Source organism: Capricornis sumatraensis, chromosome 16, assembly GCF_032405125.1.
Source record: "Capricornis sumatraensis isolate serow.1 chromosome 16, serow.2, whole genome shotgun sequence".
NCBI lineage: Eukaryota > Metazoa > Chordata > Mammalia > Artiodactyla > Bovidae > Capricornis > Capricornis sumatraensis.
Window position 1 is genome coordinate 23,388,205 of NC_091084.1, and position 72,089 is coordinate 23,460,293.

Consider the following 72,089-nt stretch of genomic DNA (forward strand, 5'->3'; position numbering starts at 1 on the left):
AAAAATTATATTTACCAATTAAGAACTAAACTGACTAAAGCACAAACTGAAAAACAAAACTAGAGCAAGGTGCCAAGTGGAGAATAAACCAATGAAAACAAAACTAACAAATATGTTGAGAGGAAAGGAAAGAAAGAAAGAATAGACAGAATAGGCATGCAAAGTCAAATAGAAGTAGATGAAGAAGATTTATATACATTAAAGATTAACTGCAAGAGGAAAAAACAGTAGGGAAGGCAAACAAAGGAATAAATGTAGAAAAAAATAATAGGTTTTTAAAAATTAAAAAAGAGAAAAAAAAAAAAAAAACAGGAGAAGAAAGAAAAAAGAGGGGAAAAGGAAAATTCCACATAACTGCAAAAGCCCAATACAGAGGCAGAGGTTTATAACAACAATGAAAAGTGTGACTGAATATACACATATCAGTTCAGTTCAGTTCAGTCACTCAGTCGTGTCTGACTCTTTGTGACCCCATGAATCACAGCATGCCAGGCCTCCCTGTCCATCACCAACTCCCGAGTTCACTCAAACTCATGTCCATCGAGTCAGTGATGCCATCCAGCCATCTCATCCTCTGTCGTCCCCTTCTCCTCTTGCCCCCAATCCCTCCCAGCATCAAAGTCTTTTCCAATGAGTCAACTCTTTGCATGAGGTGGCCGAAGTACTGGAGTTTCAGCTTTAGAATCATTCCTTCCAAAGAAATCCCAGGGTTGATCTCCTTCAGACTGGACTGGTTGGATCTCCTTGCAGTCCAAGGGACTCTCAAGAGTCTTCTTCAACACCACAGTTCAAAAGCATCAATTCTTTGGTGCTCAGCCTTCTTCACAGTCCAACACTCACATCCATACATGACCACTGGAAAAACCATACCCTTGACTAGACGGAGCTTAGTCTGCAAAGTAATATCTCTGCTTTTGAATATGCTATCTAGGTTGATCATAACTTTTCTTCCAAGGAGTAACTGTCTTTTAATTTCATAGCCATAAGCAAAACCAAAACAGTCCAACAAAAATAAATACAATAGATTGACCCAGCTAACAAAGGAAACCAAAAATGATATCTACCAGAACAAAACTAACTAAAGCAAAAACTGGAAAATAAAACTAAAGCAAGGTGCCTATTGGGGAATAAAGCAATGAAACTAAAACTAACAAATATATTGAGAGGAAAGGAAAGAAAGAAAAGAAAGAATAGATAGGCAAAGTTAAATAGAGGTAGATAAAGAAGATTTATATACAGTAAAGATTAACTGCAAGGAGAAAAGAACAGTAGGAAAAGCAAACAAAGGAATAAATGTAGAAAAATAATAATAGGTTTAAAAAATTAAAAAATAGAAAAGAAAAAAGGGGAGGAGAACTCCACAGAACTGCAAAAGTGGCAGAGGTTTATAACAACAATAAAAAATATGACTGAGGGAAAAAAAAAGCTCAAAAGCTTAATTAGATTTCATGGTGCCAATAAAATGAACAACTACAACAGAGTGGGAGGAAAGGAAGAAAAAGAAAAAATCCAAAAGAATCTATAGAACAGTCAAAACGTAAGAATAATAAATGTTTTTCTTGGGTCACTGCTATCAGAGTCCTTTCCCTTGCTGGGAGTCACAGTCCACCTCACCTCCCTAGGATGCCCTCCAACACTGTGCTGATCTCTGGACCTGCTATGGGGGCAGCTCAGATTTCAATCTGGTCCTACTCCTATGTGTTCTTGCCTCCAGTGTCCACAGCTATCAAAAGTAGTGTGTTTTCGTTTGTGGGAGCTCTAAATAACCTTTTATATATTCCATAGACACAGAGTCTGGTTAGTTGGTTGTGTGGATTTAATCTGCAGCTTCCACAGCTGGTGGGAAGGCCTTGGATCTTCTTCCTTAGCCACACTGCCCCTGGTTTCAATTGTGGTTTTATATCCACCTCTGCATGTGGGTCGTGCACTGGGTTTGCTCCTGAGGCTGCTCTGGAGGACTGGGTTTGCCCCTGTGAGGGCCAGGTGTGGAGGTGGTGCAACTGCTTGGGTTGCAGGGGTTCTGGCAGCACCAGGTACTCAGGGTAGTTGGCGGCTAGGGTAGCAGGAAATATAGTGCTCTAGAAGGGTATGGCAACCAGTATTGACTAATATGCTTCAGTATGCTTGCCTGGAGAACCCACCTCCCTGACAGTAAAGCCTGGTGGGTCACAGTCTATAGGGTCCCAAAGAATTGGACACTACTGAAGCAACCCTGAGTGCATAAATGTAAGACTTTTTTTTTGCCAGTGGCAGCTCTGCCCCAGTGATAACTGAGTGTGAAGATGGTGCAGCTGCTTGGGTTGTGGGGACCCTGGCAGCACCAATTGTGCTGGGACACAGACTGCTTCTGCCACAGGAGTTATGGTCCTCTCAGAGTCTTTTTTGAGCCTCTTGTAGATGGCAATCAGAAAGCCTCTTTGGCCAGTCTTTCTCTGTAGCTCCACCCATTCAAGCACTTAGAGGGCTCCCTTGCCTGGGGTCCTACTCTGTAGTTTGCACATCAGGCACTTAAAGGAGCATCCTGGCTGGGGTCCTGCTCTGTAGTTCAGTGCATCAGGCATTTGATGGGCCAGCCTCTCTATTGTTCAGCTGCTGATGCTGGTGTGTGGGGAGAGAGAGGCTATGGTGATGGCTCCACCCCTCATGTGTGACTCAACAGTATCACCTTGCTTCCATGGCTGCCTAGCTTTCCTCCACAGGCATTCTCACCACAACCTCCTCCCTCACATCCTCTCAATTCATCTCTCTGCAGTCGACAGCAGCCTTCACCCTGGGATTGCTCCACAATCCCTAAACTTTAGCTCCCAGCCACTGTGCCTTCCAGGGGACCTGCATCCCTGTCCAGGGTATGTATGGCTGTGGTGAGGACTGTCTTGTTCTCATTCCATTTAGGCTGCCACAGATCAGCTGTTACCCTCTCAACCTTAAATGTTTCTCCTCTGACTCAGACAATTGCCCTGATGCGGGGATCGGATCCCTGCTTCAGTTCCCGGAGGGCAGGTCCAGTCCTACTAACACTCCTGTTTTTCCCCCTAGTTCCTTCATCCTACTGAGTTTTTCGTGGTTCTGTATATTCTTTTCCTCTGGTCAGGTACTCCTGTCCCCTCCCAGCTGTTGTTCTGCATGCACTTCTGTGTCTGAAGGTGTATTCTTGATGTACCAGTGGAGAGAGAAGTACTCCACTTCCACCTACTCCTCCGCCATCTTGTTCCCTCCAGATTTCTTTTTAAATGTATCTAATTCTATGTAAACAATTCTGGAGTTCTATGCAAATACAGCAAGTGTACTACACCAAACTTTTAAAGCTCAAGCCTCTATCGATTGCAAATCAATTTCTCAACTTCAGTGCATCTCAGCTCTCCCAATGATGTCTAATCTCTGAAATACTTCTGCAGTGTAGTAGACATTTCTACATTAAAATTCTTCTAGAAAATCATCATGACTTTGAGCTATTGATGCAGGAGCAGCCTACAGGAAGATGGTTACAAACTCTTTGGTGTTGTGTTCCGTTGTGTTCAGTTTGTGGAAAGAGAAAGGTTATATCAGGTTGGCCAGAAACTTCATCCAGGTTTTTCTGCAACATCTTATGAACTTTCTGGCTAACTCAGTACTTGTGATGACATTTCTCTACCATGAAAAATAATGGCGTTCCCTCTGCTATGCTTTATTTCTTATTGCTACTTCTACCCAGTAACTGTCATCTCTGATGCATTCTGTAGCAGGGTTCAGCATGGCAGGCACTCACTGGGGACTTCTAGGTGCACAGCACCATAAACACAGTTAAGAGAGAATATAGAGCAGAAGGGAGAGGCATTCTGGCTGGGGATGGGGGGTGGCTATGCAAAAACCATTGTCCAGAATAGAAAGCAGCATGAAATCAGTGCCATTAGAGACTCAAGCAAGCACCATGAAATGGGCCACTGAATCCATCGTGGTGAGTAGACAAGCAAATTACCTGGAGAAGGTAGCATTTCTGCTGAATCTTGAAAACCACTGAGTGGTCAGTTCTAGCTAGAGCAAGCCTTAACCTTCAGGATTTATTAAGAACCACAGTTATAATGTACAATGCAGATCATCTGACAGGATGGCGAGATTTATCCTAGATTCAGTAAATCTAAGATAGATTGCATTGATTGAGTGTTGCAGGTAATTCTGAGGCAGGTGGTCAAGGCCCACACTGTGCACTGGGGTGGAGGCTGTGCTGGGGGAAGAAACAGTAGATAGGAAGAAAGGTAGGATGGGCCAGACCATAGAAGTGCCATGCTGAGGAGGTTGAGCTCTTTTCTCTCAGCAGTGGGTGCTGTATCTATGTTTGTAAAAAGTTCCATTCTACTTGAGAGTTTTCTAATGTTCCAGCTCTTTTAAAACTACAGTCTTGCAAAGAATATACATGTTAGAGAATTTGCTGTGGCTTAAATTTTTATATTTTATTTTAATATAGAGCTATTGGTTCAAAGAGTAAGCAAGAATGAGTTTGGATGCCCACCAGGGCACTCCTGCTTAAAACAGGATCCAAATCACAGGCTCTAGGACCAATGTGGTTATCCTCTCTCTGTGTCTTCTCATTTGCTTAAAAGAGTAAAGAAAACAGGTGCAGGAAACTGGAAAATTGAAATAAATTTTGTCATTTTGGTTTTCTTATAGAAATCTGGATACCACAAATGGGTATTCTATCAGTAAGAGAAATGCAGGCACAAGTTTCTCAAATCTACTGTGAGTTAGAACATTCTAGAAATTCATTTGAACTACAGATATTCTTCCAGAGGAAAGTTTTCAAGCTATTCAGTCTCAGAACCCCTTACTTTTTATACACTGTTGAGGACATCAACCAGCTTTTTATAGGACTTATATTCACGATATTTATTATACTGTAAGCTATAACTAATAGTATTTAAAATATTTATTATTCATTTAAAATAGTTGTGATAAACCATAACATGTCAACATAAATAACTTTTAATAAAAAAGGCTATGATTTCAAACCCCAAACAAATTTATTGAAAAGGGTAGCACTGTTTTACAATTTTACAAATGGCCTCACTGCCTGGCTTCAGAAAAACAGCTGGACTCTATCTGCTTCCCCATTCAATATGCTATAGTATCACAGTTCATGTAGCTTCTAGAAAACCCCTCTGGGCATTCATGAGAGAATGAGAGAATAAAGGGCAGATAACTTTTTGTTTTTATTATGAAATCAGTTTCAACTATACTGATCTTCTGAACCAGTCCCCAGGACTTCGGAAGATGTCCAGAACACACTTTGACTAAAATACAACCACTGTTGTCTGGATTCCATCTGTCTGAAATGAGCATGTGATGCAGAGCTGGAGGACCACTTGTTGTCACCTATATTTGAAGGCCTGAAGTGTTGATCGCTTAGTCGTGTCTGACTTTTTGCAACCCTGTGGATAGTAGCCCTCCAGGCTCCTCTGTCCACGGGGATTATCCAGGCAAGAATACTGGAGTGGGTTGCCAAGGCCTCTTCCAGGGGATCTTCCTGACCCATGGATCAAACGCTGGTCTCCTGCATTGCTGGCAGACTCTTTACTGTCTGAGCTGCCACGGAGGCCTGGAAGTCTTGAAACACCAAGTGTTATACAAATCCAGAACAACCAGGTACTAACTTTGTTCAGGACTGGGAGACCAAAATTAGGTTAAGCTGCAATAGTGGATAAAAATAAATAATGAAAATATCAGAAAAGACCTCAAATTTGGTTTCTTTAAATTTTGATCTAGAAGATTTCATGCTGAGTGTGCATTAAAACAAACAAACAAAAAACATTTTTTAAACTCAGAAAAACTTGTTTCAAAATATAGCTCTCTGAGCCCTAGTTCAAATGATTCTGAATTAGAATTGGCTGTGGGGTTGGGCAAAAGTATTTTTAACAAGTTCCACTAGTGATTCTGTAGTACTTTCAGGTTTTAGAAACCTCTAATATAGATAATATATTTATGCTTTATATATAATAAAAAGGCTATCCCATTGTATTAAAGTGACATTCATTTTTCTTTTTATTCCTAAACAAAAACAACTTCCTTTCTGAATTCTATCTATATCTAAAAGATACCTAGCTTATAAAAATCATGTATTCATAATTACAGAATTGACAGTATAATACCTATATTTCCCACTGGGAAATATGTTTTTTTTCCATACACAGTATTTTTCAAAACCGAACTCTATGTAAAAGGGCTAGAAAATTCTACTACTATTCATAAAACAAATAATAGATTCCTTGTTTCCATAATAAATGTTTAAGAGAGTTTGTTCCTAATGGAAACTCATTGTTACTGAATAAAAATCTACTTGGGGAGGGAAAAAGTACCTTCATATATAATCTACACTGGGGATGCAAATTGTAGAGAAACAGACACCAAAGGATTTGCATTTAATCAAATCTAAAGCAAGTCATTTCAGAAGCATCATTACTATGTACAGAAGCCTTTCCCATCAGAATCAGGCTGATCTTTCCAGGAGACTGGCTCCCTCGTCAAGGAAAATCCACCATTCACCTGAAATCCTACATTGCCCTTAAGAAGGAAATTTACCAGAATCATCCAGAATGGAAAGTGGTGAGTCAATATCCACTATCTAAAACTTTTTTTTAAAACTTGAGAATCCTAGTGTTTATTTTTGACATCACAAAGCTGTAACAGAAAGCAAAGGACAAGAAGAAATATCCCTAATTCTAGCTAGAGCATGAAAAGCTATCAAAACACAGAACAGAGACCAACAACTTAGAACTCTTGATAATATTTTCACAATTCTGTTCACATTTAATTACTAACTGTTGGATTTATTTTGCTGTATCAAGTACATGAGGTATGTTTTCTGAAAGATCAATTATACTGAACATTATTTTTATAAAATAAGAACCTGGACATTAAAGCATTCTTTTCCAGTATAGCCATTTAGTATATCAGATGTAACAACTTCTAGCAAGTTTTCAACTGTAAGAAAAGTGCAGGAGAAGAATCCACATTTCTAGACAGCTTGAAATATCTTTTATTCATACATCTTGCTTTTAAGATTAAGGATGAAGGACTTTCCATGTACACATGGTAAGGAATAACTATTATTACATGAATTCAAGCTGTATATAGATCTTTCCCAGTTTATTCACTCTGAGGATACAGATATTAGTGTCAACATAATAATATTAGTCTAATATTAGTGTCAAGTTTGTGTTTCAGACACAAAGTTGAGATTTAAAAGTTAGCATTGTAAATGTTAATAAATTATAATAGAAGAAATATTCTTTAAATACTTTGTAAAGTAGCTTGAAAGAAAAATTAATATTTTTTTTAATTCTACAGCTCCTCAAAGACTGATCCCAAAAGATTTTTTAAAAGCCTTAAGAGCATCTGTCTCCTGCAGTACAGAACTGGTTATAAATGGAAGTTTTAAGTTTGGGGATCTAGTTCTGAGGCTTAAAAAGTGCCAGGGGGTGACTACTGGGAGGGGCTCGTGGGTGCCTACCGTAAAAGGTAAACCAAACTTCTACAAAATCCTCACATGTTAACTAATTTAGCTCCACTTCCTTAAAAATTTTAATCTTCACTTCAGAGTAAAATTTCATAAGCAGTATATATAAATTAATATACTGAACATTTCCCGATTAGTTGCTAAACTTGTTTTTCCTTGCGTTCTCCTGGAGGTTTCCCATAATAAACTAGGGTGGTATCACTTCCCCAGACCAGAAGCAGAACCATAGACACTGAGACCTGAGTGGGCAGGGAGGTAGCCCTGTATTCCTACACGGGGATCTGCCTCCTCTTGGGGAGAGGGCTCTTGTCCTGAGCAAGACAGGCTGAGGTTGGTGGGGACCGAGAAGGGTACCCACAGCCCCAGAACTGGCACCTGAGCCAGACTGTGGGCCCACACACTGCGTTGCCACTGGCCTGTCCAAGACCTCACTCTTGGCACTTCCCTGATAAACAGAGAAATGGAACCACTGTGGATGCTGTTCACCAGTAATCCATCATTCAGGATGTTTATTCGGTTCTACTTAAGTGAGAGTGTACCTGTGTTTCATACCATCAGGAACTACGATTGAGAGAGACATCATCTATTATCTTAACTTTACCATTGTCTAATGTTGTAACTCAAAATATGAATTGTCTTCTAAAGTTATGGAATGGTTTTTTGTTTTATCCTCTTTTTGTTTCAAACTCTCTTTTTATTCCCTTACCTTATATAACACACACCTGCTTAGAGACTCTAAAGAATTTAAAAGCAAGAAAATGTATTCCAGAGACTGTCGCCAAAAGGAGTAAAATAAGGTGCTTCAAATGTCATAAATGTATTTTGAAACTAAAAACAATTGAGGAATATCCTACATTTTTAATAACAAGTTGCAGAATGTATGAGTTTGATTTGACAGAAAAAACTTAAATTTTCAGAAACAATATTAAAGCAATAACATCATTAAATTTACTACGGCCCAAGTTCTTCTTCAGAGTGAACAGGAATTAGGAGAAGGCGTGACTGAGACCATTTGCTAAGTATACATAGTCACAATACTAATGCAGAAATTTTTCCCCAAAATTCAAAAGGATACATGGATTCTTATTAACAAATTTGCTTGTGCTTTCTCTCCGGAAACACGTCTTTGTTTTCTCAACAACTCATCTAAATGTATCTAGAGTATTTGAATAAAAACTCTTCAGCATCTCCTGGTTTATACAGGTGTGCATTCTTTAAATAGAACAGTGTACATGGGGGAAAACGTTTGGAAGTAGAAATATTGGCAATATTTTTAAACTCTAAATATCATTCCTCTTTTAAAAAGGAGGATAAGGTAGGTTAAGGAACTTTCAGAATTCCCCAAAACAGGAAGAATAATCTAGGTAATAGGTTTAAAGAATTGCTACAAAGTTCCATGTCTTAATAAGATGTATTTTAATTAACCTTTTTTGTATCACCTCAGAGCCTGGTTTATCCCCATTGTCATTTTTTTACCAGCCATGCTCCAGATGAAACTGATCCCCCCCACATTCTAAAGATCTCCAGCCTTCTTTCTGCGTCCCCATTTTCCTCAGATTCTCTAAGGCATTTTATTTACTCCACAAATAGTTACTCAGCACCTACCAAGTACTCTTGCCTGGAAAATCCCATGGACAGGGGAGCCTGGTAGGCTGCAGTTGATGGGGTCACCAGGAGTCAGACACGACTGAGTGACTTCACTTTCACTTTTCACTTTCATGCCTTGGAGAAGGAAATGGCAACCCAGTCCAGTGTTCTTGCCTGGAGAATCCCAGGGACGGGGGAGCCTGGTGGGCTTCTGTCTATGGCGTAGCACAGAGTCAGACACAATTGAAGTGACTTAGCAGCAGCAGCAGCAGGTGCCAGATACTTGACACCACTGATAATTCCCCTTTCTCTACACTTCCTCTTTCCATCATGCCCCTGTTGCTACCACGCCACAGCCTCACATATCTACATCTCTGCCCTGTCCCCCACCCGCGTCTGCTTTGACCCTCCCCATTCCCTGCCTTCCCCTGGGCATCAGAACTATTACCTTTTCCCAGGGCTTGGATTTCTACTCCTTTTGCTAAAAAGTCTTCTTGAAGAACTTTATTTCCGTAGTTCTAGTTAGCATAGTTTTAGAGCGGTTTCTTAGATATACAATTCTAACCCTGGTCGAGGTTCTCATCTATCCAAAGGGTAATTTCACTTGATTAAGCCACCACAGCCTCAGAGTCAGCATATTCAAAACTGAACTCTTTTTTCCATGTCAGAACCAATCTTCCCTGGCTTCTTGGGTTCTCTTCTTAATCATACTAGTATGTGTCTGTAAATGTGTGTGTGTTGGTGTGTTCTTTTGAAAAAGACCTTTAAGATTCCTTAAACCTGCCCTTTTCTGTTCATTTCCAAAGTTTCTGGCTAGCCTGTCACTGTTTTATCATTTCCCATCCTCTCTGCGTCTTCATCATAACCCATCCTGAGGTGTGCCCTTAGATTAATCTTGCCCCCAGAATTCCAATTCTTTCTAAATATGGTAAAGTCATAGTACTCCCCTATTCAAAAGGATTAGTGGTGTTCACCACCTACAACCTAAAGAATAGACTTTTACAGCCTGATTTTCAAGATATTCAACGTTTCCATTATTCTCAATGAAAAAAAAAAAAAGATACTTTCAACAAATACTTACTGGAGGGCTGCTAATTGCTTTTCCATTACTCTGCCCTGGAGAATTCTGTGAACTGTATAGTCCATGGGGTCACAAAGAGCCTGACACAAATGAGTGACTTTCACTTTACTAAGTGCCAAGTACTGTTCTAGGAATTGGCACTTAAAAAGTTCCAATGACTTAAAACAAGCAAAGATTCCCATCCTTGTGGAACTTACACTTTAGCAAGGAAAAGGAAGACAATTAACAATAAACTTAATAAATAAGGAAAGTACATAGGATATTTAAAAAGTGACAAGTGCCGCATAGAAAAAGTAGAAGAGGGTAATTGCAACTTTAAATATGTTCTCATTGAGAAAATGACATTTGAGCCAAATCTTGAGGGAGACAAGGGCATTTAGTCATATGGGTGATGGAAAGAAGAATATTCCAGATAGAGGGGGCAGCCTCTAATGCAAAGGTCCTAAGGCAGAAGTGGTGTGGTTGATGTGTTTCAGAGACTGTCTGAAGTACATATAGTATCACAAGATGAGATCAGAGGTGTGGGGGTGCAAGTTTATGTTGGGCTATCGTGAGGACCTTGGCTTTTACCCTGAGTAAGATGGAGAGCCATTGTGTGGTTTTGAGAAGAGAACTGAGGCAACTGGAATTTGTTTTAGAAAGAATCACTTTGGCTGCTGTGTTGACTGGGGATGGAGGAAGAATACAAGCAAAGAGATGGGTTGGAAGGCTACTGCAATATCTTTATGACAGATGACAGTCACTTGTACTTGGATATTAGCAGCAGGTGGGGGGGGGGGGCGGGGAGGCACTTCCCTGTGGCTCAGATGGTAAAGAATCTGCCTGCAATGCAGGAGATCTGGGTCCAATCTCTGGATTAGAAAGATCTCCTGGAGAAAGGAATGGCTAACCACACAAGTATTCTTGCCTGGAAAATTCCATGGACAGAGGAGCCTCGTGGGCTTCAGTCCATGGGGTTGCAAAGAGTCAGACACAACTGCGTGACTAACAAACAGATTACCAGTGGAGCTGGAGAAAAATCCACAGATTCTGGTCTATGTCATAGGTGGCACCATCAGAAACTCCTAAAGGATGGATTGTGGAGTATGAGAGAAAAGAGAGGAACCAAGAGTGACTCTATAGCTTCTGGGCAATAAGAATGGAGTTGCCATCAACAGAGATAGGAAGGGGTCTTCCCAGGTGGCACAGTGATGAAGAATCCACCTGCCAATGCAGAATATGCAAGAGATGCAGGCTCGATCCCCGGGTTGCAAAGATCCCCTGGAGTAGGAAATGGCAACCCACTCCAATATTCTGACTTAGAAAATTCCACGGACAGAGGAGCCTAACAGGCTACAGTCCATGGGACTGCAAAGAGTTGGACACGACTGAGCCCAGCACCACCACCATCACTGAGACAGGAAGGTTTCAGATAAGCAAATAGAGAGGGAAGAACAAAGTTCAGAGTTGGGCATGTGGAGTTTGAAATGTCTGCTATACATTTGAAGAAAGATGGACATCGAAGTCTAAAGTCCAAGACAGGTCTGGGCTAGGGGTACCCATCTGAACTTCATCTATATATTGATGGCATTTAAATCTATTAATTCCAATGACCTTAGTTTGTTCCCTTTATTTCCACATGCCTTGCTCTTTCCTGCCTGCCTCTGCCTTTGCTCATGCCAAGTCTAATATACAAGACCTTTCTCCCTCCTCCTAACCTATCCACATCAGTCTGAATCAAGCTGAAGTCCCATCCCTTCCCACAAAGTTTTCATCAACAAACCAAAATACACTCTTCCCCCTCCCTTAATCCCTCACAAGTGAATGTTTATTTCTCTCACTAAAATAAGATGTCTTTGAGGACATCTGTTATAAGTTCTAAATTTATTTTGCATCCCCTGTGGCATATAGCCCAAAATTTTGCACTAAAGTCAGTGCCAACCAGTACATAAGACTGATTTTTTTATGGCAAAACTTCAGAAGTTTTGATCTGTTTGTTTGTCATCTCATGAATTTTATCCCTCTATTAGTCTCCATGTGGTTATTTGTTAAACTTATTTAGAATAGGTATATTTCCTCTAGGCTTTTTGGCATACACATAAAACATAAATAAATAATTTAGATTGAACCCATCAATTAAAAAGCCCTCCCCAAAAAAGTGAAAACAAGACAGTCGGCAAACACACAAAGGATCAGCCTGGACCTCTTCAGCATCCACCCCAAACTTCTCAGACCCAAGTCCCCACCTCCATCAATCAGCCAGACATTCCCCCTTTTTGCTCAGCTAGGAATGCCTAGGTTAGAGCTGGCACCTGCATCCACAGGAAACTTATAATATCCCTACTCATTTGTATATCTTTGGTTCTCAGACTTCAGAGAACATCAAAATCACCCAAAGGGCTTGTTAAAACACAATTGCTGGGCCCACCCCAACAGTTTCTGATTCAGTGTATCTGAAGCAGGACCTGAGAACTTGCATTTTTAACACATTCTTAGCCAGTGCTATTGCTCTTGACCCAAGGTCCACACTTTGAGGATCACTGGTATGTACTCTCGCTTGGACTTTTCTGTCTTGCTTTGACTCCTGTTTTGTTCTCAGTTTTAGTGCTTGAATCACTCTCATATACCAGGCTGCTAGACGGGCACCAGAGGCGTCTTAGTTACGGACCACATGCTCCAGCCACCACCCCGCCCCTGCCCTTCTTTATTCCAGGCTCAAAGGTTGAAAGCCAGCTTGTGCCCTTGACCCCAATTTCTTGCTTCCTCTTGAAGATCTCCTTCCATCATTTTTTCCCTCTTTCCTAAATCTGCAGTCCCTCCCTCTTCCTGTTCAAATTCTCAAATATCTCCTATCCAGGAATTCATTAAATGGATATAAAAACATACACAAACCTCTCTTTGACCCTGTAGTTCTCTCCAATGATCATCCAACCTCTTGTTTCCCTTTCTACTTCAAACTTCAAGAAGTAGTCTCCCTGTCTCCACCTCTGCCTTTGACGTTAGTACCTGGCTTCTGGCGACCTCACCCTCCCAAAACTGATCTTGCTAAGTCAACACCAACCACTGGATGAAAGCAATCGATGTTTTGCGGTGGCTTATCTCCCTGGAAAATTCTTCTGTATCTCATTCTTTTTCTTCTTTCTCAAAATTCCTTCCCTCAAATTCTGTGATGTCTTATTCTCTTGTTGTTGTTTTTGTTGTTGTTCTGGTTCTTCTCTGACCATTTCTTTTGCACTAGGATTCGCTCCATCTCCTCTGACAACTCTTCAAATATGGATATTCCCCAGGCTTCTATCTTTGATCATTTGGTCTACAGCTTCCCAGTGTGTCAGGAATCATCATTGTAGGAGTTCCCAAAATATTGATCCTCCTGAACCCCCCTTCCACCTCCCGCCCCATCCCAACACTCTGGTTGGCTGATTCATGTCAATGTATGGCAAAGAAAAACAAAACAAAACAAAGCAAAACACTACAATATTGTAAAGTAATTAGCCTCCAATTAAAATAAATAATTTTTTTGAAAAAGAAAAATAAAATAAAATTAATGCAGAGGAAAAAAAAAAAATATTGATCCTCTCAGCTGTTGGGAGAAGCCTGGCCTATTTATCCCAATATGCCTGATGCATATGGTCTCTGTGTGCACCACCGTACATGTCTGCTAAATTGCTTTAGTCGTGTCTGACTGTGACCTGTAGCCCTCCAGGCTCCTCGGGATTCTCCAAGCAGGAATCTTGGCATGGATTGTCATGCCCTTCTCCAGGGGATCTTCCCCACCTAGGGATTGTCTCCTGCATTGGCAGCTGAGTTTTTACCACTAGGGCCACCTGGGAAGCCCGTGCACAATGTGATGGTTCTAATTTGCAAACACTCCAAGAAAGTTAATTGTCTTTCTTGGTTTCATTGCTATGGGCATTATGATGGCTCTGAAGCTTGTATACCCAGGCCAATCCCATGGAGGAAGCCTGGGAATCACCCTTGAATGTTCCCTCCCCTTTCCCTCCTACATCTAAATAATAATTTCCAAAGCTGTCCTCTCCTTGCCCTCCTATCAACCCTCACTCAGACTTCTCTTGGCTGAATTATCCTGGAATCCTGCTGACTGTTCTCCCTGTGGCTCTGTGATTCTTAAATCGGAATCTGCCCTTCATACAGCTGTTAGAAAAGTCATCTCAAATGCAAATCTAACCGCACTACCCCCATACTCAGAAGCCTCCAATGGCTCACTGCTGACAGGATAAAGTCCAAACTCCTTTACCCACAAGAAACTTCATGACTGAGGCCCATTCATTTCCTTTCCCCAGCCTCATTTTCTCCCTCCTTCTGGTCTTGCCTCCAGGCCTTTGTCCTGCTGCCCTCCACACCTGGATCGTTCTTGCCCATTTATCATCATACCCACCTCTTACCTCTGCTATCACCTTGCCTTCCCTAAATCCGTCCCCACACTCATGAAGAATTGACACGCTCTGTTTTTCTGAGTGTTCTGTTCATGCATACTTCTGTACTTGTACCTAGCACATTTGCCTTATAATTGAGTATTTCTTGCCTCCCACAAGGTAGCATGTTCTTTTGTATTCCCACCTCTAACACAATGCCTGACACATAAAAAATACTCAATAAATTATTGATGAATAAATGTACCCTTAGAGTTTTCCCTCAAAATAAGGCCTCAGACACAATGCTAAGAGCAATACTTAGATTTCTTTGGAACAAACATAAAATCCTTAAGCTTTCAATTTGAGGCTGATTTGAAAGAGATACTCCAAGCCTCTTTAATTAAAAGATATATAGACCAAATCCTGTCAAAATAAGACCCAAAGGATCAGTTAAATAACTTTGTTTTGCCGAAATCAGATTGCATGTGAACTTTATTTGAATTGAATGATAAACTGTCTTAGAACCTAGTTTTTGTTGTTGTTGTTGTTTTTGTCTCCCTCATTGTGTACAGACATTTCATATTTACTTTGGTACTTTTTGTAACATTTTCATATGCATATCTTATAAAAGTTTGCAGTCAGTTTTAGAGAGATTATTATACCCATTATACAGATTGAAAAAAACAGGACTGAGAAATTGTAATTTTCCCAAGTCAGTGGCTCATATGAAGTCAGCAAGCACTGATCGCCACGCCAGCAGCCTCTTTCACCCAACAGTCCACTCTACCTCTCATGTTGGTTTGGATTTCTTCGTAATAAGATTTGACTCATAAGTCAATCCTAGACTAGAGAAGACTGTTGGTCCTATGCCGTACAGACTAATGCTGAGTTCTGTGCCAGCTGAAAGTGCTGGTAAGCCAGCAACACCTCAACTAAAATTAATTGAAACCAACCAACCTACTATAGAACAAGGAGTTCAGAGAGGGAAAACATCTTATAATTCCTGTAGTTCAACTGCTAAATCAGTGCTTAAATGCTTTCTGTAACACTCCGGACAAAAGGTGTTTCTGTCCCTGCCTGACCATCCTCAGTGACAATGAAGTCACTGCTTATAGCAGCAGCGGTGCCAATTTCAGAACATCGGGGGAATATTTTTGTCTATTGTCTGCTATCTCTCTGTCATTTTGTCGCAGTGAAAAGCGAAGATTTTTTTCAGTAATTAGAGCTACAATATGACCTAAATCTGGATGCTAGCTCAGTTGTTTACTAGCAGCTATGAAGCCTTTCAAATAACTTAGCCCCAGACCTCAGTTTCTTCATCTGTGAAGTGAATCAAATGAAATAACACACGTAGCCTTGTATTTAATTTCAGAAGTTAAAAATACATTAAGTAGGGGACTTCCCTGGTTGTCCAGTGGCTAAAGCTCCACACTTCCTATGCAGGTGAGCCTAGGTTCGATCACTGATCAAGGAAGTAGATCCCACAGGCTACAACTAAGTCTAGTTGCAACTAAATAAATAAATAAATTTTTAAAAATACATTAAGGATTAGTGCAGTGAAGAGATTAAAAATAACTTCCTTCTTTAGAACATTATCTTCTTAAAACAATTCAGTTGACCTGTTCACCCACATCAGGTAGGAAGATGATGCCGCAAGAATGTCACTCTATAATCTGAATCATGCAAATCCAACTTCTGCATCGTATCCTAAGCACTATTTCAAGTTGCATGCAGTCCTTGATCTTGTAATTAAAGCATAAATTATAATCTTTCAGGAGTAAATCTCGGCAAATCAAAAATACAGAAAAGAGGACACTTTGAGGAGCTGTTGTGTAAAGGAAGGAGAAGTCTTTCTTTCACTTAAGCAAATCTTGGACCAGTTTCTGTCAAAGAGCAGGCAATAGGACTAAATGACCTCTGTTGAAACCACTTCAAATTCAAGTCTACCATTCTAATAAGAAAATAACATCACAAAAATTAGCCCTTGAATACATCCCTAGAGAAGTTAACCTAATTATACCATCTACATTTGATTCTTACTATTGAATTTGCTTAAGTCCCAGGAGACTACAGCAAACGAGTTTATCAAGGAGTGAGAGTGAAGCACACAGTCAAAGACCTACTGGCAGAAAAACGATCCAGGCAGACAAGTAACTCAAGATTTAATGTAAGTCTCAGTTAAATACATTCTAAAGTCTTTGGGAACTAAGTCCTCTATTAAGGTTAGTTATCTCCCCTCCTTTTTATCTTCACACCAGTCTCTCACCTCTCGAGTCTGATATTCTCCATAGCAAGTGTTAGCCAGGGTTTCCCTGGTGGCGCAGAAGGTAAAGAATCTGCCTATAAAGCAGGTGACCTGGGTTTGATCCCTGGATCAGGAAGATCCGCTGGAAAAGGGAATGACTGCCCACTCCAGTATTCTTGTCTGGAAAATTCCATGGACAGAGGAGCCTGGTGGGCTACAGTCCATGGGGTCTCCATTGAACTGGCACACACACTATATAATTACTATTATTAGCATTATGGCACATCTGTCCATCTATGAGCAAGGAATCCAAGAGCTCTATGAGTTTATAGGTTGCCCACTTCAGCTCATGGACATGAAAGGATGAGGTATCCTGACATTTCCATTTACCCGAGTCAGAAACTAGCAAAGGTTCATTTGGTAGAAATAATGCTGACCTTCACCCACATCAGGGGAAATTACGCATTCGTGTCCAACTCTGTGACTTCATGGACTGTAGCCTGCCAGGTTCCTCCATCCACGGGATTTTACAGGCAAAAAGACTGGAGTGAGCTGCCATTTCCTTCTCCAGGGGATCTTCCTGACCCAGGGATTGAACCCAGGTCTCCCACACTGCAGGCAGACCTTCACCCCCATGTTATTCTAAATCTGATACTGGCAACTGATGAACAAACAACTTCTCTGTAACATGCAAAATCAGATTTTAAAATCCTGGTAGGAGTTGTCTTAAGTCTAAAATCTCTGCCTGTCACCCTTGTCTTCATAAATAGCTCCGCTCTGTACCTAAAATGTTTAAGTAGTTACACCCAAATCTCCAACAATGATTCTTGAATGGAGATAGCAGTTGGCTATCAGGCTGGGTATATAATCACTCACCTTATTGGGTGAAACATAACAACATGAATATCAGACATCCCCCAGGGCATTGCTGGGGTCAGGACATGGGAACAGATGACCAAGAATAAAGGAGGGGCCACATACAGCACCAAGCACAGGAGCTGGGACGCAGTGCAAACTGGTTCTTCCAGTGTGTTTTGCTCCGAACATCAGCACTAGCTTCAACACTGCTGCAGAGTCAAACTTCTGGGACATGTTTCAAGTGAACTGACTCCAGATTCAATTTCCTGCCATCTAAGAACCCCTTTTATTTTGGGGTCTTCATTTCTTTGGAACCTCCTCTTATCTTCTAGTTCAACAAATGGAGCTAAACAGATAAACAGAAATCTGAATAATTGGCTTCTTGTCTGCTCCTAGTACAATGTTTCTTCTAGAACTTCCTCAGGATCGTCTGGGACGTGAGTTAAAAGCGTCCCTATGGATCAAGTCTCTTGAGAGAGAGAGAGAATTCAGAGTCTACTCTGAGTGAACCACAGCTGCATGGATGCAATATGGAGTGATTGGCCACCACTACCGCTAGGACTGTGAAACTTGCTTAAGTTTCAGGTGTGCGGTCAGTTGGGAAGATAAGAGTAAAATGAGCACGATGCCATAGACAAGGAGCTGATAGTGTGTCTACCCCGTGTGAGTCAGGGCATAACTCCCTCCTCGACATCGTCGTGGATACACACACACACAATGATAAGGCGCTGTACCAGACCGAATTATATAATAAGACAAAGAGGTTCCTATTCAAATGGTGGAAGTAAATATATTTTTATTTTAAAATTCCCTAACATGATTTTTTAAGCTCTGTGACTGTGTTTTCTTCATTTTTTTTGATGTGTTAGCTTTTTTAAAAGACATAACAATATAAACAATAATAAGTCATATTATATTGTAATTTTAAAATGCAGACTCCTTGTCTTTATACCATGTCTACGAACATAGAGTTATTAAAGGGCTGGGGCCAGGAAATGGTCATTTTTAACAAACTCCTTGAGTGATTTCTTTGCACATCACAGTATAAGAACTTCACAGCAGAGCAAAGAGCAACTATCAAACCCCCTCCCCCCAGCCAAGTTTCTTATCTCTACCCAGATAAGAATTTGCTGAGCTATTGCAACTGGCCCAGTGACACTGTGAATGTTATACAGAAGTGGGTATGGGAACCATGTGATACATGGTCTCTGCCATTAAACATCAAATCACCTGGTGGAAAGGAAAAATGCTTATATATTTAAACAATGTAAGACCATATAGCCAAGCACTACACTGAATGCTCAAGACAAAAGATCAGGCAGCATTGCCACGTGATATGTATACTGGGACACTATTTACATAAGCACAGTTTAAAGTGCACTTCCTGTGTATTATCTCATTTGACAGACACACTAGCCCTGAGAGACTGATATTGACGTGGTTTTCCATTTTATAGCTGAAGAAGTTAAGGACAAAAGAAGGGAAGGGATTATTTGCAGGTTACAGTTAATAAGTAGCAAGTCTTCTGATACTCAATTCCACACCATTTTTAAAGGGAAAAACCAATGTGGACTGGAGTAGAATCATCTCTGATTCATGCAGGTTTCACCCGTTTGGACTGTCATCCCAAAATACCAAAGATGAGCTGGAGTAGCTTGTGTGCATATGTACTCAGTTCTGTCCAACTCTTTAGAACCCCATGGACTGTAGCCCACCAGGCTCTTCTGCCCAGGAGATTTTTCAGACAAGACTACTGGAGTGGGTTGCCATTTCCTCCTCCAGGAGATCTTCCTGACCCAAGGATTGAACCCGAATCTCCTGTGTCTCCTCATTGCAGGTAAAGTCTTTACCAGTGAACCACCTGGGAAGCCAAGCTTATGAACAGAAAACACTTCTCATAGTTCTGGAGAAGGGAGGTCCAAGTTTTGGCTGCAGCAGGGTCAGGCTCTGGTGAAGGCCCTTTCCCTTTTCCAGGTTGCAGACTTCTCGTTGTGTCCTCACTTGGTGGAAGAGCACAGGGAGTACTTTAGAGCCCTTTTATAAGGGCACTAATCCCATTCATAAGAGCTCCACCCTCATGACCCAGTCGCTTCCCAAAGGCCCCACCTGTAATATAATACAATCACATGGGACCTTAGGAGTTCAAAGCGAGTTTGGGGAGGACACGAACATTCAGACCACAGCACATGCAAAGGAAATCAAAGCATAAGAGAATATATCATACAGAAAGGACTGGAAAGGGGCAAAAACAGCTCTGACTCTGGTCATTCTTCTCAAGCATCAGGTACACAGGCAGTATGAACTCAGCCCTAATTTCCTGTTGTCATATATTACTCGGTGTCTCACTGCTAGTAACTTACTCTCGTCTTCATTTCAAAGATATTTTAAATGTGGATAATTAAATGCACACAGTTCTAATATTTGACTATTTGGACTTTAGGTATCTCCATGAATTGATTTTGCCATCTACTTGCTCACGTTTCATCTCAACCACTCTTCCAAAATATCTGTATATTCCAAGAAAGATAGCATAATAATTAATCACCGACTGTTAACTTTTTCTGTCCCTGTGGTAAACACAACTCAATGAGCAGGAAACATGGAGAATCACATTACTGAGAGCACCTCCGGGGCTCTGATGGCTTGAGTAATACTGACACTTCATCCTTTTTCATCCCAATTCACTAGGTGACAATGAGGCTGATATCTTAGATAAGTTCAGATAGGAAAGTCATCCTAACACGTGTTCAAAATTTGCTACTGATAATGTGGGTAATAACCAGTCAAAGGTTAACTTGAGGAGATTGGAGGCCCTACCATACTGTTTTACCGTAAACATCATCCAAGATCAAAAAAAGGGCTTTGCAGGTGGCACTAGTGGTAAAGAACCCACTTGCCAATGCAGGAGACATAAGAAATGTGGGTTTGATCCCTGACTTGAGAAGATCCCCTGGAGGAGCAACCCACTCCAGTATTCTTGCCTGCAGAACCCCACGGACAGAGGAGCCTGGTGAGCTACAGTCCGTGGGGTCACAAAGAGTCAGATGTAACTGAAGTGACTTAGCACACATGCAGGCCAGAAGACAAAAAGATTCTACAGCAAATCCTGTGGAACCTGTGAATGCTCACTTAAGTGGCAAAATATGTGATTAAGTAGAGGATCTTGAGTGAAGGCACTTACCTTCTTAGGAAAGAGGTGATCCATAAATGCACCCCCATGTGCCCTACAGAAGGGAGATTTGTGAGGAACATACAGAAGAGAAGACACACAGGAGAAGAAGTGGCCCATGACCAAGTAGGCAGAGTTGGGACCACGTGATTACGCAGCAAGGAAGGCAGGCAGACATCAAAGCTGGAGGACCCAGAATGGGCGCTCCCCTCGAGGCCCCGTAGGAAGCAAGCTCCACCAACACCTCGATTTGGACTTCCCAGAGTATGAAAGAATAAATTTTGGTGTTTTTAAGCCACCCAGGCAGTGATAATCTGTTCCAGTAACCCTAGGAAACTGGTACACAGATACGAAAACTGTGTCCCTTAGATAAGTACTCTCTAGGAAGCATCTATTTGATGCCCAAATTGCTGTTCTGCTGTCTATGACAGCCCTAGGATAAGTTAACATGGGTTATGTTGACTCATCTTTACCACAGTTTCTTTCACGAACATCTGTTTTTGATACCATGAAATGTTTTCACATTTTTGCAGTAGGAATCAAAGAGGAAAAAAATCTCTTGCCTCAAAACAGACTTTCACCAAAGATTGAACTTAAAACCACTTCTGTTCATTTTAGCCATAATCCTGTGGTTTCATAACTACTATCATGTATATCTGTTTTTAAGTAATTGCTTCCTTTTTTTTTTCAAATTTTTTCTCGATTACTCCTTACTACACTACTAGATTTTCAACTAGAACACTCAAAATAGGAGCCACTCACTACCTCCTAGCACCAAAAGATGTATATTTAGAATTTTGATGTAAGTTTATATTGCACTGTTTTCAATTACACTATTTCAATGACATTTCATAAAAACTGTTCTTTGAAAAATTTTAACAATATCAACAAATTTCAGTGAACTCTTAGTTATCGTTAGTAAAATTTAAAAGAAGAATCGATAGATGAATGGATAAAGAAACTGTGGTACATATATACAATGGAATAATTCTCAGCCATAAAAATGAGGTGGATGAACCTAGAGACTATTATACAGAATGAAATGCCAGAAAGAGAAAAACAAATATAGTGTATTAATGATGACACCACCCTTATGGCAGAAAGTGAAGAGGAGCTAAAAAGCCTCTTGATGAAAGTGAAAGAGGAGAGTGAAAAAGTTGGCTTAAAGCTCAACGTTCAGAAAACGAAGATCATGGCATCTGGTCCCATCACTTGATGGGAAATAGATGGGGAAACAGTGGAAACAGTGTCAGACTTTATTTTTGGGGGCTCCAAAATCACTGCAGATGGTGACTGCAGCCATGAAATTAAAAGACACTTACTCCTTGGAAGAAAAGTTATGGCCAACCTAGACAGCATGTTAAAAAGCAGAGACATTACTTTGCCGACTAAGGTCCGTCTAGTCAAGGCTATGATTTTTCCTGTGGTCATGTATGGATGTGAGAGTTGGACTGTGAAGAAAGCTGAGCACCGAAGAATTGATGCTTTTGAACTGTGGTGTTGGAGAAGACTCTTGAGAGTCCCTTGGACTGCAAGGAGATCCAACCAGTCCATTCTGAAGGAGATCAACCCTGGGATTTCTTTGGAAGGAATGATGCTAAAGCTGAAACTCCAGTACTTTGGCCACCTCATGCAAAGAGTTGACTCATTGGAAAAGACTCTGATGCTGGGAGGGATTTGGGGCAGGAGGAGAAGGGGACGACAGAGGATGAGATGGCTGGATGGCATCACGGACTCGATGAACGTGAATCTGAGTGAACTCCAGGAGTTAGTGATGGACAGGGAGGCCTGGTGTGCTGCGATTCATGGGGTCACAAAGAGTCAGACATGACTGAGCGACTGAACTGAACTGAACTGAATGCATAAATATGGAATCTGGAAAGATGGCACTGATGAACCTATGTGCAGGGTCAGAATAGAGACGCAGACATAGAGAACAGACTGTGGACACAGTGGGGGAAGGAGAGGGTAGGACGAACTGAGAGAGCAACATGGAAACATATACATTACCATATTTAAATTAGATAGCCAGTGGGGATTTGTTGTATGACGCAGGAAGCTCAAACCTGTGCTCTGTGACAACCCAAAGGGGTAGGATGGGGTGGGAGATGGGAGGGAGATTCATGAGCGTGCGGCTATATGTATACCTATGGCTGATTCATGTTGATATATGCAGAAACCAACACAACATTAAAAATAATTATCCACCAATTGAAAGTTAATCAAATTTTAAAAATACACCTGCCTAAAATAAATAAATAAAACTAAAATAATCAAATATATTTTAAAAAGAAGAGGCAGTAAATCTAATAGCCACAATTTTTCATTTTGTTTTGAAATTCCGTGAACAGTTTGCAGGCTATTGAACTGTCGAATCAATTTTTCCTCAAACTATGATTAGGAGTCATTTAAAATTATTGACTATACAACAGTTCCAAGAGGGGAAAAATTCAAAGCTTGCTAAGTAGGAAATGGAGCTCAGCTTGGAGTTAAAACTGAGTAGTGGAATGGGGGAATATGGTGCAGTATGGGGGGTTAAGAATGGGCTTGGTAATCAGGGTCTGATGTTTACTCTATTTTATTGGTTTATGGACATCCTAGTAGTTATCCTGTTCTGCTCATTCATCAAAACACTATAATGAAGAACAATAAGGAAATAGATAGGAAGGTGATTTTAAGTTAATATTCTACATAAACCAGAGGAGAAACAAATGATGATTCCTGGTGGTTTTTAGAAGACCCAAAATGAGAAAAATGTTAAGGAGCTATATCCCAAGCGAGAAATATATTTGGATTATATATCATATACATACACAAACCAAAATCTATTTCCACTCAACATGATCCTTTTTATATTAAACTCAAGTATCTGCTTTCCAAATAGTAAGCATCAATAGTTACAGTTACTTTCTTTTTCTATATGTTCCTGAATCCTTACACTTAAACTAGCTGCTAAAATCTCTACATCAAGAACATACAGGATAAGGCTACACTGTCAGCTGGATATCTTGGTTAATCACCCTTTCCTGATTATTTTTGGAAGTAAAACACTGTAAACACAAAAAGAAGCATGACAATAGTAGATACTGATGGGAAAAACTGGAAGAACAGAAGGTGAATGGAAGTCATATAATACGTTTATGGCATAGATTCTATGAAAGTGTTTGATCTTCCTTAAGAGGTCGGTGACCTCTAACTGTAGAACAGATGCACATTGTCCAGCTCCATCTGTAACAACTGTCTTTCCATCAGGACTGCTGGTTAGAGATTTGTTTTGTTCTATGCCCAGCTGCTGTTTTGTGGCACCAGTCACACGCACATTTCGGTTACCACCAAATGTAAACATGATGTTCGTATCTGTGATTTGCATTTGAGTTTCTCATGAAGTATTAAAAAATGAAAATAGGCAATTAAAAATTGCATGTTATAGCATCTCAAAGTTTCTTTGATTTCCCTGAAACTTTGGAAAACACATCTGAGACTTCTCTTTGGCACTAAAAAAGAAATTGCTCCCTCCTTGGTCCGTTTGAATCCCCTCCTTCTGGATATCAGTGGTCTCCAGGAATTCCTCTCTCCTCTCTGGGCCTCTGTCCTTGTCAATAAAAGCAGAGTTTCGTTGGTCCTACTTCATATTCAATTTTAATACTCAAACTTTTAACAGTTTATCCCATCCCCTTACTTCTTTACTATTTGTACTTCAAATGTTCCCATCTCACTATGGTTTGAAATATATCTCAATCTGAGAACCAGCTCATATTCCAATTCCAGCATCCTTGAGCTGAAGTTTCAGATCACTGTGTCATCTGAGAAGCCGCAGTGCTTAGATTTGCAGGAGTTTCTCATCAAAGACACAGGCAGCATAGCATGAAGAAGAGTTTGGACTCTGGATCCAGATGACCTGAATGCAAATTCCAGCACTGCCATTTGCCAACTGTATGATGACTGTAAAGGTACTTTAATCTTAGTGTCAAAGGAAGAGAATAATATCTGCCTCCCAAAGTTATTGTAAGTGTTAGATTTAACATGTGTCAAGGGCTTTGCACATAGTATGTGTTCAATCAATGCTAGAGCATTAAATACTTCATCTAATGAACATTAGTATTCAAGTGATATAAGAAATTCACTGAACTGAAGAAATGTACAGTCCAGCTGAGAGAAGGAGTTATGCATGAAATAAGTAATTAAAAATTAAAAGACAGCTTTGGTATCCAAGTGCCAAACACGTGACAGCAACCATCAAGAGAGCAGGACAGAGGTTGCAAAGAGGGCGAGCAAGCCATGGTCAGGGGAGGTGAAAGACTTCTTGGAGGAGCGTGAGCCTTGAGCTAAGCTGGGAGAGAAGAAAACTCAGATGGGCAGTGAGGAGGGGCAGAGTTCAACGGAACACAAGGAGGGGTGACCGTCCACAGGGAGAGGAGAGACTCTGTGATATGCAGTGGGTGCACCCTCTTGGTCCAAATGGTGGAGAAGTGAAGTGGCCTAGTGTGTGACCTTTCAAAATTTAGTTCTAGTCTTGCCTGCAGAGCTCTCCCAGACACTCCCCTCTATGCCCATAGCCTCTGGTTGGCTGGTACATGGGGCATGGCACGTTCTAAGTGCTCAGAAAATGGCAGTTTTTATGGTTTTCCTAGTATCTGGAGCATGGGAGCATTTGATAAATGTTATCTGTCATGTTAGTGTGCTGTGAAAAGGAAGATAGCCATAGGTGGTGGTGAGCTCTGAAGAGCAACCTTGGGAAATAGATACTTCTGTCATCATTACTACAAATTCTAATACTGTATAAATAAATTGGCTGCTAGAAAGGCCAGGGGATGCCTTTTGTAGATTTGAAAAATTGATTCACTGTGAGCAAATGAAACAACAAAACAATGGAAGCAATAGTTAGCAACATCACTTTTATTGTGACTCAGCAACACCAGCAACACCACTCAGTCCTCCCTTATACATGTGCTAGGTCACTTAGCCATGTCCAGCTCTTTGCAACCCCATGAACTGTAGCTTACCAGGCTCCTCTGTCCATGGCAATTCTCCAGGCAAGAATACTGGAGTGAGTTGACATGCCCTCCTGCAGGGAATCTTCCCAACCCAGGGATCAAACCCAAGTCTCCCGCATTGCAGGTGGATTCTTTACCCTCTGAGCCACCAGAGAAGCCCAAGAATACTGGAGTGGGTAGCCTATCCCTTTTCCATGGGATCTTCCCCACCCAGGAATAGAACTCGGTTCTCTTGCATTGCAGACAGATTCATCAGTTGAGCTACCAGGGAAGCCCCCATTATACATGAGGAGACAGCTAAGCTGAAGCTTCAGCTTGATGCATTTCATTAAGATAGTCAACAGCTCCCAACCTGCAGTCCTAAATATCCAAAAACATAACTCGCCTTGAATAACAAATCAAGTGTTATACTTATCCACCACCACCATGGATGACTGTTTTATGAAAACACTGACTTCAAATGGCAGGAAGAAAGAAATAAAAGTCTCAGCATTTTGATTAGGATGTGCTATCTATTTACTGACCTAGCAAGTTACTTTTTTAAGTCTACATTTCCTCAATTACAAAGGATCATATAATCATATGAATGGTACGGGTGGGAGGGGACCAGTACTCATAGTGTTTCTGATGTGTCCCCCTTCTCCCCACTGGGTACAGCTGTTTATCTTTCTGCTTTGCTAGATTTTCCCAACCCCTAAACCTGTTCCACCCTACCTCCAGCCTGATGGGTCTACCCAAAGCCAAGCTGTAATCCCTTCTTTATTCTGAGAAAGATAAATCTCCTTTCTTCTAGTTCAGCTAGAGTGGCAGATTGAGTTTGCAAGGGAAATAGGCAGTAGAAAAATCACATAAGGCACCAGAACAATTACACAGAGTATAAATGTTCTACACTAGCTTAAATATCTAGTCAAAGACTGGCACAGATAGAACAGCTGAGGTGACTTCTGGACCTGAGTCCTCTTCTGTCCTCTCAATTTTCTTTGGGGTAAATAAGAATTCTTAATAATAATAGCTAACATTTCTTCTAGGCTCCAAAGTAAAGACATCACAAGTATTTTCATTTATTCATTTTAGGGTAAATTTCACTTATCAACAAGGAGCACCAATAGCTTTAAGAAGGTGACGCTCATATCTATTTTTCAGATGAGGAAACTAAGAATGGGGTAGGAATCAGTGGAGCATAGATTTGAAACCAGGTTTGTTGGACTTCACAGTCTTTGTTTTACCCACCATGTTGCCTTCTTAAGTTTACATTTCTGGCCCAAGGAAGGACGAGCTTTGGGAATAAATAACCACTTTGCTTCGAGTCCTCACTCAGTCCTGAGCTCACCTTCCACACTCCACACAGGCCGTTGGCCCATCATGTCCTTCACTCCTTCTCAGCCACAAGTCTCTCTCCCTGCCTGTCCCTGCAGTGATTCTGTATACCACTCATATGGTGCCACACACGGTCCAAACCAGAGCCAGGACCTCCCTCTCCTTTGACACCCAGACATCTTGGAAGAAACTGGACTTAATTTCCTTCCAGAACCTATCTCTAGCTCCATCCCAGAACCTGCTACCCGAGTGTCATTCCTCTCAGGCTCTGCATGGCACCTGGCCCTCCCTGTAAAAGAGGAAAGCATTTCCAGAGCCAGAGTCCAAGCACACCACACGGACCTCACAGAAGCTTTCTCTTCTTGAGCTCTCTAGGTCTGCCTCAGCCAATCCGTTTCACCCTGACCTCCTCTTCTTGCCTGAAGCTTGCTGCTCTGCTCTGCCTTCAGCTGAAGTCTGATTTTTTTTTCTGAAAGTTGCTGACCTGACCTGAGAGGCTGATAGCACATAACTCGCTCCTGGGACAAGATGTAATATACCACTCTCCCACCCAAGGAGCAGGAGACCCGTCTCAGCTCCTTTCTGAAGGCTGGAAGAGACCCCAGGCTCAGGGAAATGCCGAGCTTACCAGTTCACTCTGGGCATCCACCTCTTAGATGCTCTCCCAACCTACATGGTGTTCCAGCACTCTCTCACAGTTGTGCACACTAAAGAATCATATGCATATGCTGAATAAATAAAATAGCTAGTAATGAAAGGGGAGGCAATTTCCTTCTGCTCTTATCATCTTATGAATATATGGTAAAAGAAGGAAAGAGACAGACTACCAAGAATCTCATTTCCTGGGTGGGTCTTAGAATTCCATGCTAAAGACAGATAGATATAATCAAGATATAATTTCCAAACTTTTCTAAAACTTGGGCAATTTATATATATTGTGCTATTTCTCTTTGATATTCTAATGGTGGTATTAAATAACAATGAAAATTCTAAGTGAAAGGAAGAGGCAGAGTGTAAATGAGCCAACAAACTGATTTGTGCATGTATGCTAAGTCGCTTCAGTCCTGTTTGAGTCTGCATGACCCTAGGGACTGCAGCTCTTAAGGCTCCTCTACTCATGGGGTCTCTAGGCAGGAATATTGGGTTGCCATGCCCACCTATCCTCCTCCATGCTTTAAATATAAATTTAAATTTATAAATTCAAGGAAGACATCACAGCCATTGCAGCCCTCTCTGGACTTGTCAAGTCAAGAACAGAGAACAGGCATATTCTGTTGATTCCATGTTCTGGTCAGAGGCATCTCAAGCTTTGAAGACATATAAGTGCAAATTGGGCTTCCCCGGTGGCTCAGACAGTAAAGAATCCACCTGCAATGCAGGAGACCTGGGTTCAAGCTCAGGATTGGATAGATCCCCTGGAGGAGGGCATGGTAACCCAGTGCAGTATTTTTGCCTGCAGAATCCCCACAGACAGAGGTGCCTGGTGGGCTACAGTCCATGAGGTTGCAAAGAGTCAGACATGACTGAATGACTAAACACAAGTGCCAATTATCTGGACCACTGCTATTACAAGAAATCTTCATGCTCTTCTATGACTTCTAAAAATTTACCATAAAAATTAGTTTTCATCTCTTCAACTCTTATAAACCCATCCTGTAATGTAGTCTGGCTTTTGTAAAAATTTCCTGCTCCCCTGGGCGCAGCAAATGGTCATCAGATGGCCCAGTGTGTATCTTCTTGCTTTGCTAATGTTTTGTTTTTCTTACTTAAAAAAATATATTTTAGAAGTACCTGTTCTTTTCATGTTTGAATATTAAATTCTTAGGGAAAAATATGATCTTTCCTTAAGGAGTACATCTCACTTGCCCTTGTTACTTTTTTCTGAATTGCCAGCAGAAGGATCCATTCATTTGTAATGTTTGCATGGTTATCGATAAAGGGAATCAGTGTCTACCCTGGGAATGCTCCTCCACACCTTTCACTCACTCTCCTAGCACAGTGCGTTGCATATTGCTTGTTAACATTGCCAACCAACCCCTTTCTGAGCCCAGAAAGAATTTAAAAAGAAAGAAAGAAACATTTTCAGAGCAGGCAATGCCCTGTAAATTCAAAACACCAATGTTTGAATATAGAAGTACATATTATATCCCTGGCATTCATTTAAATGAACGTTTTATCTAAAGATTACAAAATGGCCCATTGTCTGACTTTAATTAGCCCACAGTCCTGCCTGTTCGGAGAACTGAACCACATTTCCAGGGCTGTCCATGTTCCCCACCCAACCAGCTGCTCCTTCACAATTGCAGAATTTTTTTTAATAATATTAATAAAGACAAACTTTTTGCAAGCACCTTATTTTTTTTGGCTGTCTTATTGGTTCTGTAGTGGTTGTTTTCAATGTCATGAAATTTAAAATATTTCCGGGTGGTGAATTCTTTTACTCAGCTTGCAAAAGTAATCAAGTTTTTCAGTGAAACAGCCATGGCAAGTCCATCTGGCAGAGCTGAAGTTCTGCACATTTCGTTCTGGCCAAAATGTACAATACCATTTATTAATGTGCATCCCAGTAGCTCCTGTCATTCTAACTTAGCTATCGATCTACATAAATACAAATAGCATTCCAAAGGCACGCCAAGACCCAAGGGTGAAAAAAAATGTGTTTCATTTTGTAACTCAGGCAACAGAAATAACTTTCTCACAGAGGCAGCCTGGACATAATTTTGTGCCAAGCAGGAAAGTTTTAACAGTAAAATTTTAAGAAACTGTCAGAAGTTTGGAATTCTATAACAGTATTACTTTCCAAAGGGCATAACTGTAGACCAGAAGATGTAAGACAGTTGGAACCACAATTTTTTTTTTATTTTGAAATCCACAGTAAAGATATAAGACCTAAACTCTGGTTTTTAATTTTTATTACTAGTTTCAATTACAAAAATAACACATGATAAAATTTCAAACTTAATAAAACAGCATAATTTTTTTTAAGTCTACTGACCTTCCCTGCCTACTTGTTCTACTTCCCAGGGTCATGTGCAATCTTTCAGAATTTCTCTATGACATTTTATTATAAAGAAATTAAGTCGTTGCACCAAGGTAATCAATATCAAAATCTATGTTATGTACATGCACTATTACAAAAATGCATAGTGTTCTCGTGGTGAATTCCCTTCTCCCAAGAGAAAATATAAATAGGTCTCTTTTAGTCTTCATTTTACCTCTCTATGTTTGAAGCATCAGGCAAAGCACTTCATACTATCATGTCTCCATCTTATATCAATTACATAGTCCCTACTGTCACCTGAGATGGTGATATTGGAGATAAGGTGCCCAAAATCAACTCTTTCTTTGTGAGATAAATACTCTATAATCTAGGCTTATAGAAGCAAGGCAAATGTTTTTAAAGATACATATTTCAATATTGCTTCCTCACAAATTCTTACAGGCTTTAGGATTGAACCTATACAAATGACCTCTTAAATCATTTAAGCACATAGGTATTTTTTCCTTTGTAAATAGGGACTTATGAGGGAGACATGCCAGGGCCCTCTTTACACATGGGTATCAACAAGGAGGCTGGCGATAAAGAAAATAAGAGAGAAAGAGCCCTGGGAATTGGTACAACTGGGGCAGGTGGCCAGCAGCCCTTAGCATCCACGGGGCGAGTATCAGCCTTCACCAGGCTCCAAAACAAAGCCAAATAGAGGTGGATATAAATGTCACCTGCTAGCCTCCCCAACTCCGCCCCACCAAGAGCCCATCAGACCTGTATCACGGATCTGGGGAGCTCCAGCAGCCCATACACTCACCACACCAATCATTTCTGACCATCATTTTCAGCCCGATTAAATTTCCTAGAATGCCAGTTTTAATACATCTACACTGCTAATAATCATCTAAAGAACCACTTCCTGTTAGCGGACAAAGTTCAAGTTCCTTCAGCCTGGCTCAAAAAATGCTCTTTATAACCTGGCACTTGCTCCTTCCTCCAGCTTTCCTGTCTGCATATTTTTCCACATCTGTGACTTGCTGTCCACACATTTGAGCCTTTGCTTTGCCTCTCAACGACGAGACCCCTTATCCTATCTGCTTACTGATTTCCAGTCATCCTTCAAAACAGGACTCCTATATCACCTCTGTGATGTGTTCAGTCACCTCCCTCAGGACAGCAGCTCACCGCCACTGCTACCTCATCCTCACCCCAAGCTCCCCTCTCTACGTGCACAACCCAAGCAGGTCTAGTAGAGTCCAGCCTGCGTCACTCACTAGTTCTGTGACCTTGACAGTCTTTACACTGCCTATAAGTTTTCTGATCTGTAATCTAGAGATAATTACTTACAGCAGTCTGTTTCATTGGTTGATGGCAAGGCTTTAATGGAACAATGTGAATCACTTAGCATTATGCAGAGTATATGAAGTACACAAATGTTAATTACTAAAAGTGATGAAACACATACTAAGATATATAAAGTGCATGGCACAGAGTCTGGCATGAAGTAGGTATTCACAAAATGCTAGTCCACATTCTACTAGGCAAAACAAGTCACAAAACCATCCCAGATTCAAGACAGTAGAGGTATAGATGCCACTTATTGATGGGAAGAGCTGCAAAGTAATTGTGGCCATATTTAATCTATAGCAAATGGCTTATGTCCCTAAGTAGATCCTATTCTAAGCCCTTTGGTTGCACTTTTTCTAGCACCTGAGACATTCAACATTGTGCCTAGCATATCAGAGGTGCCAGTAGATATCTTTGGTTTGACAGAAGGGCTAGTGCACAGAACCTACTGGTTACATCACTGAGAGCTTGAGGGGGAATAAGTCTTAGAGTCAGAGAGTTTGGGTTTAAATCCTAATCCTGCAATCTATAAGGTAGATAATTTGGGACACATTACTTAACTTCTCTGATGCTTGGTTTCCTCTTTTGTAAACTTGAGGTGATAATATCGACTTTATAATAAGAGAATATTACATAGAGCATCTGGCACATGGTAGATGCTTAGAACTCTAGCTCCTATTCATTATGGAGCATTTCTCTTATCAATATTCATGACTAAATTATTAGGTAACTCAGATAACTGGTCCATAAATCAAAACCTTTTTCAAACTTTGCAAAATTAATAAGACTTATTAGAAAAGGTTTGTTATAGTTGAGTCACTGCAGAAGAGTTCACACCAGTCAGAATGCCCTGGTGCTACTACATACTTGGCACATTAGCTAAGGCATCTAATTCTCTACGCCCATTGTCTTGTGGAGGAAGAAGGTATTCCATCCTAACATGGGTACCTATTTAAAGGATAACAACATTATACCTAGCATTGACTTTACATTCATTTCAAAGTCAGAGGAAAATTGTTTGACTAATGGTTGTTCTCAATTCAGATATTAAAACATGGTTTAAAAATATTCAGTATATCATCATCTCCACCTCCCTCCCAATCATAGATATGATGACAGTGAGAAATTAAATATGCAGTGTATTCCCTGAAAAGGAATCCCAGCCATTCAGAAGGGACTATGATTTTTATTTAAGCATTAGTTGCAATATCTTCCGGAGAAGGCAATGGCAGCCCACTCCAGTACTCTTGTCTGGAAAACCCCATGGACGGAGGAGCCTGGTAGGCTGCAGTCCATGGGGTCGCTAAGAATCGGATATGACTGAGCGACTTCACTTTCACTTTTCACTTTCATGCATTGGAGAAGAAAATGGCAACCCACCCCAGTGTTCTTGCCTGGAGAATCCCAGGGACGGGGGAGCCTGGTGGGCTGCTGTCTATGAGGTCGCACAGAGTCGGACACGACTGAAGTGACTTAGCATAGCATAGCAATATCTTCAAGTTTAGAGAGATACTTTCAGACTATATAGTCAGAATTTTTTAAATATATCATGAAAAATCTTACACTCCTTGCAGCCCTCTTCTTTAGTACATTTCACATGGTCTTTCGATTTTCAGGCTGGCACCTAAAAATATTATAGGGTCATAAAAGTGACAATAAATGCAGTGAAGGGAAACTCCTGATCTTATCATTTTATTATCATGGTGACCTATTAGTTCAAATTAACTCATTTTCATGGAGGGGCTTTTGGGGCAGCTGTGAGGCTGCTGTGTTAGCTACAGGAAGTTGCACACTGGCAAATTTCATTCAAATGTAAACCTCTAAATTTGGCTACCTGGCATTGCAAGATCCTGTTGTTTGCTGTATGCAAAATAAAAATTATATACCATCTCGTTTGGTCAAAAGTTATGGGCCTTTCAATATTAATTTCAATATTATTTCTAAAGAATTCATATGGTGAGATGCAACTGAATGAATATAATGTCTTGAACAAGGTAAAAAGAAATGCGTTTTCCCTTCACATGAGCAAAGATACTTAGTGCGCATGTTGAAGGCTAATGTCTTAGGTTGTTCTTTCTCAACATATGAATCTGGTATACCAGCTCTGAAATCAGTCCAGTAAAACCCCTCCTGGTCCCAACATAGGCCTAATTAGAACTCTTCTGTGTTCTGTGAGATGAACAGAAGTTGTGTGCTATCACTGCCTTTTATATGACTTATCCAATCTAAATATTTCCCAGGTCACCATAAGCACTGATTATAGCTCTGCTGCTGTTGCTGCTGCTGCTAAGTCGCTTCAGTCGTGTCCGACTCTGTGAGACCCCATAGAAGGCAGCCCACCAGGCTCCCCCGTCCCTGGGATTCTCCAGGCAAGAACACTGGAGTGGGTTGCCATTTCCTTCTCCAATGCATGAAAGTGAAAAGTGAAAATGAAGTCGCTCAGTTGTGTCCGACTCTTAGCGACCCCATAGACTGCAGTCTACCAGGCTCCTCCGTCCATGGGATTTTCCAGGCAAGAGTACTGGAGTGGGGCGCCATTACCTTCTCCGGATTATAGCTATAAATAATTAATTATGTAGAAATGTTTTATATCACAATGGGGGAGATCATATAGGAGTTTTTTGAAATGGTCAAAATTGATCAAATTATATGCTTACAAGCTGGAAATTGTATTGTACATAAATTATGCCTTAATGAATTTGAACCTCCTCCCCCCAAAATAGAATACTCACTGAAGGCTAAAAAATGTATAGATAGATAGATATAGATATGGAAGTGTATATATATACATATACACACACACACACACACACACAAACACAGGGAAATACAAATCCCACTGAATCTTTTTGTGAGCATTTATTTAATTATATGGTTTCTCTGAATGTCTTCGGTTCAGTTCAGTCACTCAGTTGTTTCCAACTCTTTGCGACCCCATAGACTGCAGCACACCAGGCTTCCGTGTCCATCACCAGCTCCCAGGGCTTGCTCAAACTCAGGTCCATTGAGTCAGTAATGCTGAATATCCTAAGTCTCCTTTATACTAAGTTTTTAAACTATGATGTCTTCCCACATTTATTTTCAAGTTATTAAAACTCTTGGAAGGCAGTCTGGTGTGGTAGTTATGAGATAAGTTTTGAACAGAAGTAGAGCCGCAGATGTAGAAAGCAAGCTTATGGTTCACAGGGGATGGGGGAGGGATAAATTGGGAGATTGGGATTGACATATACATACTACTATATATAAAATAGATAACTAGTAAGAATATACTGTATAGCACAAGGAATTCTACTCAATACTCCATAATGGCCTATAGGAGAAAAGAATCTTAAAAAGAGTGGATATATCTATAACTGATTCACTTTGCTGTACACCTGAAAGTAACATAATGTTATAAATCAACTACACTCCAATAAAAAGTTTTTTAAAAATAAAAGAAACAGACCCTGAAATCACACCATTACCACCAGCAACAACCTTACCTGCAGAGAAACCTGAGTTATTCTCTATTTCAATTTCCTCACCATTGAGATGAAAATAATGTTACTGACCTTCTGGGGTGGTTTGATAATTAAATGAGATAATAATATTACATATTTGGTCATATACCTAATAGTGTGCTTATGACATTTCTACAAGTATGTGCCTATGAATTTTAGTATAATTCATAACTCTGCTGGAAATGTTGGAAGTCATAGAAAAAAATTTTTTTAATCTGGTGTGTGAAAGACAGGACAGCATCTACTTCTATTTTTAATCCTTAGGGATGTGATTTTGTTTTAGGCAGAGTCAGTAGTCTGGAGGTGGGGAGATTATACCCACAACAAAACTGGATCCTGCATAAAAATATTTTTTGCTGATTTGTTGAGCTGGTAGGATGTAAGGGAAATCAATAAAACTAGGAGGTTTGGTGGGATGATTTGAGGGTTGACAGGGAAGGGAGGGGAAATGTTTGAGCAGAAATAAAGACACTGAATGATGAGAAGATGATCACATCAGAAAGGCAGATTCCCCTAGGGACAGGGGTCCACACTAGCTTTCTATGTGAAGACTGACTGGTCCTTGAGCTATTATTGCTAAGTTTGGAGTAGCTGAACCTGGGACTGGGGAACCTGGAAGGGAGGTGCTTCCCAAGAAATATAAGCATAAATCTTCAGGAGAAACACAACATTAGGAACTCAGATTTTCACAGATTAAGGTCAACCCAGATACATGTCTCAATCAAAGATCACCAAATCCAGAAGAGACAAATCACTAGGAATGAGAGTCAGCATGAACAAGAAAGTTAAATTCCCAGGACTTTGGGGAATTTTGGTATTAGCATAACCAAATACAAATTTTTTTTAATAATAATAACAATAAAAATATATAGTGAACACTCAACAAAAGACCAACCAATATTTTTAATAGATCACATAGAATTTATAGGACTGAGAAAATATCTAATCATTGATACTAAAAAAAAAAAAAATCAATGCATGAGTTAAACAGCAAACAAGCTACAGTTGAAGAAGGAATTAGTGAACTGGATGTGGAGCTGAAGAAATCTATACCAATCTGTTCCAAAATATAGCACATAGAATCATGGATAGAGGGAAAGTAACAAGAAGTTGAGAATTCATTGGGGATAAAAGTAAAAGATTTAACAAACATCAAAGACTCAGAAGGAGAGAATACAGCTAATACAGACAAGATAATATTTAAGAAAAAGATGGTTGAAACTTTTCCAAAAGACATGCATCCCCAGTCACATGAAGCACATCATATACAAGCAGAATACATTTCAAAAATCTATCTCAAGATAAAAGGAGGTGAAGCTGAAAAATCTTAAAGCCAAAAGGAGTATACTTTAAAGGGCAGTCTGAAAAGAAAGAAAGATTGGCATATAGAATATCTGTAAGGTTAATAGCAAACTTCTCAACAGCAATCATGGAAGCCACAAGACAATGAAGTGAAATCTTTTAAGTGCCGAGAGAAGAATACTTATAAAGTTACAATTGTGAATCCAGAAATAGTATCTTCTAAGCACAGAGGCAAAAGGAATTATATTTCCAGTTACATAAAAGCTGGAAGTTGCCACCAACACCGACTTCCCAGGTAACTCAGTCAGTAAAGAACTCGCCTGCAATGCAAGAGACGTGGGTTTGATCCTTGGGTTGGGAAGATCCCCTGGGGAAGGAAATGGCAACCCACTCCAGTATTCTTGCCTGGGAAATCTCATGGATAGAGGAGCCTGATGGGCTACAGTCCATAGGATCACAAAGAGTCAGACACAACTGAGCCACTAAACCACCACCACCTACAGGAAAGGAATTTTCTAAAGGGTTCTTTCAGAAGAAGGAAAATGAATCTAGAAAAAAGTTTGGAGGACAGATAAGCAACGAAAATGATAAACATGTAGTAAGTCTAATACTTGGCAAAATGATGATGAAAATAATCATGATGTTTAACTTGTGGAGGTTTAAGCTAAAATTCAAGAAAATACATACTCATGTAAATTAGCAAAGTCGCTCAGTCGTGTCCGACTCTGTGACCCCATGTTCTGTAGCCTACCTGGCTCCTCCATCCATGGGATTTTCCAGGCAAGAGTACTGGAGTGGGTTGTTATTTCCTTCTCCAGGGGATCTTCCCAACCCAGGGATCAAACTCGGGTCTCCCACATTGCAGCAGACTCTTTACCACCTGAGCCACCAGGGAAGCCCTGATGTAAATTAGGAGAGGAGCAAAAAGAGCTAACGTCCTAAGGGTCTTGTCTGTCAGCGGGAGGCTTAAGATGCTCCTTGGAGCCTTTGTTAAACACGCAAGGTAAAATTTTATGACTAATCATAAAGTATGTAAATAGAGTGTTTAATTTCCACAGCAGGTAAAGGGCAAAATTATGTAGGGGAAATGAATACAAGAGGCTTCTTTTCATCAAATAACAAATAAAATCAACTAGCCTAGTCATTATGAAAGTTCTTCAGGTATTAAAACTGGATTGGGGGTGCAGGGCTGGCAATTCCATGGTAATAAGTAAAAGTGGGCAGAAGGAAAAGGGATGGAAGAAGGTTGTTGGTGGCCCTCGTGGTGGCAGACGCTGCAGCGACTGTGTGAGCTCAGAGTAGCCTTTGCTCATGCTTCAGGCAGAGGCCAGTGCGGGCCGGGCCAGCTGATGATCCAGTGCATTACGGAGAGGCGCTCATACTTCTGTCTGTCCAGCTGGATGTGCACCCTGCCTTTCACAGGAATCTTCCCTCCTGTCCCCAGCCTTGGCCAGAGCAGTTTAAGGGGAGCAAGCAGAGAGAAGAGGAGGCAAGAGGGCAACAGGACTCCCCCCGAGGCAGCACCCGGGATGGCCACCACCCTCCCACACTCTGCTTCCCCAGGGAAGGAGGCTGAGGCAAGAGGCAGGGGGAATGGGTCCTGGCACAGGCCTTTGAAGAAACACCCAGCCAGAAAGAGATGGAAAGCAGAGGGGAACACTAGATACCACGGGCCCTGGCAACATGGGAAAATGCCTGAACACAAGCTCTTCTCTAATTAATCATTACCTCCTTTCCTTCCGGTACAAGACATCACAGCATCCTGACCTTGGACCCCACACACATTGTTCACCTACTAAGAAGTTTGGGATTAACAGAGGCAAACCACTATAAGCAGAATGGATGTTTTGTAAAAAAATTTAAAAATCCTACTGTATAGCACAGGGAACTATAGTCAGTATTTTGTAATAAACCATAACAGAAAAGAATATGAAAAAGAATGTATGTAACTGAATCATCTTGCTCTACAGCAGAAACTAACAAAATGTTGTAAATCAACTATACAACAGCAAAATAATTTTTAAAAAAATTTTAATATCAAACACGGTGACATGTTTATAGGAATAAACCATAGACTTGAAGAAACTTAAAAATGCATCTGAGTGATAATAGCTAATACTTATGCCCTCCTTACTCAAAACCAGGAACTATTCTCAGTGCATGACACATAAGATCATATTTAATTTTCATGTGCCTAAGATCACACAGCAAACAAGAGGCAGAGCTGGGATTCAAATACAGACATGCATTCCAGAGTCTTCTCTTTCAAATACCGTGCTACCTCTGAGTGGCTATTGTCCAGTCACTAAGCCATGTCTGATGCTCAGTCACATCGCACTCTTTGAGACCCCATGGACTGCAGCACACCAGGCTTCCCTGTCCTCCAGAGTTTGCTCAAACTCATATCCCTTGAGTAAGTGATGCCATCCAACCACCTCATCCTCTGTCATCCCCTTCTCCTCCTGCCTTCAATCTTTCCCAGCATCGGGGTCTTTTCCAATGAGTCAGTTCTTCATATCGGGCGGCCAAAGTATTGGAGCTTCAGCTTCAGTCGTTTCAATAAACATTCAGGGGTGATTTTTTTTTTTTTTAAGTATTGGTTGGTTGGATCTCCTTGCCGTCCAAGAGACTCTCAAGATTCTTCTCCAGCGCCAGAGTTCAAAATTCTTCAGTGCTCAGCTTTCTTTATAGCCCAACTCTCACATCCATTCATGACTACTGGAAAAACCATAGTTTTGGCTATCTGGACCTTTGTTGGCAAAGTGGTGTCTCTGCTTTTTAATATGCTGTCTAGGTTTTTCATAGCTTTCCTTCCAAGGAGGAAGCGTCTTTTAATTTCATGGCTGCAATCACTATTCTCAGGGATTTTGGAGTCCCCCAAAAAAAAATCTGCCAATTGGTGGATATTTCCCTAGAGAAGTTAGAATTCCAATTTAGTCCTATGGATGGAAAGTTTGTATACTTCACTCCCTTCTTTTGTAATTCATATGTTAAAGCCTTGGTCCCCAGTATGATGGTATTTTAAGTTGGGGCCTTTGGGGTGGTAATGAAGTCATGAGGGTTAAGTCACGTGAATGGGACTGGTGCTCCTCTAACAAGAGACACATGGAAAAGATGATCTCTCTCTGTGCTACATAAAGACACTGCAAGGAAACAGCCATCTGCAAGCCAGGATGAAGGTCCCCCAAAGGACCCAACCATGCTGGCACCCTGATCTCAAACTTCCAGCCTCCATAACTGGGAGAAATGCTTTTTGTTTAAGCCACCAAGTCTGTGGTATTTGTTATATCAGCCCAGTCTGATTAAGGCAGTTGGGAAATGATGGGTTACTCTCAGATATTTGAAGAACTATTTATGGAAGAAGGGTTTAACTTATTTGGTATGGACCAAGGAGATTAGAAATAAGTACATTTGTAACAGAGGTTGCCAAAGAAGAAACTGGCTTTCTCAGAGGGTGCTGAGTTCTCCATCACTAGAGGCTGAATGCTTCCAGGGTTAATAACATTGGAGAGGATTTCAGCATTGAGTGCTGGTTGAATAAGACTCTCTAAAATCCCTCCAACTCTTGAGAGTCTGTAGGATTATCAGAGTCAGGACAGAACTAAGAACTCAAATCTGAATAAGTGGATGTTGATACCTCTTCACTTTTACAACAGCTACATTTTCCACTTACTTTGTTCCTGGGCATCTTGGAGTCAGAATTTGCACTAATACCCTTTCTTCAATAGTCAGCTTGAGCATCTCCTCCTCCAGGATGTGTTCCCCACCCCAACCCCAATACCAGCTTAAGTGTCCCCCTCACCCCATCTTACTACTACAGTGCCACTTCTCACACTGCGGTGAATTCTGTTTCATCATTAATCACACCCTCACTAGGGCATGTCCTAAGGCTGCAGTAACAAATTACCGCAAACTAAGAGCACATCATGAGAAACGCTGGACTGGAAGAAACACAAGCTGGAATCAAGATTGCCTGGAGAAATATCAATAACCTCAGATATGCAGATGAAACCACCCTTATGGCAGAAAGTGAAGAAGAACTAAAAAGCCTCTTGATGAAAGTGAAAGAGGAGAGTGAAAAAGTTGGCTTAAAGCTCAACATTCAGAAAACGAAGATCATGGCATCTGGTCCCATCACTTCATGGGAAATAGATGAGGAAACAGTGGAAACAGTGTCAGACTTTATTTTTCTGGGCTCCAAAATCACTGCAGATGGTGACTGCAGCCATGAAATTAAAAGATGCTTACTCCTTGGAAGAAAAGTTATGACCAACCTAGACAGCATATTCAAAAGCAGAGACATTACTTTGCCGACTAAGGTCCGTCTAGTCAAGGCTATGGATTTTCCTGTGGTTATGTATGGATGTGAGAGTTGGATTGTGAAGAAGGCCGAGCACGGAAGAATTGATGCTCTTGAACTGTGGTGTTGGAGAAGACTCTTGTGAGTCCCTTGGACTGCAAGGAGATCCAACCAGTCCATTCTGAAAGAGATCAACCCTGGGATTTCTTTGGAAGGAATGATGCTAAAGCTGAAACTCCAGTACTTTGGCCACCTCATGCGAAGAGTTGATTCATTGGAAAAGACTTTGATGCTGGAAGGGATTGGGGGCAGGAGGAGAAGGGGACGACAGAGGATGAGATGGCTTGATGGCATCACGGACTCGATGGACGTGAGTCTGAGTGAACTCTGGGAGTTGGTGATGGACAGGGAAGCCTGGCGTGCTGCAGTTCATGGGGTTGCAAAGAGTCGGACATGAATGAGCGACGGAACTGAACTGAACTGAACTGAAGCAGCTTAAAAAAATAATTTATTTTCTTACAGATCTGGAGGCTAGAAGTCCAAAATCGAGTTGTCAGGAGGGCCAGGTTCCTCTGAAGGCTTTAGGGGTACACCCTTCTTTGCCTCTTCCTAGCTTCTGGAGTAGGCGCATGCGTGCCTAGTTGCTTCAGTCGTGTCCAACTCTTTGAGACTCCATGGACTGCAGCCCACCAGGCTCCTCTGTCCATGGAATTCTCCAGGCAAGATTACTGGAGTGGGATTTCATGCCCTCCTCCAGGAGATCTTCCCAACCCAGGGATCAAACCCTCGTCTCCTGCATCTCCTGCATTACAGACAGATTCTTTACTGCTGAGCCGCCGGGGAAACCTGCACCCTCACCCCCACAAGCTTCTGAAGGTTGTTGGCAAACCTTAGTGGTCCTTAGCTTGAAGCTGTATCTCTCAAATTTCTGCCTCTTTCTTCAGACTGCCTTCTCCCCTCTGTGTCTGTGTCTGTCTCCCCTCTTCTTATAAGGACACCGGTCATATTAGATTTAGGTTCCACAATCCTTCAGAGTAAATTCATTTTAAATTAACTAGTTACTGCTTCAAAGATCCTGTTTCCAAATAAGTTCACATTCACAGGTACTGGTAATTATGACCTCAATATATCTTTTCAGGGGACATAATTCAACTGACAACAGCCTCAACCTCCTATGCTCATTAAACTGCTGTTTTTATTCCACATATTTTTGTTGTGTCTACTATGAATCACCCCGTTCCATACGCAGAGAACAACTCACAGTCAAAGTTTCTACCCTTAGTGAAGCTTCCATTCTACAGGGAGGAAGACAGCTTAAAAGAGGGCCATTCAATGATAAAACCAAATACAAACTTATTTGTGTATGTATGTATATACTTATATAAATGTGCGTGTGATATGCGTGCTAAGTTGCTTCAGTTGTCTTTGCAACCCTATGGACTGTAGCCTGCCAATTCTCAGTCCATGGATTCTCCAGGCAAGAATACTGGAGTGAGTGGGTTGCTGTGCCCTCCTCCAGGGGATCGTCCCAACCCAGGGATCAAACCTGCATCTCCCATGTCTTTCACATTGGCAGGTGGGTTTTTTACCACTAGCGCCACCTGAGAAGCCCATAGCCCATTTATATAAATCACTGATACATATTTGAAAAAGGATATTGTGGTTCAGCTGGTAAAGAATCTGCCTGCAATGTGGGAGACCTGGGTTCGATCCCTGTATTGGGAAGATCCCCTGGAGAAGGGAAAGGCTACCCACTCCAGTATCCTGGCCTGGAGAATTCCATGCACTGCATAGTCCATGTGGTTGCAAAGAGCTGGACATGACTAAGCAGCTTTCACTTTCATTAACACAAACAGTAGAGGAAAAAAAGGGGGGGAGGGAGGAGAGAGGAGGGTTTGCAGGGAGGGGACACGTGTATGCCTACGGCCGATTCATTCTCACGTATGGCAAAAACCATCACAATATTGTAAGCAATTATCTGCTAATTAAAAAGTTTTTAAAAGAATAAAACATGCATGCCCCTCTGTCTTCCAGGGCAGTGTCGGTTCCACGCAGTCTCCATTTGGCCCTGTGCCAGGTAAGTATTGCAGTTCACAGGGGTCGATTCCTTCCCTTTTGAAGTAAATCGGGCATTTAGGCTTCCATTCTTTCAAAGATGCCTTACAAGACTTGAACATTTTGCTGCTTTAAAACACTTGTTTTTAAAATGTAAAATCAGGAAAGGCGGACCTCATGCAGCCGTTCCTGAATTTGGAATGCATTCTGTCCAGTATAAGCTTTTTGGGCAAAAGCAATAGCAATTAGGCCCTTCATACAGTTTTTACAGCTCCCCTGGTGACTCAGATGGTAAAGAATCTGCCTACAGTGCAGGAGACTTCGGTTCAAACCCTGGGTTGGGACGATCTCCGGGAGAAGGGAATGGCAACCCACTCCAGTATTCTTGCCTGGAGAATTCCACTTCCAAGCTCAGAAATGGCATAGGTTTTCCTAATAATTTGGGTCATCTTCAGAGCTGGATAAGGGAAAGAAATTAGAGCAGGAGAAGATCCCGCACGTCTGAATGTCTCTATACTGTGTTTCCCAGTCATACTTACTGTCATTGGAATTTGGCTGTATCTGCTCCATTCTACAGAACAAAATTTCTGCAGCCTCTCATCACCTGGAATGGCTCTTCCTCTTTTTAAGAAGAAAAAATACATGTTTAAACAGCGAAGGATTTTTCTTCTCTGTGTTTTTTTGTTTGAAAATTGGAAATGCAGACAGGAGAGCCTGGTAGCCTTTTTTACTTAGTCTCCTGGTACCCTTTTTTACTTAGGGTTAGGGTTAGGGTTAGGGTTAGGGGTTAGGGTTAGGGTTAGGGGTTAGGGTTAGGGCCTAACCACTACAGCCTTAACCACTACAATAGATATAGATTCATGGCATGAAACAAAACCTTATTTGTTGATACTGATTTTCACGGGCACAGATATTTTTTTCTAGAGAAGTATGCTTATGATGAAACCTCCAACTGCAGCTTTCCAATTCATGAGCAGATTAGAATTCGGGGGCTACAGAATTTAAGACGGAAATGGAGTGAGTGGAATTGTGCTGTTAAATTTTTGCGAGGAATTTTGATTTCTTTTGAATGAATGAATAAATTTACATGAATTGTTGCACATAGTATTATACTACTGGGTTTACAGAAAATGTATAAGATGTAAGTTCTGCCCTCGTAGAGCCGGTGGGTCAACTGGAAAGAGGACTATGCTCAGATGAAAGAGTACTGAGCACAATACAAAGTGCCGCCTTGGGTAGCAGGGGTCTAAGTGCTATGTCTGGAGAGTCGTGTACGACTGAGTCAGGGTAACAAGGAAGAGGGTCTTGATGAGTCTGTCTTCTCTCCCTGCAGAAGAGTGGGCAGGGTGGGCAGGGACAAAGCTCAGAAGCAGTCCACTGCGGTTGTGGAAAGTAAGAAAGACAAGCACCTGCAACTTCCTCCCAGATCAACTCTTTTGTGACTAAGGGAGTAGGTCTGAGCTAACTGGATCACACCCAACACCAGCTGGGGGAAAAAAAAAATCTGTTTTACAGTCCTTGAGTCTATGCTCCTGAACACGTTCTAAATGATACAGTGTTCCCTGATACAACTGAGCTACAGGTTCAGAAAACGTTTAGCAAACACCTCTCTTCTCGTCTGGGACTATTTCGCTGGGCTTACCTTAACTGAGATTCTTAGTTTCAGCCTCTCCAGATTTCGACCAAGGAGGGGCTTTCCGTGCCAGGTTTTCCCTTCTCACGCTTGCAGGGTCCAGGGGAGCTGAGTGGGGACTCGAATTGGCCACGAGAGGGCAGCAAATAACACCAGACTCTTCGCGGTCCTCTAACTTGGCTTCCCAGAAGCAAAGCAAGGCAAACCATTTTCGGTTGCCTGCTAGGTGCAAGTCTCCGTCAGTGTACAAAAATTAAAAGAAGAGTACAACTTGCCTCTGATTCGGGGTGACGTCAGTGTCTCACCTTATCTAGAGAAACTGAATCTCATACAGCATGCCCCAGAAGCAGCCTCTTAATCTATGGGGACAAGGCTCAGAAGCTGTGAAAAAGATGCTTCATTAGATAACAGCAAATGCCAGGGGATTCTTATCCTATCATCTTTAGCCAAGCCCCTTCCTAGTAGAACACCTCGCATACAGAAGGTGTACCAAAAAAAAATGTGTATGTGAGAGACACTGGGCAGTAATAACTCCATGTAAAGTGAGCTCATTACCAAAGGCAGCTCGAACCTTAAACATACCAGCTTTGGTGGCCAGAGTAGTTAAAAGCGATAATGCCGCCCTATTGAATGCTTTTCAAGCCATCTATCTATTTAAACGTTGGCCTTGGCGTCAGGCCTGCGTTGGAAACACCATGTCACACGTGGAAAGACCGGGCTGCCATAGACATGCCTTGACTTCCTCCAAGGAGACATTTGTCTGTCTGTTTTCCCCTTGGCAACAGGCTCACCGGTGATGTCAGGTTACTATGGTGTCAGGAGAGCCTTCCTCTCCGACCCGGACTTTCACAACACCAAGCAGTTTGCCAACGACGCCTGCACGTCAAGCGCAGCCAAGCCCTTTGCCTGCGAGTCCTCAGCAGGGCAGGGCCACGCGGCCCTGCTGGACCCCTACTTCCCGGAGCCCTACGGGGACCACCGCCCCACGGCCCTGACCCCCAACAGCGGCACCCTGTTCAGCGCCTCGCCCCTGCCGCCGCTCCTGCCGCCGCCCTTCCCCAGCGACCCCGCACACTTCGTGCTGGTGAGTACTCAGAGGCTTAGTTTAGGGGAGTCACCGAAGTCGGAGTTCCTGCGGCCCTGGACAGCCCGTGCGCCCAGCAGCCAAGGGTCTACTCGCTCGCCCCGGGAGAGGCCAGAATCCACGCCCAGAGAGCCTTCATCGGGGCTTCGGGCCAGCCACGCGGGAGGAGGCTCTGTCTATCCAGGGGTTGAGGCGGGACGACTAAATAGGACGGGACGTACAGCCATTGAATTAACACTCTAAGGATTTTGCCAGATGCTCCCCCATCATACTGCCAGCGCTTAAGGAAAGAGCACGGTCTTACCTCGCAGACTCAGCGAGGCCGTCCCCGGGGCAGATGCATCAGGAGGCCTCTGACCTTCCCCTTCCTTCCTCCTTCCCCGAGGGCATTTCTACCCTTTAGAACCTGCTTCTCTCACAGTCCTTCCAGAGATGAGTTCATAAGAAAGAGCACGAATAACCTTTTTACACAAAACTGTAAAGCCCACGACCACAAAGGAATGAATCTGTGGACATGTGGTTTTAGACCAAACAGGCCGCAAGGGAGTGGGAATTACGTGCACATGTTCATTTAATACTGGCAACAACTCAGGGTATAGTTATTAAAGCCCCATTGGACAGAAGAACAAAGCCAGGCCCTGAGTCAGGATGCTAGTAAGTGGCCTAGCATTGAATCAAGCCTAAACCTTTCCAGCCCCCAACCTATGAGGCTCCAGGTCTTTGATCCCTGGGGGCACGATAGCCTTCCCAGCCCCCTTAGAAGCCCACCCTGTAATTTAGAGGCTTCTCCTTCCAGGAGTAGATGAAACGCTGCCTAAATGTTCATTTTATCGTTTTCACATTTACTCATTTAATGTTTTCTAGGGAAAGGACTCTATTTACACACACACACACACACACACACACACACGCACACACACACGCGCACACACACACCCAATTCTAGACTGAGAAAGGCCCTAAAATGCTCAGTGTCCAACAGCAGAGGAGAGAGCCGCCTGTAAGGAGGCGCTGGACAGCGCAGGGAGGACACCAAGCCTGCTTTGGAAGACACGGGGCCCTGTGTCGGGAAGGAAATGTGTCCCCGTCAGACCATCACCTAGTGACTAACCCCAGTGACCTTTCCATCCTCCTCAGAGGGACTCGTGGGAGCAGACGGTGCCTGAAGGCCTCAGCCAGCCAGATCCCGTGCCAGCCGATGCCCTGCAGAGCTTGGCACCCAGCACCAGCTCCCTCTCCCAGCTGGAGTCGGGAGGTGCGGCCCAGCACAGGAGCGCCGGCTGGGGGGGCCCCCTCACCGGGGTTCAGTCCTACTCACTGCACGCACTGGAGGATCTGTACCACACGCAGGGGTACCCCACCCCGGCCCCCTACCCTTTCACCTCTTTCATGACGATGTCCAGTGACCCACCGCCCAAGGTGGGGCCCTTCTCCCCAGACGAGGGGGCAGACACCTCTGCCCTCCAGGACGCTTCTCCATGGACCAAAGATGATGGGAGCCTGGCGTGGGGGGCATACGAGTGCCGCAGAGCCTACTGAGGGCACCAGAGGACTTCTGTGCTTTAAGTCAGTTCTCTGTATTCACAGACTCTTGTGGTGTGGCAGTTCTTTCAGAAGTGGGTTTTCAGGACAAGCTGTTGTGCCACCCTTTGTTAATAGACGACAGCATTCATTTGTGATCCACCCACCATAACCCCACTGAAACATACCACAATGTAAACTCAGTGTGTCAGGGATAGACAGCCTGACTGTGAGGTTTTGGGGCTTAATAAACCATTATGTTTTGAATCTTCTGTTATCTTTGAAGTGTCATTTAAACACTGATAGTTTTCCTTAAATTACATTAAAAACTTTATGCAACTCATAAAACATACTGATTTTCCTGTCTAATTTTTCTTAGTTATGTACTATGCGTGTTCCTCAATAAAAGAGAATGTATAGGGTATAAAATAGATTAGGGCACACAAAACAAAATGCACTTTATAGCATGTGACTTTATAAAGTGTGAAATATTACATATATTTCTCATCTTTCAGGGAATTGCAAATAACAAATAATAACTTACAAGTAACAAATGTGATGCCATTAAAAAATGCTTTATTGTCATTAAAGTAGGATGAAGCCAAGACACTATGGCTTCATAACTACATGGTTTTGACTCTGCACTAAAGCCTAGGATGTCCAAAAATTAGGCTAATCCCCAAAACAATAAAGGCCAAAACCTTTCTTTGACCAATGGCCTCTTTGATCAATTAAGCTAGATATTGTTTCTCTGATGGAATACACCAACAGTTATCAGAGTGGATTAGTAAAATGGATGTTCTATAATCAAATAAGAATGCATGCATTTTAAGGAAAACACAGACAGCAGGCCTAGACTGTTGGCAAGAACACCAAAAGCAAAGGGGCTCTGAAGGACATAGTGTCAGATGTGCGCACACCTCCTATTTGAAGAGAGACCTTGCTGGTGGCTCATTGGCCAGAAATATATAGGTCTTACTTTGTATAAATAAAGAAACTGATATTTGAAGCATCAATCTGTCTCATATAAGTCTCATTGGTTTGGATTCCTTTGCCAGTTAAGCTCTTACAGTAATTCCCACCAAGTACCATGCCTGTCTGCAGGCCAAGCCCAGCATAAACACCCTGCACACACTTTAACTTTGCAAAGCCTGTGTCAGGCTCCACAGGTTACACCCAGAATCTTCCTTTTGTCTTCTTACCACCTTCTTTTCTTTATTCCCTTCACCACATTTTCTAATCCTTCAGGTTTCTCCTAATCCAGTGCTTTTTTCCTCCATCTCCTAGGGGCCCAAAGCCACTCAAAACAGTTTCCACCACATCCTCTGTGACAGGGTCCCATGCTCTGTTTAGAAGTCTAGAAAGTCAAAAACGGATAGTAATTCACACTTAGAAGTGAATAATTGATGTTCCTCCTCTGGGCATTCAAGAGTATATTCTGATTGAGCAACCACACTCCTGATTTGTGGCATCCCCACAGAAATGCTTGAATAGGAGCCTCTTTTACTCCTACTCCTCACCCCACTCCTGGGAGAGCATCCTCAGAGGAACAGACGCCGATGGAAGGAGCACTGGTGGTCCTTAGCTGCTGGACCGCACTCTCCCAGGTCCCCTGGCTACTTCTTCCTCCCACACTCCTTCCCACAGCCTAATCTTTACTTTGCTCAGTATTCACTTTGTGCTACCATGGAAGGGGGCAGCTTCTACAACAGGAGCGGGAGCTGCCCTTCTGAAGTCTGATCAAACTGGAGAACTTAGTCCTGATTGCCAGTATCTTTGGCAGAGCCATCTGTCATCCAGCTTCACTCACACCTGGACGACAAGCCCCTCATTAGGAGAAGATCTGGCCGTCCCTGGAGGTACAGGAGCCTTCACAAGGAATGGCCTTAAAGTCACTTTTCTAGATCAACTGTATAAAATTGATAATAATTACAGTCATCTACTGCTTCTGTGTGTTACCAAGTATCACGCAACACAGATATTATAAATGTATGTGTAAATCATAAATATATGTTCCTATAACTCTAATTTTGATTTGATTATAACACTAAATATTAGGCTCGCTTATTTCCCTTGGTTTGCTGCTTTCTGCTCACTTGTCATGTTCTTCTTCTCATAACCTGGCTCTCAGATAAGTAGAGCTCAGTGACCAGTGGTGTCTACATCCTTCTTAGAGCATGCAAGTCTTTTCGAAGTGTTTGGGAAATTTAAATTATAAAAAAGGAGACACACACCAGCCCATAGGCTGTGTCCTTGTCAGTTCTCCAGTCTAAAAGGTCAAGTGGAGTGGGGAATGGTAGTAATAATTCTATACAGTAAATAATTTTTAAGAATTCTATTTAGCTTGACAGTGTATTGCTATACTGCATATATTTTCATTTAATTCTGTTTTATTGCTCTGGGAATTTACAATACTTGTTAAAAAGTGAAACCAAGATATAAACTTATGTCAGGAAAGTTAATTCTATTTCCCTATTCCATTTCCCATTCAAGTACTCTCTGTTTCCTAGAGCACTCCAGAGACTAACTGTGCCTTTTTGTAATAATGCACGATGTCAAAAAAATAATAATAATACACCTTCTCCTTTCCCTCTCCTTATTAAACCTGCTCTTCTCAGACTCACAGCTTTTCTGGGGAAGTGAGAGAAAATTTAAGAGCTTAGGTTCAAAACACCATCCCTTTTAGGTCCCTTAAGATGTGAAATAAGCAGAGATTAAAGGGATTGACATACACACCCTACTAAGCAGAGGGATTGACATACACACCCTGCTATATATATAATAAGTAACTAATAGGAACTTGCTGTATAGCAGAGGAAACTCTACTCCATACTCTGTAATGACCTATTGGGAAAAGAATCTAAAAAAGAGTGCATATATGTATATGTATAACTGATTTGCTTTGCTGTACACCTGAAACTAATGCAATACTGTAAATAAATTATACTCCAATAACAATTTTAAAATAAACAAAGTATGTAAGCAGAGATGGTGATGTCAAGTTCAAGCTATCTCCCTAGAGGACAATGTCCACAAAAAATGGAAAGCAAACTTTGCCCATGCAAAAACTAAAATAGAGGCGATTGCCTATAAATCACTAAATACAGATATTATAGTATGTAGTTGAAAGTGTTTGCATTTCTCTTATAATACTATACAAACCCCAAAGAATGAGAGAAGAAAACAATAGCTTTACTTCATTTATTTAATAATTTCTTGTAAATGAGCATTATGACTTGCTACAGCCCAGTTAATATTCAATACAATATGATGGCACTCTAGTGGAAAAGGGGGAGATTTTAGTACTAGAGTACTTATTGTACAGAAAATTCCACAAAGGGAAAAGAATTACTAACCCCAATAGTAAAATAAATATTTGCATGTATATATATGTGTGTGTGTGTATATAAAGGTATTAGTCATTCCTCTGTGATCCATTTTTACTATGTAAATCTAAATAATACATTCATAAAAATAAAACATCAGTTATATTTAAAGAATTGAAATAACAATTGGCGTTCAAGGTTTAAGTCACATTACATTACAGTCATTCTACCAAAAAAAATTAAAAATTACTAGAATTATACTGTTTTAAAAAATGTTTTATTTACTCCTTCATTTTATTCTGGCTCCACTGAGTCTTGCTAGCTGCGTGTGGGCTTTCTCTAGGTGCAGCAAGTGGGGCTGCTCTAGCTGTGTTGCACGGGCCTCCCATTGCAACCAATGGCTTCTCTTGTTGCAGAGCCCGGGCTCTACGCGTGCGGGCTCAGTTGTGGCACCCTGGCTTAGTTGCCCAGCAGCACGTGGGATCTTAGTTCCCTGGCCAGGGATCAAACACATGTCCCTTGCATGGCAAAATGAATTCTTAACCACTGGGCTGCCAGGGAAGTCCCTATACTCATTCTTTACATTGTCATTACGTTCTTTATCAGGTAGCCCTTCCGTTGAAAACAATATTAACCTGTTCATCTTATATACCGTACTTGATAAATGCTGACTCTTGAGGGGTTAAGTGCAAAATTGTACCCTCTGGCTAAAGAGGCTTCTCTAACTAGACTCATCAAGGAAAAGACTCCTGATTATTTCAATTCTGTGTCCTCAGAAGCTGGCTTAGTGTCCAGCAGGCTGTAGGTGTTACCGTTAGTCTTTGTTAAATTGAGCAAAAATGATACCACAAAGACGAATAACAACTTAGATCCCAACACTATGGATGACAGTTCTGATGTTTAAGAAAATCCTCGCCAGGTTTAATGTTTAACTTAGTGTACTGGATATTGAGTTTTACTGGTAATATATTTAAGATGATTAATTTTGTATTTTTAAATGTCTTTAACAAGGAAAATTACTGAACCTTTGAAGTAGCACAGAAAATGTTTTATGAATTCATTTAGGATCTATGTAGACTGTAAATATTACTAAGAATTCTTAGAAATAAAAGTTACTCAGTGTTTGGTATTATATCTGGTGTGATTAAAACAAATATGATAAATAGATTAGGAATTAGAAACCCTAAAGATCAGAATAAATAAATAATAAGAAAATCTTTTATACTTATTTGTAAATGATAAGACCATGACTTATTTGATCTTTGATATTAAAGTGTCCTTTATTCATAATTCCTGATAAATAAGATATGTGGGTTTGTGATATGCAATTGTCAGTATATTACAAGCCAAAAGGAAAAGAGGTAAAAATGTCCAAGTTCTGAAGGGAAAAAATGTGGAGAAAACAAATAATATCTAAGAATTAGCTCTTCACATTAGGAAAATCAATAGCCTTCTCTCTTAACCAAATATCTTAGGCAGAAAAATCCAAAAAATTAAACATAAGTGAGTGATTACTTATTTTTTCTTAGCCTTGATAATATTTCTTAACCTTGATAATATATTCATAGGCTTTTATCATGGTAATCTTAATGCTTTTGTATGTCTGAAATGTTGCATAATAAAAATGTTTTAAGTAAAAGATGAACTTTTCAAGAAGAATTTGATGGTATCTTCCTAAATGATAAACTATCAAATGCTCATTCCCCACGGAAGTCTCTTAAAGTAAAAACTTTGAATCTGTTTTATGGAAAGACTTTGACTTACCACAAATCATTAAATAACCTTCGTATAATAGTTTTCCTGGTCATTTTCATATGGACCAAGTATTCACACTGGTCCCAGTAAGTACTTGTTTCCTCCATACTTTTGGAACTTGATATTACACACAAGGTTTGGTAACAGTGTTCCTCAGTAAGAATGACAAAAGAACTTTGCATTAATAAAGAGAATTTATAGCCATAGTCAAATTTAGAGGGAATAAACTCCTTTTTCTTATACTGAAAGTTCTTCCATATCCATGTGTCAAATGTGTGTAATTTAATAAAATCTCCTACTTTGGGGGAAAAATATAATGCTTTGCAGTGTCATTTGCATACAAAAGCCTGCCAAAACTTTTCAGTTAAAATATTCAGCTTAAAACTTTAAAAAGAAATGTATTCTATTCCCATTCTTTTGGTGTTACAGGACTTCAAGACGGTCAAGGACCAACTAAGGGTTTCTAAGGTCAGTGGCTCAGAGATCTGAAATATTGTAATACATGAAGGCTTAGAGGAACTATGGATGGTAAACCTCAAAAAGAAAAGGTTTGCAGCAGGAGTGGAAGGAAGTGTAATAACTTCTTCAGGCTTAGCTCTGGGCCTGGTCAAAGCAGGTCATCATTATACACTTGTTGGATGAATGAATGAACCAATGAATGTGCTGGACAGACCCATAATGAAGGAGCAGCAATGTGGAAGTGGGAGAACAGGTAATCCGCGTTACTCACCAAGCAGTTGATGGCAGAAAGCAGGACTCTCTGCCTTCGTATTCCTGGTGCTTGATACCAGGCCAAGCACGTAGATGGTGCTCGACTAACACAACACATTGGATTTTGGCTCAGCCAGTGATCGTTATATTTACAGCAGAGGAACAGGCTGCCTGACATGCAGTGAGCTCCCATTCCCTCAAGACTCATCTACAGGCCTACAGTTCATCCCAAGGGTAGAGGGAGCCTAGGCCAGACGACCACCAGCAGGGATGTTTGAAAAACACACCAAGTCTGTCTCAGTACCTCAGAGATCCCTTTAAACATCCAAACATCAGGACCTTGTGTTACATTTTGAGACAAGAGAAACTGTTAAAGTCCACAACATTTTATTTTTCAGTCTTTTATTAAAAACTCCAAAGGGATGATCAGGACCTCAGGGCAGACACTTAGCAGGTAACCATGAGGGTAGCTCAGTGGGTAAAGAATCCACCTGCAATGAAGGAGACCCCAGTTCGATTCCTGGGTTGGTAAGTTCCCCTGGAGAAGCAATATTCTACCCACTCCAGTATTCTTGGGCTTCCCTGGTGGCTCAGACGGTAAAGAATCCACCTGCAGTGTGGGACACCTGAGTTTGATCCCTGGGTTGGGAAGATCCCCTGGAGGAGGGCATGGCAACCTACTCCAGTATTCTTGCCTAGAGAATCCCCATGGACAGAGGAGCCTGGAGGGCTACAGTCCATGGAGTCACACACAGTTGGACACAACTGAATGACTAAGCACAGCACATGCCCCCAGCAAGAAAGAAGAGTTCCCAGTCCGAGGCACACAAGCTGTCATTAGCCTAATTAGCAGCTCCTCCTCCCCTCCAGGCAGCCTCTTCTCGGGGTTCCAGCGACCCCAGTGTTTACAGACCACTCTTCAGTCAGTATCTGCACTGCCCCAGCCTCCCCACACATGCCAACAGCACAGCAGACAGAGCACAGAGTCCACACACAACAGCCCATGCTGTTCACGCACAGCTCTGACAAGTGGGTCTGCGTGTCTCACAGCCAAGATTTTCCAATTTTAGTCACAACTCATCAGCAGATCATTAAATTATCTCAGCGACTCCCAATCAACATAGATTTTTCCTAAATAATACGAGATGGAAAAGATGGAACAGAAATTTTCAGAACATATTACACGCATAGGAGTACATTGTTCCACGAAAATTTATTCTATAAGCATATAAATACTGTTATAGTATGTGAACGTGTAAGATGAATTTCTTAGTTGTGGGTTGAAGTCTAAAAAGTTTGAAAGTGTCTGCTGTAAAAGATCAGGGAGATAACTATAATAGTTAAGAGTAAGGGATTTATGAAACTTTGATTCCTAATCCTGCATGTACCTGCTCAGTAATCTTGATCATGTTGCTCATCCCTCTGACCCGGTTTCCTCATCTGGGATCTGGGGAGGTTCTACCATTCAGTGCATGACTTGCAACAAACACTCAGTGAAGGACAAACTCTAAAACGTCCATGAGGAACATCCAAACTATGGGGTCTCAGAGCCGAGCTCACTGCTCCAGGCCACAAGACTCACGGGGCCCCACAAGGACAATTTACAGGTGCAAGTTAGAAAGAACGCTCCCTCACCCTACAGGTGTGGCATCTAGCTCTTAAGTATCTGTGCTAGGGTTTTGCAATTATAGAAACAGTGGAAACCAAACTCCTTAATGTTAGGCTACAAACTGGGGCAGGAGGGATGCGGGGGCCTTGTCTCTCAAATCAGGCCTCCAGCCTAAGGAAATCCAGTTTTCCAAAGTTGCTAGCTAACCACAGCACTGGAACATCCATCACTTCAGCTAGGGGCCAACACAGAAGCCCCCAGAATTGCTGCTCTGGTTTGGGCAGAGGCTTCTGGAGGAAGGGACAAAGAGGTCTCTGTTGTCCCTACAGAGCCTGTGGCCTCCACACTGCTCACCTCTCACGCAGCCCTGCCTGCCTTCTCCAAAGGGCAACCAGTCACCACCATCAGTTTCCATGATGTCGCTAAGGGCACTCTATGGCTCCTGCCATCCCCACCCATCTCTACATGAAAGGAGAAATTAGGAAGGTGACTAAGCCTGAAAAACTGAGACAGCACCCCAGAACACAGGAAAACAGACACACACACACAAAGCCCAGGAGAAAAACAGCAATACAGATAACGAATGGAGGAAGTGATGACAAAAAGAGAGACGAAAAAAAAAAAAAAGAAACCCAGGAAAAAAATAAAAATAATAATAACACAAAGGTGCAAGAGAAGATTTTTTTTTAAGCAAATCAAAAGAAAATAAGTGTAAAACAAAAAGGAGGGCAAAAGAGAACGGAAGATAGAAGGACAAGAGACTGTCCCTAATTCTACGCTGCTTGACTCACTGTTTCCTGAGAAGGGCTGTGCCCATGCACAAGAGGGCATGGAGAAAGGAAACAGGGGCTCTCCTCTCTAAACTCCCGGTGGCCTTCCCCTCCTCACCAGGCTGGTCCTGAGGTCCATCAGGAAAACATAGGCTCAGTGCCTTTGGAGAAAGAGGCTCCAGAGCTGACAGATTCTGGGTGGACTGCTGACAAATCTACTGCCAGGCCCACCTCAAGGGTCCCCAGCCCTGATCTCCTCCCCCAGAGACATGGCTCCACTTGTCAGGCAACTTACCCACCACACTCTTGGTGTCTTGTCACTCTTAGAGAACTCCTTTCTCCACCCTGCAACTAACACATCCCAGAGCATCTGGGTATTTTTTACACTCAAATCCACTGTACGCATTTCAGAGAACAAAGAACAGGGGCCTATAAGCGTTGCCTGTCCTGGCAACATGGAAATGTCTTGGCTTACCTGGAAAGGGAATCCCACTCTGCCTTCCCTTGAGGGCTAGGAGAGGATCTGGCCTGGCACCCATTCCCTCTCTGGGCCTCTCATATCTTCTCAAGCTTCCAGATCACACAGGGGAGGTACAGCAGGTGGTTGGAGAACATAACCCAGCGCAACGTCAGGTTATCTGTGAGGGGATTAGGCCGGGACCGAGGGGGCAGCTGACCTCAAAGCCCTCCCACCTCTCACCCAAAGTGTGAAGGCCTGAACCCAAATCCATATTCTTTCAGCTAAAATGAGCAAAAGCCAAGCTTATCATCCTTTCTCAACACACGCTCCTGTGGCCAAAAGGCAGGGGTGGCTCTAGAGGGAAAAAGAGGAGAGGAAAAAAAAAAACAAAAAGGGAACTTCATAGTGAAAAACCATCGGAATCAGAAACTCTCCAGAGGGTGAGGCCCCACAGGCATCCCCAGCTCTGTGGGGAGGAGCAAAGGGTCTTAATGTGCAGGCATTCTGTACTAAAACCCCAGTGTCTGGGGCACAGACACAGAGCAGGGGGGAAAAGGGGAGGGAAGCCGGCACGTGGCCAGGCGGGGCCAGACGGAGATGAGGAGCAGAGCGAAGCCCTCTGCAGGCCTCCAGCCTGCAACCTGGGCCCAGAGTGACTTCTTGCCAGGCCTTACCTACTGGCTGCCATGTTCACTCCCCAAAACCTGAGATTTTCCCTTAAAACAGAGACTGAGGAGATGGAAACCAGTCAGCCCAGTCAGTCTGGCTCAGGTGGACATGAAGGGCAGCCTAGGTCACTCATGGATCCCAGAGCTCCCTTTGAGGCAGAAACACAGAGCATCTTTGAGGATTCCTGCTCTCTCTGTGGGAAGGTGGGCAAAATGCTCAAAATACAGTAAAAGCAAGGGTCAGGACCAAAAGGGGTCTCACTCCCTGTTTCTGTGGACTCTCCCTGGGGTGCCTGTGTGCAGGATTTCTGCAGAAGATAGTCCATTTTGTTAAGCCTTTGAATATTCAAATTGAAAGTATCGCGCAATCATTGATTGTCAAATCATGGGTTTCTAGAGGTTTTAAATACTTGGCATGAGGGGGAAAAAACTCAAACCTATACCCGAAGGTATAAAACATTAATTCTGTTTGTCTCCTGCTCCAGGAACCTGGGTGCAGCTGGATGCTTTGTGAAACTTTAAAAATGTTGCATCTCTGCTTCTCCCCCTGCACAGGAGCCCTCCTCCACGCTGAGTCCCTGCAGCTGCAGCATCCAGCCACCACCTCAGCTTCTGCTGACCACGATGTCGGGTAACTCGGCTGCTTCTTCTGGGTTAGGGTCACGAGGGCGAGGGGCGTTTTGATCCGGGTGTATTTCCACGACTTTTCCTGAATGGAACAGAGAGGCACAAAGTCAGGGCATGCAAGTAGGAGCCCTGGATCGATCAGGAGAGGGCACGGGCCACGCTGTGGCCGCTCCCACTCGGCGCCTGGTCCCCAGGGCAGAGGCCCAGAAACCCAGTTGGCCGCCGCGGCGGTCCGCGTCCCGCGCGGTCCACCACCGGCCCGCTCACTTGGCCACAGATGTGACCCTGGGACTTCTCGGCGGCGGCGCGGACTCTGCGCGCGCAGCAGCGGCGGCGGGGGGAGCTAGAGGCTCGCGATGAGCCCGGGACGCGCGCCGGCCGCCCAGAGCCGGGCGGTGGCTGTTCCTGCGCGGACCCCGGGCCGCCCTCGCTGCCCGTGGGGCCGCGGACCCGGGGAGGAAGTCTCCGGGACACGGTGGATGGCGGCGGGGGTGCGGCGCCCAGCCCCGCGGGCCAGATGCGGATCCCCTGGGTCTGGGCGACGACCTGCACGACCTCCTTTCCCGGGGGGAGACGTGAAGCTCCCGGGACCCGGCCCCGGGGGCTCCCACCGGTCCTGCGGCGGTCTCTGCAGTGACCAGGCGAGGCGCTGGCGGCCCGACACGGTCGCGGGCGCTCCGGCCGATTGAGCGGCCCGCCCCTCCCCGCGCGGCTGTCCCGCACTCGCGCACTCCGGGGTCGAGGTCAGGGCCGGAGTCGCGCCCGGACTCCCGCGGCCACCTCCCCGCGAACGCTCGCCCGGCCCGACCTACTCACCGCGGCTCCGCGTCCCCCCACCCGCCACTCGGGGCCGCGGCTGCCGCGAGCTCCCGGCGCGCCGGACGCCCTCCTCGCCGACCCCTCGGGCGCTCAGCCTCTCCCGGGAGCCGGGCAGCCCGGGGCGGCCCCTTCTGGAGGGCGGCTTCCCTGCCGAGAGCGCGCGGTCCTGGGCCGCCCCGCACGCCTCCCCAGGGCTCGCGCTGCGCGGACTCGATTTGGAGTCTTCGGGCGCCGCCGGGAAATGCCAGCCCCAGAAAGGGAGGGGGTGGGGAGAGACGGGAATAGGGGCGAGCAGGAGCGGGGCCTAAGGAGGGAGGCGGGAAAGAGACGAAGGCGCAGAAAGGGGGCAAGGAGAGAGGAGGCAGGAGAAAAAGACGGGAGGGATGGGGGGCAGTTCTCAGGCCTGGTCCTCCAAGGCCCAGGGTCGGCCAAACCCCAACCGCCCGCTGCTTGCCCCAGGGCTGGCTTCCAGACCAGGGGCACACTGAGGTCAGAGGCTCCCCAGAAGCCACCACTGGTCCCGTGGGAAAGGAAGGGACTCGGAACTTCCACTGGAGTGGGAGAGGGGTGGGCTAGGTCAGTGCTGAAGCATCCAGACCCTCCCCCCGCTCTTTCTTCCAGACCAGAACCCTGGGTTTCCCTAACTGAGCCAAGGAGGAGAGCCTCCCTAGACTGGTCTCCACATTCCTGAGCAGAAAAACCTGTGCCCAACCTAGGGTGGGTGGGCCCACAGATTTCCATAGGTTCTGTTTCCACTGGAGCCCTGAAACCTGCCCGTGGTAATCCCTTCATCCTTTCAAGTTTGAGAAATTTGAGTTTCTTTCCCATCTGCCTTTTCGCATTCTTTTTGCGTTATCCAGACCTAGAGATCTGGCATTAGATGCCATAGTTTATAAAGACCCCTACACCCCTGCCTGACACTGCAGACCTTACCCTTGACCACTGACTCAGTTGCCTTTCCCCAGAAAAACCTAAGGTGTATCAAGGTGTCCGGGTGAAGATCACGGTGAAGGAGCTGCTGCGGCAGAGAAGGGCACACCAGGCAGCCTCAGGGGGAACCGTAAGCATAAACCCTTCACTTGTTCCCAAATGGCGTTCAGCTTCATTCTGCCCTGTGTCTGAGAAAGTGTAGGAGGCCTCCCGTGACCATCCCCAGACCTGGCCTTCTTTAGCTGATCTTATAACACCAGTGCCCACCTTCATCCCAGTTCACCACAGAGAACAGACATGTTGTGGGGCTCAGAACTTGGGGGAGTCCAGACCTCACTGATCATAGTCAAGCGTGTTGGTCCAAAGCAGGGAGAGAAGCAGCCAGTAGGTAAGTAGGTTCTTATTCTGTAGGAAGATAGTGTATGTGCCCTCACATAGGCGAAGGAAATCTCTCCCAGAAATGTCCTTTTAGGGAGCCCTTCATGGGGCGATTCTCCACGGAACCTCCCCCTCACTGCACCCTCTGTCCTCATTCTTCTGATGCCAAGCACTGAAATTACCCAGCTGAAAGGGGCTGTGTAGCCTCAGAGGAGACAGCTTGGAATATAGAACCACCTCCTTATATGTGATGAAGCCTTAAGCACTTCCGGGTTATCAGATAGACCTGGGCAGTCATAAGGATACCTACCACTTTATGTGCATCCTAAAGCAGAAGATACTAGCAAGAATGCTCAGCAGCAGAACCAAATAAACTAGGGTGGTTTCCTCCAAGAGAGGGCAATTAGAGCCCATGATCACACAGTTGCCTTTGGGTTGGTTTGGGTGTAGATTCAGATATGAAGGATGGGCCCATATTGCCAGTGGTAAGACTGATCCTGTCTTCAGCTTATTGGCATCTGTCCCACAACAGTTTTTGTGTCCAGTGATGTTTGTGTGCAACGCCTGATTTCATAAAATGGGCCTTTTGGGGAAGATGCAGATCCTGTAGCGTGGTGAACACAGGTTCTAGAACCAGTGCACTGGGTTCAGACCTCAGTTCCTCCATTGTGTGAAGGCCTGAGCAAGTTACTCAGTCTCTCATGTCTTGGTTTCCTCATCTTTAAGCTGGAGATAATGGGATTTTGTGAGGAGTATATGCGTTATTACACATAAACACTTAGAAGAACACTTTCCACTTAGAAAGTGCTCAATACATGTTAGCTATCATTATTAGTAGCTAAAATAAAATTAGAATCGGAAGTTAAAAGCCAGATATTCACTAGTGTTCACTCACAGCCTTTGCTCAGAGTTTAGAGGTTGCTGTGATATGGCATGGGCAGTACAAATTTTATATTTGCTGGATGTCAAGTTGGTGGGCTTTCCAGGTAGCTCAGTGGTAAAAAAAAAAAAAAAAATCCACCTGCCAATGCAAGGGACACAGGGGATGTAGGTTCAATCCCTGGATCAAGAAGATCCCCTGGAGGAGGAAATGGCAACCCACTCCAGTATTCCTGCCTGGATAATCCCATGGACAGAGGAGCCTGCGGGCTACAGTCTGTGGGGTTGCAAAGAATCAGACACTTCTGAGCCAGTGAGCATGCATGCAAAGTCAGGACCTCCATATGTAGAACTTCAGCTCATGCTAAAGTTTTAAACTTTCTTCCATTTGTAGAGGGCTTTCCAGTGGTTCTTTTAAAGCACTTTTGCACACTCACTATTTCTTTTAGTTCTTATAATAACCAGGAGAGGTGAGTGGATCAGGGATCTGTATGCCTCTATTACAGCTAAAGTTCAAAGCCTTACAGTTGCTAATGGTAAAGCAAAAAGTGGGACCAAGACCTGCTTATTCTTTGAAAAGAAAAAAAACAAACAAACAACCTTCCCACCTGTTGGCTCCCTAAATTCATCTTCCTGCAGATCCAGCTGTACTGAGCAGGAGTCTGGTAGCCTTAACTACCAACTCCTTTATTTCAGAGATTATTTTAAAATTAATAAAATCCCAGGAACAAAGGAACTGGGATATACTAGTGGTGAAAAAAAAATTCATCAGGATGTTAACAAAATGTAATCTTTCATTAAGGGGCTTTGGCACCTTGTATCATTCTGCTCCAGCTGCAACCTGGAGAAGCCCCACTTGCACATGGCTACTGTATTATTCTTGGCCACTTCTGGGTTGGTTTGGCCACCGTTTTCCTGTTAGCTAGCTGCTGGAATGAAAGCAAGGCTGAAACATTTCATTTGTGTATCTGACCAGTATCTATTCCCTAGAGCAGTTTGACTTATCTAAGTTTTTCTGAATTCCTCTCTGAAAAATAATCAAGCAGTACTTCTAAACCAGTGCCTTGCAGGAACATGCAGGGCAAAGCTGGCCCCAACTTTGCTTTCTGGAAGATGATATCCACCCAGGTCCTCGCAGGCATGGAGGAGTAACACAGAGATGATTTAACTATGAGAGTCAGATGTAAAATTCCTCACTGGGAGCCAGCAGAAGGATCTGGGATTCTAGGAAGCCTAGGAGGTATAGTCAGTAGACACGGATGGCAGGTAGCAGGGGATGGTGTATGTATGCCTGCTTCTGGTTTAACAGAGATCATCTCCAATTTGTTCAGTGGTTGAAGGAGACATTTGGGAAGCATTAAGCCAAGGAAAGAGTTGATTTTTTATCAAATACGTAAAGCAGGAAGAAATGTATCATAATTTGTTATAAAGACAGAGTAGTATCCACAATTTGAAATTTTAAGAAGGCAATCCTGGATGGAAGTTATAGATTGAGACAAATGTTAAGGTATCCAGTAGTGCCAGGAGACACAAATGCATGTCAGATTTGTCCATTTCAAAAACTTCCTTCAGCAGAATCAGTTTACAAACAGCCCTACACACATACACGCATACACACACACATAACTCTGTCACCTACAGGATAAAGAGAAACTTGAATTAGTACTTACCAAAAAACATAATTTACCCTTTTCTACTATTAATTTTTTTCAAACAGATATGTTTTTATAAATCATAGATTGTGGATTTTTGCGCTGTTTGAAATCTAGAGAGAGGAGACTGTATTCTTGGAGCGAAGTAGAAAGTGATCCCATGACTAGCAAGATAATATCACGTAGGATATTGTAAACATACCTGAGGGAGATAACCTGGGGAGGTCTACAAAGGGACCATTCCGGGGGAGGAATGGGGTTAACGAGAGCTCTACAATGAAGCCGAGTTTTTAAAACCCACTCCTTCCAAGTGCTTGAGCTCAAGCTGCAGCCAAATATTTGCATAAAGAGCTGGTGAAGGATTCCAGCTTCCTGGTTCATGACATTACAGCATGGATCATTTTCAAAATTAACACCACCTCCTATTTCAGCAGCGACTGACTGTGCAGGCTCCCAGGGGCTCAGTGTACAGCTGTGAGCGTACCCCGCGAGACAGGAGACAGGCATGCGGAGCTCTGCTTCCTAGCACAGACTCTTGGAGCGATGCTGGTCCCTTTAAACTTTAAAGCCACCACCTGAAACCTAAAATAAAAAAGTCCTAAATTACTCAATTAGTACAGTTATTAATTTAACCAAAGGACACAGGCTGCTTTACTTTGAATAGTTAAAAGGAACAGAGTCGTAAACTTCAGGTATTTATTGGTGAAAAAAAGCAAATTTTATAGAAGATAGCATAAAAAGTCCAGAGAAGTAAAATATTTCCCAACCATTAACTACAATGTAGATAAGCTACAGGCTACTGACTACAACTTTAAGAAAATATTTTGTTATATCATAGCTAGGAAGAACATGTGACTCTTTTTAGCTATCCAGGATTAAGCCAACAGATAGTATAAGAAACTTTTGAGGAAATGATTGACTGAGTTATAGCTAATTGGGATTAAATAAATGTTAGTCCTTAGTAATTTTAAATTAAATAGTTTAATAGACTCTCTACTGAGTTTTCTTGAACTGTTCATTTATGTAATATAAAAATCATTTAAATTAATTTTTATCAAAATTAATAAAAATTTAAGTGGGAGACATTAGAAAAAATCCCCAAGCAAAAATAAAAGTTGAATCTGAATAAGATATAACATCGGTTGTATTTCACAGCAAGTTTTTTTAGAAGAAAGGATCTGGCTTACCTTAAAGTAGAAGGCAACATAGTTCATGTCAAAATGTTTTAGCTTTCCCTTTAAAGAACTCTTATTTCACTTTGCTTTGTGGTCATCTTACTTTGGCAGCAGTCCGGAGGCAACAGTGTCCACCTTTCAGACCCAGTCCCACCATCTTCTGCAGGTCAGTACAGCCAGCCTTACAATTCCCTCAAAACACTTGCAAAAGTCCATCTGGAAAGGCTTTTAGTACTTGATTCAGGGGTTAAGATAGGCACCACCATTTAATTGGAATCCAACCAATCAGAAGGTGAAAAAAAAGGCATGGTGACTCCAAATATAAGCCCAGCAAGGAAACAGGTGCAACATTTTGTCCTCATTTCTGAACTGTCTATTCTCTGCTATCTACTCTGTCCCAAGAGCTTGCTCCTCACATTAGTTCCAGGTCCTCATTTCCAAGTAACTAATCTTGATTAAAAGATCAGAATTGCTTTCTGAAACCTGTTATCTTTTAAGTGTACTATTAGGTGGAAAACAGAACATCCCGAGGTCCTAGAATAATGCCTTTGCTCTTGTTTCACTTAGTTTCTAGCCGACAGGGGCTTCCCTCCCCTTCTTTTCTCTCTTCCCAGAAAGCAGTTCAAACAAGTGTGTTTTCTCAGCCCATTACGAATAACGCTATTACATAAACACTCCTACCCATGCCACTCACAGCTCAGAGTTGAAGGAGGTCATCTATAAGGAAACCTGTGCTATGGGAACTCCCCACTGAATGTGCCACTTTAACTTAACCTTAAAGGAGCCTTGAGACTTCAAAACCTCCAGTGTTCTGTCATTCCCCTAAGCCTATCTTCTTTGAGCATTTCAGGATAATAATCAGAATTGGGGCCTATTAATACTAAAATGGAAAAGGAGTCATGTTTTCAGAGCTATTCTTGTTTGGTATTTAATCCCTTAGATTAATTCCTTGATCACGTGTAACGTAACATGTTCACTAACAAAACACTTTTGCTTTTTGTAATATAAAACAAATAATACTAGTTTGTATTCTATATTCCTGGTTTCTCCCTTTTATGATTTGTGTTGCCATTTATAATACTCCTCAAAATAAGTTCAGTTCAGTCACTCAGTGTGAAAACTTTTAGAAAGCAATTAACCCTAGATCAAGAGGATTATTTGCCATGGCATCAGTTTTCTTAAAGCCTCAAGCAACTCTACAGTTTACTTTTGAGAGATGAGGTTCACGTGGACTGCAGATAGGGGCTGGGTGTTGGTGCTTATAGTCCAAGAAAGTGGACAGTGAAAGTTTGAGCTTGGCTGTGACAGTTGGACAGAAATTGGATCACCATTCTTTTCTTTCCACCTTCTGAATAAATCCCCTAGTTACTAATCAGATTCATTTCATTGGGCTTGAATTAACTAAGGCAACTTAAAAAATCCAAATTGCCTGCCTATTTACTTCTCTCAAACTTTCCCCTTTTCCCCCGAAATGTAGTAAATGTTCAGAATATAGACTAGAATTCCATTCAAATATGTAAGTGCAGTTTTTAAACCAAAACCTCTCCTGTTCCTTTTTCTTCTAGGACTGTATTTTGAGCCTGAACCAATTCCTTCCACACCCAATTATTTCCAACCCCGAGAATTTTCCAGTTGTGTTGCTTGTGAAGAAAGCCCAGGCTTTCTGGACCAGATATTTGATTCCTACCTTCAGCCAGAGACACACCCGGATCCTTCGCTCAGTTCCATGCAAAGTACTCCACACTATTTCCCAGACAGCTTCCAAGCTGCCCCTTTCTGCTTTAACCAGAGCCTGGTAATTTATCTCTGTTCTTTACAAAACCTGTTATTGCCTACTATGGGGCAGAGAGTTTGTATCATCTCGTGAGAAATCATACAAACGCTATCAACAAGGAAATCATCCAGGAAGCCAGCAAAGACTGATGTAAAACCCAATAGAGGTAGAAATAGCCACACATTGAAGGGCAAAAACCTCTGGAAACATGCGTAATCAAGATTTCCTGAGTCAGCTATGCCCAAGTACATTGGTGTGTGGCCATAAAAAGAGGTTTCCCAGCAATATTCATTTAATGTTTTTAATGTAAAATTTTAGACTTCTCTTCATTGAAAATCATTGATTTAAACAATGGCCCTTGGAGTTTTGAGTTCTAGAAAATGGAATTAAGGCTGTGTCAACAAGGCAAACTGTCATCTGATAAGGGGCTATTTCTGTTTTATTTTGACACTTAATTGGCTCTCCTAACTGGTCGTATTGGTCTGGTACAGGCACAAGAGCCCATTTTGGTCTGAGATGGTTGGTGAAAAATGAAGCCCTAATAGTTGAAAACATTTGCATTGTCCATATCGGACCTTAAATTATTGAAAATGTGTTATCAGTTTAAATGGAGTGAGGCTTCCATTGGTAGTTACCAGTTGTTGAAGATGTCTTTTAGATACTGTTAAACCTTAAAAAACAGGTTCTTTTTCATGTAAATTCTTTCTTGCTTTTGGTTTGTCAAAAGTCCATGTAAATAAGTGAATTTTAAGGGAATAAGAAATTAACTCTACAGGATATACACACAGGGGCCACCCAAACATCCACTTCTCTTCCAGCTTCCAAGTTAGGCTTTCTCAGTAACAATCGTGGACCCGCTTAAGAGGGAGCAGAAAGTACCTTTCTTCACAGAGGACAAGACTTCAGTGCCTGTAACAGGAGTTTGGCGTCTTGGAGCCTCCCAAACAGTGGCTCCGTGGGGATCCCAGCTCTCCCCGTGTACGTTCACCTTCTTCTCCACAGTCAAGGCTGTGGAGAAACATCCAGGTTGCCACTTGCCCCTTACATCGAGGCACACAGCAAGATTCTATGTGCAGGTGACCAGGCACAATGGGATTTTGTGGTTTCAAGAACAAAGCATCCTGTAAAGTATGCTGATAACAAAGAAAGCCAGTGAAGCAGGGCAATTTATTGTTGGGAAAGAAATAGGTAAATAGAGAATGTGGTGTCATGAAATCACACAGCCAGCAAATAAAATTACTTCTGCAGATTTGGGTTGAGTCGGATGGTTTTGTTGTGCTTTTTTTTTTTTTTTTTTTTTGCCACCCCTAATGTTCTTTTACTTTGAGTTAATAAATCCGCTCTATTCAGTTCTTTTAATCCTGTCTAATTTATCACGCTTATTGGTCCTTGGTTTTCACCTCTCTAGACGCCAGAATCGCCTTCGGATTCCTCCACTCTCTCTGGCTCTTTAGACTACAATTACTGTCCTGCTCAGCTGCCTTCATACGCCGCGGAGAGCCACACCGCTCTCCCCCAGCTGGACACCAGGAACTGCGGCCACCCGTCGGGAGATTACACCTACGCTCACCCGCCCGCGCATGCCCAGTATGACAGCTTCTCCCCCGCCTCCATCTGCTGCTGTGCCTCATGTGAGGCCGAACGCTTGGACGCCTTCAGAGCCTCAGACTGCTTTTCCTACCCCAGCACAGACTATGTGAATTTCGCTCCCTCCGCAGCAGCAAGCAGTGATTTCTATAAGAGGGAAGCAAATTGGGACATTTGCTACAGTTAATAGAAATGACGCCTATTTGGAACATGACATGCGTACATCTATTTTTTCTTTTTCACCACTTCTAGATGACAACTCAAAATATACAACCTGCTAACAAAATATCACAGGTGCAGTTTACATGTCACCGTTTTTGGTTTTCTGACACTAATTAAGGCATCAAGACGGAGTCCTTAGGCTCAGTTATAGTTCCACTCCTACTTTGTATGCTTATGGTTAAAATTTTTGTAGGGAACATTCGGTTGTTGTACTTTTTTTGTGTAACGAACAAATGATAATTTTTTAACTAATAAATAATTTTGTATTACTAAAATTTGGCTTGTTTTTTAAATTTTCCACTAGTCATTCCCCAGCTGATATGAATAATATCATTACTCTAGAAATCAAGAATCACTATTTAGTATTTAATCCCTCTTGTTCACAGATTGAAAATTATTTTAATACGGTGAGGTGCCTTGGCTCCCGTGGGCATGGAGGGTAGACACAGCTGTGATGGCTGAAGAGGGACATTCAGCCCCCACCACTAGACGGGGGTCGTCTTGGGGTAACATCCGAGAAAGGCGTGTATGAATCATTAGTTTCTCGTGTCTATCACTGGTCAATGGAAGGTTAAGATGCCCCAAAAGCACATCTTACCTACAGCATGGTTAAACTGTAGATAATACTTTTCATATCCAAAATCCTGTTTTGTAAACTTCAAGGGCAAATACTTAATCTTTCTCCTGAGAGCTGCCATGCAGTTGATGTACCACAAAGGTTGGAATTCTTTGTTACCTTCTATTTCTGAATTTCTGCTTTAGGTCTTTAAATATGCATCACTTCTTTACAGATTGATTTATAGGATTGACCATGTTATTTACAATTGAACTTCCTCTGATTAATCTGTTTGAACAAGGCCAACTGTCTTTCAAGGTGAAAAGGAGCTACTGAAGTTATCTATCCTAAACTATACTGTTGAATTCTGTTTGTTGAGGGCATGAAGGCACAGAACTTCATCTCCACAGTGAGGTCTGGGGGCATTTTCCATGTCCTGAGGTTCAGCACAATGGAAGCAATACTGGTACCATTGGTACCGGCCACAGCTACCATTTTCTGAGCCCTTCCTATGTGCCAGAATTGTCTATCGATCTTCTCACACATCATCTCAGTCTTCACAATAACATTGATAGCAAAATGAGAAGTCTGAGGTTCAGAGAAGTTAAGTCACCTGCCCACTGTCACGCAGCCAATAAGTGGCTGCGCTTGGGTCTGAAAAATACCAAGAGGTGCTCCCTACTCACCACGGGTGAAACATTTGAGCTGCCATTTGTGAAAGACTGCTCAGGAGCCTGAGGAATCATTCTCCATTAAACCCCAACCTCCCTGTTGACACAAAACTGTGTTCCCAGCTGCCTACAAATAATCAGAACTTTCCAGCTGGGTCAGACTGTCCACAGGAAAAGAAGGTGCCAAGCACAAGAGCTGGAAGATGGAGGGGAAGCAGGTGACAAACCTCCACCTCAGTGGGTTTCTTTTGATCAGGAGACACATTTGCTTTCAAATTGACACCATCTGACTGTCCTTTCCCTGGGGAGTCTACTAAGGCTTGGGCAAATAGAACAAGTTACAACCTGCCTCTGGGATAGATGTGCCAGGGGAACGGAACAATCACTGCCTTTCTGAGACACCAATAAAAATAAAATTTTAATAGTTTCAAACCAAACTGAAACTGGTCTATTGTCAACAAATGTCTGTGCACACAGCCCAAAGCCCCTGCACACCTTGTACCCACCCCCAGCAGCTGCCCCAAAGAGACAAAGAGCAAAGAACACACAGATGTCCAGTAGTTGGCACCAAAATCTCTTTCCTGGATGCCATTCTTTTTTTCATTCTCCACTTCTATTCTCTGCTTTCTGAATCGGTGACTTTGCAGCATTAATTGAGAGCACTTCCTGCTTCCTTATGTCTGGTTCTTTCTTCACATGTCCTTTAATTTTCCCCTAAATCTGGCATGGAAAAAGATACATTTTTTAAAAAAATGTGAGACAAGAGCTAATATCTCTACTGTGTATTATGATGAATAACTCCAACTTTAAAACGGGCTTCACAGGTGGTGATAGTGGATAAGAATCCACCTGCCAATGCAGGAGATGCAAGAGATGCTGGTTCAATCCCCTAGGTTGGGACGATCCCCTGGAGTAGCAAATGGCACCCCACTCCAATATTCTTACCTGGAAAATCCCATGGGCAGAGGAGCCTGGCAGACTATATACAGTCCATGGGGATGCAAAGAGTCAGATATGACTGAGCACAAAGCATATAAAATGGTCCTTAAGATCTTTGCAGAAATTTGAGGCCACAAAACACCTGACATGCTACAAAGTCAATGGACACAGTCCAGCTAGCCTCTTACCCACTGCAGCTCACACAGTGACACGGGAGCTGCACAGCAGCTCTGAGACAACCCAGAACGCTTCTCATCAATAGATGCCTAGGAAGCTGGACAAAATACAAGTGTCCAGGAAAAGGTCAGTTTTCATTCCAATCCCAAAGAAAGGCAATACCAATGAATGCTCAAATTGCCGTACAATTGCACTCATTTCACAATTGTTATCAAAATTACGTTCAAAACCCTTCAAGCTAGGCGTCAGCATTATATGAACTGAGAAATACTAGATGTTCAAGCAGGATTTAGAAAAGGCAGAAGAACCAGAGATCAAATTGCCCACATCCGCTGGATCATAAAAAAAAATCAAGAGAATTCCAGAAAAACATCTACTTCTGCTTCATTGATTATACTAAAGCTTTTGACTGTGTGGATCACAACAAACTGTGGAAAATTCTTACAGAAATGGAAGTACCAGACCATATTACCCATTTCCTGAAAAGCCTGTATGCAGGTTAAGAAGCAACAGTTAGAACCGGACATGGAACAACAAACTGGTTCAAAATTGGAAAAGGAGTACGTCAAGGCTTGTTTAACTTGTCACCCTGCTTGTTTAACTTCTATGTAGAGTACAGGCTGGATGAAGCACAAGCTGAAATCAAGATTGCCAGGAGAAATATCAATAACCTCAGATATGCAGATGACACCACCCTTATGGCAGAAAGCAAAGAGGAACTAAAGAGCCTCTTGATGAAGGTGAAAGAGGAGAGCGAAAAAGCTGGCTTGAAACTCAGCATTCAAAAAATGAAGATCATGGCATCCAACCCCATCATTTCATGGCAAATAGATGGGGAAAAAGTGAAAACAGTGACAGATTCTATTTTGGGGGGCTCCAAAATCACTGTGGATGTGATTGCAGCCACAAAATTAAAAGACGCATGCTCCTTGCTATGACACATCTAGACAGTGTATTAAAAAGCAGAGACATCATCTTGCCAACAAAGGTCCACATGGTCAAAGCTATGGTTTTTCCAATAGTCACTCACATACAATTGTGAGAGTTGGACAATAAAGAAGGCTGAGCACTGAAGAATTGATGCTTTCGAACTGTGGCGCTGGAGAAAACTGTTGAGTCCGTTGAGACAGAAACATCAAACCAGTCAGTCCTAAAGGAACTCAACTCTGAATATTCAATGGAAAGACTGATGTTGAAGCTAAAGCTCCAATACTTTGGTTACCTGATGTGAAGACTCTTTGGAAAAGGCCCTGATGCTGAGAAAGATTGAGAACAAGAGGAGAAGGGGGCGACAGAGAATGAGATGGTTGGATGGCATCACTGACTCAATGGAAATAAACGTGAGCAAACTCCAGGAGATAACGAAGGACAGGGAAGTTTGGCGTGCTACAGTCCATGGTGTCGAAAAGGTTTGGGCAAGACTGAGTGACTGAACAGCACCTCATTGTGAGAAAGCATGATCAGTAAGTCAGTGGTAGGGCCCAGGCATTTGCCTGTTTAAATGTGTCTAAGTTGATTCTTTTTTTTTTTTTTTCATTTAGTGGGTCCTAAGTTGATTCTGATATAGGTGGTCCTCTGTCTACACTTAAAACACTGATATGGATGTATGGCATAAACCAATACAATGTTGTAAAGCAATTATCCTCCAATTAAAAATAAAACAAAAAAACACTGATGTTTCGTGTCTGGATTGTTCCCTTGTAACTTAGAAGAACTCAGAAGCTTTAATAATAGCTTATATGGACTGAGTTCTTCCTGTGGGCCAACACAGTGGGCCCTATCTCATTTAATCTTCAAACAATCACACAAGACAGACACTATAATGGTCTCATTTTTCTCAATGATAAAATTGCTGTTTTGAGAGATGAAATAACTTGCCCATGGTTACACAACCTATAAATCAAGACAGAGTCCTCAAATTCTGTTTATCTGATGCCACAATCAGAACTTCTAATAGTCTCAGCATACATTCCATGCATTAGACATGGAAGAATAATCTATTTGGAATTTGATCTTTGCCCTAAAAGTTGCATGTGTATCTGGACACGAATATTTGTAGCCAGTTCCTCATACCACAGAGACATTTAATAAGTTTACAAATATAAGTTCAAATGAATGAATAGTTTTGTTATTCAGAACCATTGAAAGTGAAAGTGAAGTCATTGAGTTGTGTCTGACTCTTTGCGACCCCATGGACTATAGCCTACCAGGTTTCTCCGTCCATGGGATTTTCCGGGCAAGAATACTGGAGTGGGTTGCCATTTCCTTCTCCAGGAGATCTTCCCAACCCAGGGGTTGAACCCGAGTCTCCCTCATTGTAGGCAGATGCTTTACTGTCTGAGCCACCAGGGAAGTCCATTCAGAACCATTAGGGACATTGATAAAACAAAACATTGATTAAGTGGTTATCATGTGCAAGACTGATTACACGCCTTCACAATCCAGTCAAAAATTTAAAAGAGAGACGTAGAGAATGGACTAGTGGGCACAGCGAGGGAAGGAGAGGGTGGGACAAATTGAGACAGAAACATTGACATATATACACTATCATGTGTAAAACAGATAGCTAGCTGGAAACCACTCTGTAACACAGGGAGCCCAGTTTGGCACTCTGGAATGATCTAGATATGACCACCCTAGACAGCATATTCAAAAGCAGAGACATTACTTTGCCAACAAAGGTCCGTCTAGTCAAGGCTATGGTTTTTCCTGTGGTCATGTATGGATGTGAGAGTTGGACTGTGAAGAAAGCTGAGCACCGAAGAATTGATGCTTTTGAACTACAGTGTTGGAGAAGACTCTTGAGAGTCCCTTGGACTGCAAGGAGATCCAAACAGTCCATTCTAAAGGAGATCAGTCCTGGGTATTCTTTGGAAAGAATGATGCTAAAGCTGAAACTCCAATACTTTGGCCACCTCATGTGAAGTGTTGACTCGTTGGAGAAGACTCTGATGATGGGAGGGATTGGGGGTAGGAGGAGAAGGGGACGACAGAGGATGAGATGGCTGGATGGCATCACCGACTCTGATGGACATGAGTTTGAGTGAACTCCGGGAGATGGTGATGGACAGGGAGGCCTGGCATGCTGCAATTCACGGGGTCGCAAAGAGTCGGACACAACTGAGCTGAGCAACTGAACTGAACTGAATGATCTAGAGGGGTGGAATCGTGGCGAAGGCTCAAAAGGGAAGGGCGTATAAATATGATGATGACTGATTTGCATTGATGTACAGCAGAGACGTCCACAACACTGTAAAGCAATTATCCTCTAATAAAAATTTTAAATTAAATTTAAAAACACACAAGAAATAAGGATGTGATTTTTAAAATTTAAAACTGGGAGGATGGACATGGACTGATTTTCAAATTCTTAGGAAATTAGGGTCAAACCTTAAAGCCTGAGAGAGATAAGATGAGATAAAGTTTAAAGTAGTAAACATTTGGAAACCATTACCTCAATCAATGGCCCAAAGCAGTGACATTTGGCAGCTGGCCTAAGACTGCAAGTGGACATCAGAGAACGAGGTACAGATAAAGATAGCTGGAATGATGGAGCCAGGCAGAGCTGAGGAGAGGGTCCATGC

The 72,089-nt window shown here is 42.5% G+C and overlaps 1 protein-coding gene across 1 annotated transcript; it reads left to right on the forward strand.

The window, feature by feature from the left end:
* The first annotated feature begins 6,563 nt into the window (after window positions 1-6,563).
* POU2AF2 (POU class 2 homeobox associating factor 2) lies at window positions 6,564-46,838 on the forward strand. The gene is made up of 5 exons (XM_068988125.1): window positions 6,564-6,573; window positions 16,564-16,673; window positions 42,562-42,604; window positions 45,001-45,299; window positions 46,437-46,838. Exons 1-5 carry the CDS (start codon window positions 6,564-6,566, stop codon window positions 46,836-46,838), a joined length of 864 nt encoding a protein of 287 aa, XP_068844226.1.
* Window positions 46,839-72,089: the final 25,251 nt, after the last annotated feature.

Excerpts from the sequence above, each read along its gene's own strand:
- POU2AF2 (XM_068988125.1), top strand. Across the intron at positions 42,605-45,000 it reads TCCATTTGGCCCTGTGCCAG|GCTCACCGGTGATGTCAGGT; the intron begins GTAAGTATTGCA and ends CCTTGGCAACAG. Across the intron at positions 45,300-46,436 it reads ACCCCGCACACTTCGTGCTG|AGGGACTCGTGGGAGCAGAC; the intron begins GTGAGTACTCAG and ends CATCCTCCTCAG.